Source organism: Neltuma alba, unplaced genomic scaffold (genome assembly GCF_004799145.2).
Source record: "Neltuma alba isolate B1F8T4 unplaced genomic scaffold, ASM479914v2 tig00000390_pilon, whole genome shotgun sequence".
NCBI classification, from domain to species: Eukaryota; Viridiplantae; Streptophyta; class Magnoliopsida; order Fabales; family Fabaceae; genus Neltuma; species Neltuma alba.
The window spans coordinates 1-58,926 of NW_021632031.1; the positions used below are offsets into that span (position 1 = coordinate 1).

General features: G+C 32.9%; 1 protein-coding gene and 2 pseudogenes across 1 annotated transcript; all 3 read left to right on the forward strand.

Annotated features, from left to right (window-relative positions):
* The first annotated feature begins 18,412 nt into the window (after positions 1-18,412).
* LOC114730812 (endoglucanase 9-like) lies at positions 18,413-25,920 on the forward strand (annotated as a pseudogene).
* Positions 25,921-28,030: 2,110 nt separating this feature from the next.
* On the forward strand, positions 28,031-28,517 carry LOC114730901 (L10-interacting MYB domain-containing protein-like). Its single transcript, XM_028918040.1, has 2 exons — positions 28,031-28,348; positions 28,431-28,517. Exons 1-2 carry the CDS (start codon positions 28,031-28,033, stop codon positions 28,515-28,517), a joined length of 405 nt encoding a protein of 134 aa, XP_028773873.1.
* A 20,034-nt stretch (positions 28,518-48,551) lies between these two features.
* Positions 48,552-58,420, forward strand: LOC114730987 (molybdenum cofactor sulfurase-like; annotated as a pseudogene).
* The last annotated feature ends 506 nt before the right edge of the window (positions 58,421-58,926 follow it).

A 58,926-nucleotide genomic window follows, 5' to 3' on the forward strand; every position in this document is an offset into this window, starting at 1 on the left:
CATCCCCAAGGGATGCTTCTTGACTCTTACTCTTTCTAACTTCTCTTATCTCTTGATCATACATTCCTTTGGTCATACACTAGTCATCATAACTGACCATATTACACAAGCTTAAATCATTCAAACACCTCCGCTATTTGGCATTCCAGTTGGGCACTTAATATTAATCCACCTGAGCCTTAGGTTGTCACTCTGCTTTCCTATTAAGGTATAGACTCATAAGCCTGCTTGGCTTCAATACTCTCAACCTCGATTAAGCTTTCTCAGATCAATCATTCCTCTCTTGAGAGGGAGTCTCTTAACAATGGCTACCTATCTCTCAAGGTTACTTTTTATCATTCCTTACTTCTCCTCTATGCCTATTTCCCTTAGAGAATTAACCTTAAACTCCTCACTTTAGTTGGCCCAATCCTAGTAACCTATTACTCTCTATGATAGTAGTTTTCTCATACTAGGCTTTACTTGAATCACGCTCCATTTAAACCCTTTGTTAAAACCTTCACAGAAGCCTCTGTTCTATTTAAACATTTTGCCAAAACCTTTTCTTTGATACCAAAATGAAACATCCTTCCATTTACTCCCTTTAGTACGTGTTTCGAAGAGTTAAGGTGAAGCAGATCACGAAATAGCCTGTAAATTGAAATTTTAAATTGGAATTCTTAGGTTACTATTGACTGGTAATTCCATGTTTTTAAAATTCAATTTTGAAAATTCATAATTAATTATAGAAATTGTATTAAGGTGGTTTCAAAAATTTCTATCTAAAGATCTTTCAAATCTCTACAAGAAAAAAATACTCTCTAGTTCATTTCCTTGCTCAATTCGTACAGTTTAATTGTATGAAGTAGCACTATTTATTTGGTCACACAGTGCATTCTAGCTTCCCGCCCTAATTTTAAGCAACCATAACTTCTAGCACTATATCTCATTCAAGTGATCTACCACTTGTTTTAAAGCTTAGAATGTGATCTAACTCCTCACCAAGTTTAAGGCTAGATTCATTTGTTTAGCTTACTTTTGCTCTCTCAGAGATTCGTGGCTCATTTAGTGGTAACTTATCCCACTTACTTGCATTAATAATTCATATTCATTATTTTTTGTTTCATAACCATGCTCACATTGCATAATTCATTCTTATGCATCATCATATCTAATTTTAAATGCCATAATCATTATCATCTAACATCACTTAACATCATTGGCATTTTATATACATATTAATAGAAATTACATAATGTAACATAACACATTTTCTCAGTTTCTCTCATCCTCTTTTTGCTTCCACTTTATGTACCCTCTGTTTGCTCATAAACACCTATTAGGGTTGGTTAAGGGAGGGTAAGATTTAGGGAGAATCTCAGTAGCAACATTACCCATAGTGTATGCAATACTAATGCTTGGTGGATGACATGCTTGATTATATGCTTTCATGCTTTTATGCTTATAAAATGACATGCTCTAATGGTTAGTGTTCATCCATCATACACGGCCATGAAACATACAAGAATAAAGCACATTGAATCTTTCATATTCTAAATCAACACACTCAAGCACTCAAGCATACAATAAGGGTAAGTTCACTACCCTATCTTTAAGCTTTCTTCTTGCTCTCTTTACTTCTAACCACTAAGATTGCTCGAACGATCTTGCCATTCTTCTTTCTTGGTCTCTCATAGTCCTAGATTCACATTACACATTAATAACCAATCCATCAAGACCATAAAAATCACTAACAACCATCAGTTCCAAACTTGATTCCTCTTTAACCTTAACTTTCACTTCACTTCCTTATTCTTAATTTCTAAAACCATTATCTTAACCATTTCCCACTCAATTTTTCATGAGGAATCTAAATTTGAGCTTGGATTTAAAAAAATCCAACTTATTCCCCATAAAACACAGAAGGCCTAAAGGTTACGGTTCTAGGGTTCAAAATTTTTATTTTCAATTCTAATGCTTCCAAACTTATTTTCTTACTTGTAACCTACAAAATTTTTCATTCTAAACTCATTTGAAGTATCAAAATCATCAAAATCTAACCCTAGCCTTAAGAACCAGTCGTGGCCAAAAATATAACTATAGGTACATAACCATGAAATCTTTCACAAATCATCTTTAAACCACTTGATTCTCATTCCTTTCAAGAATTTAAACATTATTCTAATATCAATTTCATCTTCCCTTAACCTTATCAATTTTGTGCAACATGTCCTGTTAGAGTTTCAGGCTCCCAAATCCAACAAAACCCATAACCAAGATCAATAACAACAAGGTAATGGAAACTACATCAAAAACCATAAATATACTTTGTTTTAGAGCTTGATCTTACATGACTTCCCTTGCTCTTTCTCTTCTCCTTCTTCTCTTCATATTTTCAGCCTCCTCTCCCATTTTCTCTTGAGTTGCCTGAAATCTTGGCCTAAATGGGGAGGGAAAATATTTATAAACATTTGCTTAAATCCTAGCCCTTGATCTTTTATGTGTGTGTGTGTAGCTTGATCTTGGCCATTCATTTAATCTCTTTGGCCCTGTGTCCCTTATCTTCTTGATTCTTGCCACCTAACCCTCTCAGGTGTCCCCTTCATTTAGTAGAAGTGCCACCTTATGGGACAGATCACATGCCACTTACCACACATGTGAAGAAAGCATAATATTTTATTACTTAATTCCATTCTTCCAAACTTAGCCCTTAACAAAATGTATTATTCCATACATATCCCTTCATCAAATTTGCATTAAAATAGGGGGAAAATAGGGATAAATTCTTGCATAACCATATCCTTGGCTATTCTTCCACTTATTTTATGATTTTACTTCGTATTAAGTACTTTTTTGGATCCTGACTTACCCCAATAACCTTGGGACATGTTCTGGCACCGTTTTGTCATCACAATTAACCTCATATGGCATTATATATACTTGACATGGAGGGAGAAATGCCTTTACCTCTGCCTTTCATTAAAAACATTTAATAATATTTATTCTAAGTAAACTTGACCGAATTCTCTCTATCAGTCCATGACTCTGAGAATCTATCTCTAGGAACCAATACTGTCTTCTTATCATAAGGAATTTCTTTAATTTTGCTTGAGTGAAAAGTCAACCCATAAACGGTTTATTTTGACCTTTCTTAGTAGTGCATAATTAGACTTTAAATTATATTAAAGCCAACCTCTTTGCTTTCTAGAGACGAAATTATTTTCAAAACTTGTAATAATTTCTCAAGTAGTGTTCCCCATTTTTCCTAATTATTTGAGACCTTCTCATATTTTAAATAATTCAATTTTGGCTAATATTCATAATTAACCAACACCCTAGAAATTTCATCAATTTGCTCCAAGGGTATTTTTATCATTTTGAACCCCTTTCAAACCTCAAAACCTTATTTCCCATTTTTCTAGAATTTTTGGGTGTACTTTCTATCACTGTCCTTTTCAGCCTAAAACTTTTCAAATTTATGATTATGTCCCTGCTTGGGTTTAGTCTCAAGAATAATCTCACTGAGGTTCCCAACATAACCTCTGGCCCTTAATCATTTATAATTCCTATACTTGAACTCTTGAGATTTCATCAAAGTCTTTAACTTGCATGTCTCGTGGTTTCATAAATCTTTTACTTTACGATTTAGTCCCTAGGAATCTTCTCATCCTTCTAGGGGACTTTTGAAACTCCTACCAAAAAGAGATTTAGTAGCCTGCCCATTTCAAACTAATTCTAGTACATTTAGGCCCAAAATTCGTGTCAAAATTAGCTCCTCTATACACTATCAGCTTTTGTCACGAGGAGATACATAAGAAGGGCTAAGTTTGGAGTTTGACTCAAATGGCTTGTGGGCATAATGTTTTGGGTAACAATGTGCAACCATATCCTCACATCGTGCGTCACGTCTTTCCTTAAGACATAGAATTGACCGTTCTTGGGTCTTGTCCATTTGTCCTCTTCTGAGCCAGTGAGTGTTGCTGGGATTTCATCTCAGGGAATCTGCTTTTGGTTCTTCAAATACCATTGGTATTTTTGTTCTTTGATCTCTGCCAGCTGGTAGAAGTTCCTTATCAACTATGGATTGATGACTACACTTTTATACTAAATGGTCATTTTATTTTGCCAAGTAGTGGACACCTTAGTGTAGAACTTTTGGACCAATTTTTCATTCCCCATAATTTTTGGTCCAATCAACTTCAACAACTTCAGTGCCCTTGCTTTCTTGTAAAACCTAAACTTACTCGTGCATGGGAACCCATGATCTTAGTGTAACCTTTTCTTATTAATCAGTTCCTTGATATTAGGTTCAAGGTATGCGGTGCGGGGTTTCTTCTTTAGGTCCAATTTTCTTGTCAAAAGAAACAAAGCACACTACACACAAACTAAGTGAACAAAACAAATAAAACACAAGATACAATGGAAAGAAAGCCAAGCTACTCTAAAGAAAGGAAAACTCTCAACCAAACTTAGATCAAAGATTAAGATCAAAAATCACTAGGAAGCTAGCTAATCCTCCATGAATCCAAAACATTCTCACCCCTTACACATCTAAACTAAAATTGGTCTTCCATTCAAACTTACCACAAGCAGTTACAAGGTAACCTTGCTTTCCCATAAGAGAAAAGCTTGAAGATAACTTCTCATTTAAGAGTTTTCAAACTAAATTCTCAGCATACATAGGTCATAAACATCAAAACTAGTATAAAATTTTCAATACTATCCACCTTAAACTGGACATGCTATTTAACACTTCTAAGCACAACCTATAAGCTCCCCTAAATCACTATACACAATGTACCTCTAAAAACGTAAACTATAATACTGAAAATCAAACTAGAATAAAGGAAAGAAAGAAATACCTCAAACAAGAAGAATATAGAGCAAAACTAACTCGAGAAAAGAAAGAAGAGAGACGGCAGCAAGACTAAGAAGAAAGTGATAGCAACAACACAGAGGAGAAGACGACAATGGTGAGATGGAGGGAGAGAGAGAGACAGCAATGCTGTGAGGGTGAAAGAGAAAGAGTGGAGTCAAATTGGAGGGGAGCAGTTAGGGTATGAAAAACTAAACCTCAAGGGTGTGGAAGGAGAGAGTTACTGAGGAGAGAAAAGAAAAGAAAAATAGGAGATAGAAAGGGTGAAAAGCTAAAAAGGTTAAGCATTTAAAAATTAGGGGACGAATAGCGACCAAAAAATAACCAAGCATACAAAGACAAAGTGATAGAACCCAATCTTTATATGGTTTTCTCAAGTATTTTATGATGTTTTGCAACATTGTTACCCTTATTATGCATGCATTTATATCCTTTTGATTATATTGGTTCATGCATTACATTCTACTACTTAAGGGGTAAAAAGAATCATTTTTCTTTCCTTAATTGTAATTGGCTTGATCTATAATCAATTAGTCTTTACAAAGCTCTTTGTTGTCATTTTTAGGCAATTGGAGAAGGATCTAAGACCCAAGATGGAGCATAGACGGAGCCACAAAGTCATAAGAGTCAAAATGCAAAATTGTAGTGTTCTGTGTCCCCAAGTCGTGAGGTCGTGACCTGGATGCTCTTAAGTGAAGCTATTTGTTTTGGAGCCAAGCCAAGACTGATTATGCCCATGTGTCCCCAGGTCGCGACATGGCCTTATGAGGTTGCGACCTGGACTTTCCAAGTTGCGACATGAGATTATGAGGTCCCGACCTGAGTGTGTTGAGTGAAGCTGTGTATTTTGGAGTAGGTTTTTTAGCCTCTACACTTAGGGAAGTAGCCACTATGAAGACACATCCCTCCATTCTACAGATTTGTAAAGGGATGAGCCTCCACCATATTCTCTCAAGTCTCCATTGATTCCATAGCTCAAACCTTTATTTTTCCTCACTTCTTCATCATTTCCTGTAATTCTGAACTAATTAAACCACTCTTAACCTCTTCTTCTCCATTTTTCCAACTCTCTTTTTAATATCACTCATGGCAGATCATGCCTGGAGCAATTGTGACTAGTTTGAAGACATGAGAGGCTAAACCTTTAGCCTCTTGGTGATGGAAGACGACGCTTGAGCTCAAGGACTTGATAGGGGAGTTACTTAGTCTAAACCTGTGCTTAAATTTGTGTTGAACATTTCTAGATTTAGGGATTTCTTCACCTATGTAAGACTTTATTTATGATTGTAAATCTTATGTTTAGACTACTACAATATATTTGGATTGGATGCTGTTTAATGTTGAATTATCTATATGAATATTTCAGTTCTGAATCCTTGTGTTCAATTGGTTGTTAGTGATCATTGATGATTAATTTGTTTACTTAGTATTTTGTGGTTGTTAATTGACAATCTAAGGGCATTTGCATCATCCATTCATTTACACTTTAAGTGGTTTTCAACAATGTTTTAAGACATGTTAACCAACTTTGATTAAAGTGAGTTTTCATTAATTAAAACATTTGACCCAAGTGATTACTTGGGGTTTTTATCAGACTTAGAGATTTCCAAAACTCCCAATCAATTTAAGAGCAATGATAGTTGAGTTTTCATCATCAAGAGACTATTCTATCATAACTTCCCTTTAATCTAAAACATATCTTTATTCATTTAAAATACCAAAAAGATTTACCTCTTTGCACTTTATATTTATTGCACCACTTTTTGAACAATTAGACCCCCTTTTCTTCAGCCAAATCATCACGCTTTTGGTAACCAGTTTAGTCTAGGCCTTTCTAATAAAGGGCTCCTTAAGAAGAACGATTGGTTATGCCCTATACTACATTATCTGGTGCAATCACAATCTTGATGACCCGGAAGGCAACATTCTGGTTTGATCACAAAGCAAGTAATTCAAAATAAATTAAGAGCAAAAAAAAAAAAAGAAGGAATTGAAGTACTCCTACTTAGATGTACACGCCACAGTGCCTCAAGAAGAAGGAGAGGGGTACTAACAACAAGATAGATGCTGTGACAGATTATGATAGGCACCACAGCTCTTATTATGGAACATTCATTCTAAGCAAAAAGCTTAGATGCCACTGTGTATAGGTACAGATGCCATGATATCCTCAATAGAGTTGACAACATACTCATCAGAATAGATCCATTGCGATGCATAGCTTAATGCATTGTAGCTTCTATGACAAAAATGAGAAATTCCTAACAAGATAGGGACACCACAACTCTTATATCAACACACTGTGGCACATATTATAGAAAAGGGAGAATTTTATTAGAAGGGAACTGCTGTGGCGCGTAGTTAAATATGCCACAATACTTATTACAAAAAACCCTTAAAAGCACTAAAAACACTCTAAAACACTTACAACATAACTAGAACCACAAATCAAACAAGCCTTAAATCAACGTAACTTCTAAAATACTAAAACAAGAGCACCAAATCCAACACATAAGCACACACATGAAAACTAAAGAAACACATGTGAAAAGCCAAAGAGAGCATAATCAACAAGCTTTAAATCAGCGTAACTTCCAAAATAATCAAAATAATTGACAAAAAGCCGCAAAATCATTCTAATTCATGATAGACTCACTTGATTACCTAGAAACAACAACAAAAGCACAATTAAAACTTGAGGATCAAAGTTTAACTTCATTGAGGTCAGGATTTAGGTTTACTTCTCTAGATCTAGTGCTTACAGTGTAATCATTCTTCCTGTTGAGTGATCAAGTACTTGGGAAAAATTATTTATACCTACTAAAACCAAGTTCAAACAGAAAACTACTAAAATAAAATCAAAAGCAATAAGAATGCAAAAGAAAGGTTCAGAACTTGGATTGCCTCCTACGTAGCACTTGGTTTATAGTCTTCAGCCTAATTCTTCATTAACTTAAGTGTCCTCCAACAAGGAGACAGTGATGGTTTACCGATCAATTGGGCCACCATAGTAGTGCTTTGTCACATCCAGCGTTATGGTGATTAGAGATAAGAAATATTCTCAAATTATTGAGGATCAAAAATGATAAGGAGAAGTAGAATAATTTTGGTGGAAAATACCTATTATGATTTTCCAAGCCGATTATGGAAATTTGACTAATTAAGGAAAATTGGTCAAAAGTAATTATGGAGAAATATTTCCAAGTCTTTGAAAATAAAGGAAAAATGAGGATAATATCCCTTGAGGGTTATATGAAATTATAAAGTTGGTTTTATGACCAAATTACCCTTAGAGAAATTATAAGAGAATTTAAAGGGTGATTTAGGCAAATTAAGGGATTTTATTTGGAAAATTCCAAATAAATATTTTAAGAGGAATAAAATTCCAAGAAAATTCCTATGAGACCCCAAGGAATTATATGAGATTAATGGAATTAAATGAAGACCCTCAAGTATCTAAGATTTTTCCCAATACTTGTGAAAAGTGGAAAAATCCCTAAAGAGGAGGAAATTAATTTTCCTTTTTATTTATTTATTAGGAAATTAATTTTGAGGAAAAGAGGGCAATTTGGGAAGATAAAAATGAGAAGAATAAATTAAGGATTTGATAGAAAATAATTACAGAGGCCAAACTATTGTAATTATAGAAAAGAAGTTAAACTCAGAGTCACAGTATATTGATAAAGCAAGACTAGAGTCTTGCAAATCAAATGGATCACATTGAGCCATATGTCAAGCCTCTAATGTTACACCTTACTTATATAGTATCTTAGAATCCATTTAGAATCCTTTTTGACCACATTGGATGGTTATGAGCTCAAAATCTCCTTTAGGACGTTACTTTTCCGAAATTACTGTTCACTGTGTAAATTTCAGATTACAGGCCCAACTTCAAAAAATCATAACTAATTCTACAAAAATCATATGGAGGTGTTCCAAAATTCTACGGAAATATCTTTCAATTATATTTAAGGAAAAAATATACAATTAGACTTATTTTTACCCAACTCGTACAGTTTAATCAATAAATATTACTGTTCATTTCATAAAATTTGGAACTTCCAGATTCTGTGCTTTAACTTTGGAAATTCATATCTCCTTGTGTACACATACAAAAGAGGTGATTTACCTCTCATTTTAAAGCTTGGGATATGTACTATGAGTCTGCCGAAACTCGTGACTTAACTCATTCATTTGGTAGGTCAAACTGGAGCTACAAACTCACTACTCCAAGACCTACGTTTTATCCCTTAACATCTCTTTACTTTAATTCTTTTTATTTCTTTGGCATATATAACATGGGATTACTCTTTCCCATTCATACTCATGCACTTTTATTCATGCCATAAACATTATAAACACATACATTGAATTGATGGCATCCACAACATAAATTTACAACATAGGAGAATTATACATTGAACATAATCTCAATCATTAACGTTAATAATTGTCCGCTTTCTTCTCCTTGCTTCTCATGCCATTAGTGCCCATCATTAATTGACCTAAATGGTTGGTTAGGAAGGGGTGAGATTTGGGGGAATCTCAGTAGCAAACAATACCATATTAATCATGCTAGATGGATGCTAATGTACTACACGTAACTTGTTTATTCTCTTGTTAATTAGTGACATATCAGCATGCTCAAAGCTAACTTCTTGATGCATGGCCATGGAGACATAATCTACTCATCATGAATAGTAATTACAGTAGCCAAAACATGTCACAATAACATTTAATAATATGTACACGGCAACACACAAGCATACAACATCAAGCAATGACAATAGGTAAGTTCACTACCTTGCACCACAAGCTTTCCTCTTACTTTTCCTTTGACTCCCTAGAATTTCCAACCATGTGGGCATTCAGTTAATGTCACCAAACATCCTCTTGGATGTTCTAAAGTTCCTAAACATAGTCATAATGATCATACAATCCATTAGGACTAAGGACTATATAATGTTCAAGACTAGCTCTCTTGAACCTCAACCACTTTCTCTTACTTTTAGGGTTTTCTTTCTAGCTTTTCTAATATAAATCTCATCACTTCCCATCCTTAAGATCTATTTCTTGTCAATTAGGACCACTTTAGATGGCCTTAGATTCAAGAAGATCAAATCTGGAAATTTTGGTTCGCGAGTACTGTTCACGCAGAAACTCCAGAATTTTGGCTCAACTTTGAAAATTCATAATTAATTCTAGAAAAATCAAAATTGAGTGGTTCCAAGTCTCACTGAAAGATCCTTAAGTTAAATTTAAATTAAAAATAGTTTTAGGAACTAATTCTATGCTGAACAGCACCGGAATTGTACGGAACTTGACACTCTTCCAAAAGTTCAACACTGTTTCCAGATTTCAATCTCTAACTTTCAAAAATCACCATAAATCGTAAACATATCCAAATGAAGTGTTTTACCCATGGATTTAAAGCTTAAAGAGTTTACTTTAAACATGCCAAATTTCAGAATCAGATATGAACAGTAAATAATTTGAAACAGGCATCAAATCATCACATAATTCTTCCAATTTCCACATAGATCCACTTGAAACAACCTTTAATCAATGTGTTCTAACCAAGTTTAACATCAAAATCATCCTCCCTTAACTCTTATTAATTTTGGCCAGCACCTTGCCCTAAGGGAACCCAAACTTTCCAACCATAAAAACCAAAGATTCAAAGCAAGAAACAAGAGGAAACAACTTACTAACATTACATCTAAACTTGGTTGATCAAAGTAGGTGTCTTCCTCTTGATTTAAGCTTCAAGAATCAAAATTGCAAGAGTTTCCCCTGGTGTTCTTCAGCTTGGCTGAAAATGTGAAGGAGGGAGGGTCTATTTATAGCCAAAAATTTGGCTTGAATGGACCAAAATGCCCTTGGTGGCTAGAAGAAGGAGTAAGGGCAATCTTGGAAGTTCAAGTAGACTTTTGTATCATCATTGCATCACTTTCTTGTATCATGCTTACCTCATTCTTCTAGAAGGTGCCAAGTGTTATAAAAGTGGTGGAGGAGAAGGGAGATTAGATCCTAGCCGTTGGATCAAACTTATTTCATAAGTTTCCTCCGAATTTACTTGGCCCACGTTTCTCCAGCTTTCTTTATGGCCTTCTGGAGCTCAGAAAATTCTTTTGTCTGCTCCATAAATTTCCTTTAATTCTAGAGAATATCTATGAATTTTTTTAGGCCATAACACTTCCTTTAAGCCTTGCGTAAAAATTCATTTACTACAATACCCTTTTATCGGCAAAACCGGCTTTTTAATTTATTAAAGCCACTCTACTAGCCTTTTGGTTGGGGACTAGTTTTATAAATTAGTAATACCTTTCAACCATTTATCCTCATTTTTGTATATATTTTTTAGGTCTCTTGCTATTTTAAATAATTACCTCAAACGGTATACTTTTTACCGGTCATAACCTCATAAATTCCATTTAAGCTGCCTCAGGGGTATTTTCGCCTTTTCTCTTCACAGAAGAGCCTTAGACTATTATTTTCGATTTTCTGGGATTTTCTTGGAATTCTCTGTATACTCTTCCATTTTTACCCCTATTGCTCATAACTTTCTGAATTTACGGTTTAGTCCCTACTTGGACTTAGCTTCATATAATCCTCTCTTTGAGGTTTCTAACTTAATCTTTAGCCTGTATCTAGCCTCTTTTCTCTCTCTGGGCCTTCGAGACTTTACTGGAGCCTCTAACTTGATTATACTTGAGCCCCTGAAAACTTTCACTTTGCAGTTTAGTCCCTGAAACTACTTTGACTTCCTTTCTCATCTCTGAGACTTCTGCTCAAAAGGAGTCTAGTAGCTTATCCAATTCAGGCTATTTCTGATACTTCTAGGCCAAAAGTTTGGATGTTACACCTAATGGAGGGGATTTGAACTTGCCAAGTGTCACTCCTCAAATGGAGAGAATCTTGACTTTTGGTAATTAATTTCATTTAGATTTTGTTAATTATGAAAGATTAAGTAAGCACTTGACACATGGCATAGCATTACAAGGTGTGTCATAGCATTAATGGATGGTAGTTGGGATATTTTGGCTTGAAGAGAAAGGTATTCCTCCTCCTAATTCAGATTCATTTCGTCCAAGAGAGAGAAGGAGAGAAAAAGAGTGATCTTCAAGTGTAAACAAGAGAAAGCTTGCACCTTTGACCATACTACCAAAGATTCAAGGTTAGTTCTTGGTTCTAGATGGGATCTTGCTTGGTTTTCTTTCTTTCTATGGCTGAAAAATATGTTTCTTCTCTCCTTTGGTGGCTGGTCAAACTGGATGTTTAGAGGGGAAGGAAGTTTTGTTCATCACACTTGCTAAGACACATCAAAACATGTTAGTCCCTAGTGTTTGCAAGTGGTTATAGGTTGTTTTAAAGCATTTTTCATGGTTGTTTCTTTGAGTATTCTTTTTGGCCAAGTTGATGACTGAACCCAAGGATGAGTTTTTCAATGTTTTAAGGCTTCCATGATGCTTAAAATGAGCAATGGTGTAGAGTAAACCAAAAGGAACAAGTGTTGGAAGCTTTAAAACAAAGTTGTAAATTTTTGGGTCAAAACCCTCTTTGGTTCGGTCAAGGGTAGCTGAAAGAAGGAGATTTATTTTCCTAGATCTAAGCACATATTTGGAATCTACATGAAAAACCATGTAGGAATAAGTCAAGAAGTGATTTTTAGGGTTAAAGAGAAACAAGTCCAAAAATGATGAACAAAGGAGGGAGCTTTATGGATCAAGAATCATTTTTTATTTATGTTCTTGTTTTTTTTTTTTGGTTGGTTAATGATTCTTGCTGCCCTTTTTGATGGATTGCATTGTTAGGGTTTGATATTTGAAGGAAAAGAGGAGAAGGAAAGAAAGCTAAAGCTTTTGGAGCAAGGTAGCAAGTTAAACCTAGCTACTAATACTAACTTAGCATTATTGATTATTGCATGATTAATTGCTATTATGTGGTTGGACTTTCTTTGATTATAATGTGGCTGCTCTTTGTACTTTCTTGCTTTGGCCTTTGCATGTTTGAGTTTGCCAAATGATAAGCATGCTAATTCACCAATAGTAGTTAATATAATTATGCATGTTGATGATGCTTGTTGGTGCTATAGTTGGTTAATTTGCTATTGGGATTTCAATGAAATCTCATTTTCCAAATGCAATCTAACATTTTAGGGCCTGAATTCTCTAAGGGAAAGCTACAGATTGAAGGTTAAATTTGGGGGTTTAGCCACAAAAATTCGTGAACTCATTTTGGTTATGTACATATTATACTAACAGTGCTGTAAACACATTAACACTGTCTAGTTCACATGACTTTTTGATTAGCTCCCAAACGTTTTTAGTCACGAAATTTGGCATGATGAAAGATAACGTCCTGAGCTTTAATTGTATAGCTAATACGTTAAACATGGACCAGTATACAATTTTTAATGATTTTTCGAAGTTAAAGATCAGAATCTTGGAAAAAGGGCTTTTGGCAAATGGACAGTGTTGCATTTCTCAAAAACCTAACCCTTTTTCATAAGGAATTAGATAATGAGATTATTTTTTCTTGAAAGATGACTTAAAGATATTTAAGTAGAATTTTGAACCACCCCAATTGAATTTTTGTGGAATAAGTTATGAGTTTTTGAAGTTGGGCCAGAAAAATTGGATTTTTACCCGATGAACAGTAAAAATCTAAAATTTAGTGTTTTTGTGGTAAAAAGTGAGCTCAAGACCATCCAATGTGGTTTAAAATGGTTTTGAAAGGAACCTAAGTCAATATAATAGTAAGGTGTGACATGCTTCAACCTCTGACCATTAACTTGAAATTTCTCCCCATCTTTTCCTTCTAGCTCCACTACTCCATGACCATAAACTCCCACAATGGTAAATGGACCAGACCATCTAGATTTTAGCTTCCCAGGAAAGAGTCTTAGCTTGGAATTGTGCAATAGAACTTGTTGACCTAACTGCAAAGCTGTGATAAGGATTTTCTTATCATGAAGCCTCTTGGTGTTCTCTTTATAGAGTCTTGAACTTTCATAGGCATTAAATTAGAATTCTTTAAGTTCATTTAGCTATAAGAGTCACTTCTCACCAATAGCCTTAGCATTAAAATTCATCTTTTTGATAGCCTAATAATCACTATGTTTGAGTTTAACAGGGAAATTGCATGCTTTTTTGAAAATCAGTTTGTATATTGATATACCAATAGGCGTTTTGCATGTCATTTGGCATGCCTATAAAACGTCATAAAGCTTAGTGGACTAATTCTTTCTTGTGTGTCCCACAGGATTTTCTTATCATGAAGCCTCTTGGTGTTCTCTTTATAAAGTCTTGAACTTTCATAGGGATTAAATTAGAATTCTTTAAGTTCATTTAGCTATAAGAGTCACTTCTCACCAATAGCCTTAGCATTAAAATTCATCTTTTTGATAGCCTAATAATCACTATGTTTGAGTTTAACAGGGAAATTGCATGCTTTTTTGAAAATCAGTCTGTATATTGATATACCAATAGGCGTTTTGCATGTCATTTGGCATGCCTATAAAATGTCATAAAGCTTAGTGGACTAATCCTTTCTTGTGTGTCCCACTGGTTTTTCCAATATCTTTTTGTTTTCTCTATTAGAGATCTCCACTTGTTAGTTGGTTTGAGGATGATAAGCTAAAGCAACCTTATGCTTGACACGATACATCTTTAATAGAGCTCTGAATTGATTGTTGCAAAAATGGCTTCCCCATCACTGATTATGGCTATTGGGGTTCCAAACCAAGTGAAAATATTCTTTTTCAAAATTTGACAACCACCTTTACATTATTAGTTAGGGAGACAATGGCTTCAACTCACTTTGACACATAATCTACTGCCATTAAAATGTATTGATTATTGAAGAACTTAGGGAATGGTCCCATGAAGTCAATCCCCTAAACATCGAATAATTCCACTTCAAGCATATTATTTAGGGGCATCTCATTTCATCTCGATATATTGTCCACTTGTTGACAATGGTCACAAGTTAACACAAACTCATAGGTATCTTTAAACAACATAGGCTAGAAAAATCCAAATTGCGAGACCTTTACAGTAGTCTTGTTACCCCCAAAGTAACCTCCATATTCAAACAGATGGTAATATCTCAAAATTTCTTCTTGTTTACATTTTTAAACATAGCTTCTCAGTAGTTGGTCAGCACAATGATGAAACAAAAATAGATCTTCCCAATGGTAGAGCTTGACATCATATAGGAATTTTCTCCCCTAATAGTGATTTAAATCTTGAGGAATAATGCCACAAATAATAAAAATGACAATCTCAGCATACCAAGGCACTGCAATGTCAATTATGGCAAAGAGTTACTCAACAAGGAAAGTCTCATTAGTCACTTGGTTAGGTTTTATTTTAGCATCCGTACTCAATCGTGAGAGATGGTTAGCTACTTGATTTTTGGTGCCCTTTCATCAACAATTTCAAGATCAAATTCTTGCAAGAGAAGCACCCATCTAATCAACCGTGCTTTAGACTCCTTCTTGCTAAAAAGATACTTTAGTGCTGCATGATCAGTGTAAACAATCACTTTAGCTCCCACCAAGTAAGAGCAAAACTTGTTAAAGGCAAAAACCATTGCAAGTAATTCTTTTTTAGTAGTGGTGTAGTTCTCTTGAGCATCATCAAGTGTTCTACTTGCGTAATAAATAGGGTGAAAAACCTTATCTTTTTTCTAGCCAAGAATAGTTCCCACCACATAATCACTAGCATCACACATAACAATGAATGACAAACTCCAATTAGGGGCCGTCATAATAGGGGTAGTGATAAGCCTTCTCTTTAACTCTTCAAAAGCCTCACAACAAGTATCATCAAACTTCAATTCCATATCCTTCTCAAGTAAAGCACGTAGTAGCTTGGTGATTTTGGAGAAGCCCTTGATGAAGCAGCAATAAAAACCAGCGTGTCTTAGGAAGCTTCTCACGCCCTTAACATTTGTAGGTTGAGGAAGTTGTTCAATTACAAAAATCTTTGCTTTGTCAACTTCTAATCCATTCTTGGACAATTGGTGGCCTAACACAATACCCTCTTTCACCATCAAGTGACATTTTTCTCAATTGAGGACAAGGTTGGTTTATTCACACTGCTTTAAGATACTTACGAGATTAGTTAGACACTCATCAAATGAATAACCAAAAATTGTGAAGTCATCCATAAGGACTTTCATAGTGTGCTCAATCATATCGGCAAAAATGGCTATTATATAACGTTGAAAGGTAGCTAGTGTGTTAAACAAGCCAAATGTATACATTTGAAAGCAAAAGTCCCATAAGGACAAGTGAAAGTTGTCTTCTCCTGATCTTCTGAAGCAATGGCAATCTGATTATAGTCAGAATACCTATCAAGAAAGCAAAAGAATTCCCTTCTAACAAGCTTATCTAACATCTGATCAATAAATGAAAGGGGAAAGTGATCTTTCCTAGTTGTAGCATTTAATTTCCAGTTATCTATACATACCCTCCATCCAGTAACAGTGCGAGTAGGAATTAGCTCATTACAAGTGTTAGCCACTATAGTCATACCACCCTTTTTAGGGATGTATTGGATTGGGCTCACCCAAGAGCTGTCTGAGATAGGATAAATGATTCTCACATCAAGCCACTTGAGAATTTCCTTCTTTACCACTTCCTTCATCATTTGATTGAGTCTTCTTTAGTGTTCAATAGAGGCTTTACAATTGTCTTCTTACAAAATCTTATGCATACAAGCAGAGAGACTAATACCCTTGATATCTACAATTGTTTATCTAGTGGCCTTTTTATAAGCCTTAAGAACTTCGGTTAATTGCTTTTCTTGTTGAATAGTAAGATCTAAAGAGACAATCACCGATAGAGTGTTGTTAGAGTCCAAGTAGACATACTACAAATGAGAAGGTAGAGCTTTAAGCTCAAGAATCAAAGGCTGTTCAGGAGATAGTACCAAAGTTGGCCTATCTAGGGCAAATAGGTCCAAATACTCAAAATGTGCCCAGCTCTTGGGGTAAGAAGACAAAGCATTTATTAATGCCAATATCTCTGCTACTTCTATATCTTCTATATCAAGACCCCATAGTATAGTGTTAAGGGCATCCTTGAACATTGACTTGTTAAAGTCATCTTGCACAATTTGATCAATAATGTCTATATAGGAACACTGTTCATGTTGGCTTGGGGCTTTCAGTAAGTGGTGCATGTTGAATCTCACATGCTCATCATTAACCCTCAAGTTTAATTATCCTTTTTTGACATTGATAAGGATTCTAGTGGTTGCTAAAAATGGTCTCCTAAGTAGTAAAGGCATTTCCTTATCAGCTTCAAAGTCAATAACAATAAAGTCAGTAGGGAATATGAATTGTTAACCTTAACCAATACATTCTCAATGATTCCCTAAGGGTAGGACATGCTCTTATCAGCCAATTGTAATATAACAATGGTAGTTCTAGCTTCACCCAACTCTAACTTGTTAAAAACTGAGAGTGGCATCAGATTCACACTAACTCCAAGATCATATAAAGCTTGCCCCAAAAACCTATTTCCAATGTGACAAGAAATAGAGAAACTACCAGGATCTTTCAACTTAGGAGGGATTTGCTTCATAACATTAGTGAAACTCTAAGTGATAGCTACTACTTCATACTCAGTAAACCTCCTCTTCTTTGAAAGCATATATTTCATAAATTTAGCATACTTTGGCATTTGTTCTAATGCTTCCACCAAAGGTATGTTAAGGTGCAGTTGCTTGAATATTTTGAGGAATTTCTTGAATTGACTATCCTCTTATTGCTTCTTAAGTCTTTGAGGGAAAGGTCATAGTGGCACATATTTGGGAGGAGAGGTATGAGTTTTCCTCTTCTTTTCCTCTGCTATATCAAAGGTCACATGCTTGTCTTTAACCATATCTGTTATGTCCTCTTCAGCTTGCTTTCTCTTCTTGTTGTCATCTTCAACAATGTGTTCTTCATTCCTTTCTTCACCCATGTCAAGATTAATCATTACCTCATTCCTAACTTCTTTGTTAGCTCTGCTGGAACTAAGCATGTCAAGTAAAACCTTTCCACTTCTCAAAGTGATTGCTTTCTTCTTTTCCATCTCTCTTAAGATTAGGAATGGTGTCATTTGGAAGGCTATTCCTTGCAAGAACATTCATCTATGATGCTAACTGACCCATTTGAACTTTAAGATTATTAATAGCGGTTTCATCAAGAGAAAATATGGCTTTGTTCTCAGCCGTTGCAGACTCTTGATTAGCCAACAACTAAGCAAATATTTTCTTAATATTAGACTCTTCTTTGTGATGCTACTATTGCTGTGGTTGTTGCTAGCCAAAAAAACTTGTATTAAACTTGTATTAACTCAAATTGTCTTGGTCCATTTAGGTTGGAAAGCTAATCAATAATTTATTTCATTGTTTAGAAAATTATTTAATTTAATTAATTTCATTCACCAGCTTATAAGAGGGTAGTTCAATTTAAGATTGAGTCACCAAAACCTAACAGGTCTCAAAAATAATACTCATTAGGTTCAGCCGTTCAGAGGGAGCTTCTTTGTGTTTGGTAGTTATGTTCAGATTCTTCCTCTCCATCACCATCTTCTTCATCTTCTTCTTGGTTAACAATGTCGAAGGAAACCCTCATAATTATAGAGAAGCATTGGAAAAGTCACTATTGTTTTTTCCAGGTCAGGAGGCTACCCATAAACGAGCAAATCACTTGGCACTCTAACTCTGGTCTCTCTAATGGTTGCCTTGCCCATGTATGTTTTTTTGGGGGTAATTAATTTAGAAGTCCTTATAGTTTTATTCAATTTTGAATTAAGTCCTTGAGTTTCTTTTTCTTTTTATTGGGTCCTTTAAGTTTGTTATATTAAGTATGTTAATCCCTGCTGTTAAACAAAAAACTAAACTGTTAAAACTTTCGTTAAAAAGCACCGCAAGTGTCTTCTCCATCTAAAACAACTCGTTCTATCTCCTTCCCCGATAACCTTTTCTCTCCTCTCTCTGTATTTGCCTACCTTATTAAGCTGATCCCTTCTCACACCCCAACACATACACATATACATTAGTACCCCGCTATTGTCCATCATTGAATATGACAACCCCCATCCTTCCCCTCTCTCCCCTCTCTTGTGCCCATATTCCCCCTTTGCCATGTCCTCATCTCTCTATTTCCTCTTTTCTCTTTCCTATCTCTCTTATCTTCCTATCTACTGCTAAGCTTTCTTGACATAACCTCAAAAGCCAGCAACGACTTCTCCTTGCTTGATGACATAGAATGTCGACCAAGTGACCTTTCTCTCTCAACTTTAAATTTTCCATTTTTGATGAGGTGACCCCACCCCTGGCTACTCCTGTTCAACTCTGCCTTCTAGAATCCTCAAGATTTCCAACACATTTGGTCGGAGGCTAGGATGTGATTAAGTACATTGTAAAGACGCAAGACTTTCACCTATAGGGGTTCAACTTGTTGCTGATAAAAACTGGCCAATGTGATAAAAGCATTAAAGAATGATAGAGTAATTTATTGGTAAAAGTTATCTTAATAGAAAACTAAAGCAAATTATCAGCTTAGCTTTCATAATGGGGAACAAATAAAAGTTGATTGATAAGAGATAATATGGCCAAAGAGGAGGGATGTTTAAATTCGAGTGAGAAGGATGTTATCAGGGGACATCAGCTTAATACGATAGACAAATGCAGAGAGAGAATAAAGGTTACTGGGGAAGGAGATAGAAAGAGTTGTTTCAGATAGGGAAGACGTTTGTAGTGCCTTTTAACTGAAGTTTTAACATCATTTTTTTATTTAACAGGGATTAATGCATGTAACAGAACAAACTTAAAGGATCCAATAAAAATAAAAAAAAGCTCAAGGCCTTGATTCCAAATTGAATAAAACTAGAAGGACCTCCAAATTAATTATCTTTTTTTTTTTTGCCAGCAATCCATGTATGTTATTCTTTCCTATATATGTTTTTCAAAATTAATTTGGGTTATATGCATATTGTATGGGTCAACTGGTCAAACTAATGAATCAATGATTTAGTCCTAGATTAGTGTGATCAAGAGTTTTAAATGGGTCAAATAATAGATTGAATTTTATATTTTTCTTTTGCTTTATTAAGCTTAGAATACTCATCAAGTGATGAGCACCAAGTGCTCAGCACTCATTACTTGATGAGCAATCTGAATAGTCTAGATTTGATCTGGACATTTTCAAATTTAATATTTTTCATTAATTATTTTTAAATAAAAAATTATTTTGTTTAAAAAAATGACTTCTGAGATATTATCTTTATTTTTTATTCTATACCGATTAAAATAATTATTTTAAAAAAGTAAAAATAAAAAAGAAAATAAATCTGAACCATTCGGATCAAATTTGGATGATCCAAATCTAATGAGTTTGAAGTGCTAGTCACTTTTTATAAGTACCCAAACTCATTCCGTAAAATCAGTACTATAACATACTTATTAACTAAAGAACAAGTTTTATGTTTAATAATTGTATATTTTTAAAATAAAATACACCAACTTTTGAAAGCATTGCTGAACTTGTACTATTATTTATATTGTTATCAAAATGCGCACAAATGTTTCCTCATAAAAAAAGGAAAATTACATTGACCAATTTTGCTGAAATTATATAACTTTTTTGGAACAGTTTTGAGGTATTTATGTTATTCTGTATATTTACTCATTTGGGAGAAAATATGCATTCAGACTAGAGCAGCTTTCCTCGTTTTTATGCCTTCCACTTTTTGATTGGCTATGAATATTTTGAATAAAATAGCTAAACTAAACAGTCAACAGACTAATGGAGCATGTTGGCCAGAGGTCATTCATTTACCCGTTAAAGGAGACAAACCGAGGACAAAGCAATGCAGTAACAAGGATAAAATAATAACAATAACAATGTATATATTGTGATATTTTTCGTGGTATATTAATTAGAAAAAAATTGCTAAAAAAAATCCCCTATTTGAATTATTTATAACTTAAAGGTATCTAAGTTTGAAATTTGTTTAATGACACATAAGCAACTCAATTTCATACTCAGTAAGCACAACTCTTCTTCAGTTGTATATAATATATCCTCAACCATGTACAAAACAGAAAAGTCAAAATATTTTCATGCAACTAAAGATTTGCATACAATTAAAAAAAAAAGTTACACCTAATGAAGATGAGTTATATCCGTTCAATTCAAGTCATTTTTACATAAGCAAAATTCAAGTAGGGACTTTTCCGCAATTTTCCATTTAATTGATTGAATTTTTCCATAAACAAGTAATAAGGGTGTTTGGGTAGAAACAAAACCATTATTTTAAAAGTGTTTTTATGATATACGAAATAAATATATAGAAGAGTTTGCCTCGATTTGTGAAAAAGTGCTTCTGAGAAGTATTTTTTGATTACCTAAACACCCCCTAAGTCTCATGTCCTTTTCCTCTTGTCAATGGACATCTCATGTCTTTGCCTGCGTTGTTAAATTGTTCTGCTTTCACATATACTTTTCTTTCATTAGAAAAGTAATTCTTAAATCCGTATAGTTTTACTACCTCCTATCTTTAATATAAAAGTTAGTTTGACATTTAGTTTATTCCTAAATATAAGACCCCAATCCATTTTGTCTCTCATATTATCCATTTTTCAAGACAGTCTTTGTAGTAATTGTACATGTTGTTTTATCAAATGGTAATTATAACTTATATACATGATTAGCAAGGGTATTTTAGAAAAGACAATACATATTTATTACAAATAACTAACTTAATTAATTTTATTAATATACTCAAATTAGTTAACTAGCTCTTGTATTAAGGATTGGAGGTATTATATAATTTCAATCACATTTTAATATTTTTTCTATTTATTTGTTCTCACAGTTTTCTTAATTATAAACATTAGTCCATATTCTCATAATGTGTTAATTAAAATTGATGTGAAATGTTAATTAAGTGACATATAAGTTATCATAAAAATACAAAGTAAAAAAGAGATTTTTTAAAAAAATAAAATTATTAAATAAAATTTATTTATTATTGACATAAAAATTAAAAAAATTATGCTGATAACGCTCTCTTGCATCTAGTTGACTTTGATTTTATTTAGATCCATATAGAAAAAATTAATTTAGGTATATATTAAGTGAAAATCTCGTCATCAACTACTGTAGTCCTTTATCTTACAAATTAATAAATTATTAGTATAGAGACTAATATCTATAATTGAAGAAACTATAAGACCTAATAATTAAAAAAAATACAGGGGCTCAATTAAAATTAGATGAAATTATAAGGAATAATTAATTAATTTTTCTTAATAAATATTACTGTTAATTTAATTTTAAGCCTTTTATACTCTTCATCAATTTGACATTAAAATAGAATGAAGGGCAGAATAATTTGATTCATGTAATTTTAATGAAATTAAAATAAATTAATTAATTTCCTCTAAATCAAACAAGAAAATTAAGAAACTTGTAAGTGATCAAAACAATACTTTGATATTTGGTAGGTGGATTTAACCGGAGGCTACTATGATGTTGGAAATAATGGACTCGTTTGGAATGACTTATAAGTAATTTTTTAATCGTGATTTACGATATGCAAGGTAAACATGTGAAAAAAATTTTATTTTGACTTACATAAAATCTATTTATAAATAATTTTAATCATGATCTTAAACAAGGGCAACGTCAAATTCAACTTTCTAATGGCATTCACGGCTACCATGTTATCAGGGAGCACAATTAAACATGGCTGGAGAATGGGCTCCCAAATACAAGAGGCCCACCGACTACCTCCTAAAGTGTGCCACTGCTCCTGCTCCTGGTGGACTCCACATAGGTGTCGATCACTGGAATGTGGACCACAAATGTTGGGAAAGGCTTGAAGATATGAACAAGGTTCGAACCGTGTATTGGGTCTGGCATGTGATAAACCGGGTTTAGAGGCGGCCAGGGAAACTGCCGCCGCCCTCGCCGCTGCCTCTATTGTTTTCCCATAGGGCTGATCCAACATATTCAAAGATTTTATTGAGGACCGCCAAAAAAGTGTTCAAATCTGCTTTGAGATATCAAGGTTCTTACAATAGTTCACTTGGATCTGCTGTTTGCCCATTTTATTGCTCATATAATGGTTACAAGATAATTAATTAATTAATACTGTTCCAATAATTATGCTTTCCAGATTCTAATATTTTCAGATATTTTCAAAGAAAAATGAGTGTTTCTTTTATATGTCATGTTTCACGTTTATCCTCTTTAGAGAATTGTTTACTATGTTAAACTTGATGGTCCTCGTAAATTAATGAATGAAAAAAAGTTGTACAGTTAACATCACATAATGCCTTATTTCATGTACATTGTAATTTGGTCTGAAAGTTTTTTCGGCTAACAAATAAGTTTTGCAAAGAGTATGATTTTTAATATTTTTCTTTTTGATTTACGATGAGCTATTGTGGGGGAGTTGCATCGCTTTTTAGGACAACAAATGCTATTTATTATAATAAATTAATTAAGAATTTTGGAGCTGATGACTATCTTGAACCAGATATCTTTAGTTGGGACAACAAGTATGCTGGTGCACATTGCTTCTCTCAAGGGTAAATATTTTTAGTCAAGAGTAATATAGTATACTCCTTCCTGTAAAATATGTTAGAAAGTTTTTTTTAGGAATAACATGTTTCTATTTATAATTGAAAAGACATTAATTAATAGCCTGTTCGAATTTTTGTAATACTTCCTCTAATACTAAATGTAAGAGTTAGTAGATGGATTTATTTTAATCCTAATTATAAAATCTCAATTCATTTTATCTTCCAAATTTATAATTTTTTTTCCTAAGCTCGCCCCATTAATTATACATATTAAGGAGAATTTTCATCAACAGAGTAACAATTTCCATGCAAATGATTAGAAGTGATACTTTAAGAAAACTAACAAACAGTTTATTTATAAATGAGTAACTTAGTTAATTTTCTTAATCCCTACAAATTTATTAACTAGTTTATATATTTAGTATTGGAGGGACTATCATTTTTATTTTTACCTTTATTAATTATGGGTAATCTCAGTGTATTAATTATGGGTTTGCTCATTCTTTCTCTCACTCTCTCTCCATGAAAAAGTTTTTTAAAAAAATAATTTATATATTTTTATATACTTATTGTTTTAAAACAATTTTAACCAACTTTTTAGTATTCCCTCCTATCCTTTTTATAAGATCCTATTAACTAAATTATACTGTTTAAAAAAGTGTTAAAATTAGTTAAAAGCAACAAATATGTAAAAATTAATCCTTGCTCTTTTTTCAATTATGTCCTTATTTAATGAGGGAGCATATAAGAGAGAGAAATACCAGTAATGACATAAAGGATGAAAGAGAATCAAATATGAGAAAAAGATTAGGAGAGAGAATAGAAAATTAATTATAGATAAAATTGATAAAAACACATTTAATGTTCAAACAATCTTTAATAAGATTTTATAAAAAGAAACAAAAAAAATTCAAATTTTGAGATCTTATAAATAAGACCGGAGGGAGTATAGGTAATTCGGTTGTTTAATTTGTATCATACAAAGGAGTAATTTTTCAATGATGAATGTATTTGTATTACATATATGCCTTGGTTTATGTGAGTTACTAGTTTTAAATGTTAATGCAGAGAGCAATGTTAAATCATGATGAGAACTTTGATCAATACCGGCTAGAAGCTGAGAATTTTGTGTGCAAGATTTTGCCCAACTCTCCCAATTCAACCACCCAATATACAAAAGGTAAGGGCAAAATTTACAAGAAGATGTATTAGAAAACTAATAAATGACTTGAATGCTTCTTTATTTATTTTGTACCTTGGTGAAATTGTAATTAATTAAAGATACATTTGGTGTTGGGGAGGAGGGCTAATGTTTCAAGCTTCCTCAAAGCAATCTTCAATATGTGGCATCTCTAACATTCTTGCTCACAACCTATTCCAAGTACATGTCATTCGAAAAGCATATGTTCAAGGATCTCTTGGTCACTCCAAACACCTTAAGAAGTCTGGCAAAGAGACAAGGAAGTTCTTGATTTCAAATTTCATATAGTTGGAAGAGAATTTAGTCTCATCCAATCCAAGACTCAAAAAGAGTATAGTAGAAATCATTTGAAATGGATATTGTTGAGATTTTTGACTCTTATTTACTACCTCCGATCCCTAATACATGAGCTAATTAAAAATTAAATTTGATTCTAAATATAAGATCCAATTCACTTTGTCTCAAGGATTTATCCATTTTGTCTCCAAGTAATCCCTATAATGACTATATGTACTCCTCCGGTCCTTAATATAAGACCTATTTAACTAATTTGATTAGATCAAGGAAATTAGGTAAGTTAGTTAATTATAACAAATGTGACATATTTTTCTTAAAATACCATAATCATCTTTCTTAATACCTCCTCTTCCTCTTCTACTTGATTATGGTTGAGGGAGTATCCCTAGGGGTAATTTAGAGAAAATTGATAAATATGAGAAATGGGTCTTATATTTAGGACCAAAACTAACTCAACAATTAGATCCTATATTAAAGACCCGAGGAGTATATAAGTTAAGGAGTTTTCATTAAAGGGTACTTTCAATGCACATGATTAATAGGAGTATTTTAGGAAAAACAATATTTATCTATTACAAATAACTAGCTTAACTAATTTTTTTAATATCCTCAAATTTCACTTAATTTCACTTTCTTAACACAATTTTTGTTAAATATTTGTAGGTGGACTACATTTCAGGAGACAATCCTTTGAGGATGTCCTATATGGTAGGGTATGGTCCTTATTTTCCAATGAGGATTCACCATAGAGGATCTTCATTGCCTTCTCTAGCAACTCACACTAAAAAATTAGGATGTAAAGGTGGCTTTCGACCATTCTTCTACTCATGAACTCTAACCCTAACATATTGGTTTAGATCAAAGCACCAATTCTTTGATGATCGCAAAGATTATAATCACTTAGAACCTACTGTACTTACACTAATGGTACTATTGTTGGACCTCTTACATACTTTGCCATTGCAAATTTGTAGCTAAGTCTAGACATACCTTCATTAGAAGTTGGCCTATATGTGCCAACCCACCTAAGAAAAATAATGGGAGGAACTAAACCCCTCGTCCGTAGATTCAGCTGGCGAAGGGATTGGACTCTCTCACCAAAAGGAAGGGGTTCGATCCTGGGGAGTCCCACTTTGTTGTGGCTCCAGTCTCGAAGCTGGGGGAGGCATCACCACAGCGTAGTGAAGCTGGGAGATTCCTACTTATTGAGCCAGAAAAAAAGGGTTTGCTTATCAAGCTTCCATGCCCATAAGGACAAGCCCCAGTGGATCAAGTGTTAGGTGCTCTGCCCTAGGATCATGGGTGAGCCCAACCCCTTTCCTAAAATTTTGTTATAAAAAAAAAGAATGGGAGGAACTAAATTTAATTGGGTGTTTGAGTTTGCAATTTATAGTATATTCATGAGCTGCAACCTAAATATAAGTCTTGGACAAGTCACAAAACCTCAATCCTGAACTCTAAGACTTGTAGTTTATCTTAGTTTGAAAGATCTAAGTTTGGTTCTTGATGAACTCTCAACTCAATCATTGATATAGGCTATGTTTGGATTGTCATCAGAGAAGCTAAAAGCACCTAGGAAAGGGTGTAACTGAGGTTGCTAGCTTATTTAAGTAAAAATGATTGTTTGGATGTGTTGCTTTTGGAACTAACTTATAAGCAAAAGTTGCTTATTTTCGGACACTGCCTGCTCCAGCTTTTCCACCGTTCAAAATGCAATTTACTGTTAAATGAACATTAATAGGTATTCAATTTCTCTCACCTATCATTTCCACCCAACCCTCTTCGAAGCCTCAGAACACTCAACCGAGCAACACGGAGGCTCCTCTTGCTCTACATTCGGCCTTCTATCCATCACTCTCGATACTCTCTCGCCGTCTCCATCCGCGGGTCTCCGTCCATCACTGTTGCTTGTGTCTCTGTCCGTCACTCTCTCTAGTGTCTCCATCCGTGGGTCTCAACGGCTGTTCTCCCTCTATCACTGTTGCGACAGATCTGTGTCATTTTCCTTACCATCATCGGTGTGTGTGTGCAAAGAATCGCCGCTGTCTTCCTCTGCCGCTCAAGGTACCGTGGTTGCTTTTCTTTTCTTTTCCCTGTTTGACTTTAGATCCTCCGTTCTCCTTGTCTGTGCTGACCGTGGCTGAAGGAGGCGGGGTTTTTTTTTCCTTTCTCCTCTGGTTATAGCTGCTGTTGTGTGTGCAAAGAATCATCTTCTGTTTTTTTTCCCTTCTCCTGCAGACGTTCTATTTTGACCAAAGCATATGATAGTTTGGCAAGTGCTAGTGTGCCCTTGTCGAAGTGAACTAGTAGAGTGCATGACTTCTCCATTTCTGATCTCCAATCTTTACGCGCCATTCAGATACTTGCTTTCACTCATTGATATATCTTGAACTCATTTCAATCTACTGCTTCTCCTCTCGATTGCATCTGAGAATTCTCAAACAATAATTAAGGAAGAAAGTGAAGGAATTAAAATGAGTGTGCCATGTTCTAAACTTTGGGGGGGGAATACAAAGATGGTAATCAAGGATATGTGAATATATTTAGCTAGGATATGTGGATGTATTCTGGCTTGGTTGAAGCTTTTGATTCACACGGCTATATTTGGATATGTGGATATATTTAGCATGTATGAACAATCTGAATATTGAAAAAAGAAATCATTCACACGATTGATTATACTGCTTGATTATATTGAAAGTTTAGCAAATCTATTATGTTTTGTGATTCTGTGTTTTTTGTTATCCGTACTCAGTTATGACCAATTTTAATTTTTTTATGGTTTTTCCAGCTACATTGAGCATTGAGTTTGAAATTTTGATCCAAACATGAATTTAGAGCTTTGCCAATTTTTAGTGACGTTTATTCCGTTTCAATTCATCGCCCTTGTTGAGTTGAATCTGTTATGGTCTTGTTTAAGCTAAAAATTCTAGTATTAAGGTTAGCATACCCCAAGTTTGCTTGAATTAAGGCACTTTTGGTGATAAATTGATTTACATATATTGTGGGTTTATACTGCTTGATTATACTGTTTGATTCTTGGCTAATTGTGGGTTTGATATATATGTAATTTCAACAAGAACTATGAGTAATGATACAGGCAAAGCACATTGGGACATGAGCACCACAGGTGTTTTTCTCAAAATATGTGTTGACCAGATTTATAGCAAACTTTGTCAAGGATCTTCATTTACAAAACAAGGTTGGGACAACATTCATAAAACTTTCAATGAAAAGACAGGAAGAGGATATGAAAGAAAGCAACTGAAAAATAGGTTAGATAACTTAAGAAAAGAGTGGAAGACATTTGATAAACTAATTGTTAAGGAGACCAGTATAGCATGGGACCCTGAAAGGAACACAGTGGTGGCATCTGATGAGTGGTGGGAGAGGAAATTACGGGTATGAACTAGCTTGTGTTAATTTAGAAGCAGTATTATACTTTTGGAATATATTTAACTTTGGTTTACTTTTAAGTTTGCAGGAAAATCCAGCATATGAAAAGTTTAGGCACCATGGGTCAAGGTTTCACACTGAATTGGAAACTATATTCAAGGACATTATGGCATGAGGAGATGATATGTAGGCACCATCTTGGACCGGGCCTGAGCCACAGAGGGGTGATCAGCCAAATGACTACCAACCAACAATGGATTGGCAAGAAGGTTCAGGGGATAGGTAAGAAGGTTCAGGGGATAGTGAAGACAACACTGGACGCTGTGCAAGAGTTTCAGGCTATTTGGATGGCATCAATTTAACTGCAAACACATCGAACACTACACCCACTGTACCTAGTGCTTTAGGGAGTCAAGGAAAGAGGAAGAGAGGTGAAGGGTTGGACAAGTACAAGAAGCAAAAAATGCCAATGACAAGAAGAATAACAGATTCAGTGAGTTTGATTGAGAAGGCTTCAATTAGTTAAGCAGAGAAAATAAACAAAATCTCCAACAATGATAACACTATTGAGCTTACCAATGATCTGCTGAGTATGCCTGAAATTGTCAGTGACACTCATCTATGTGTCGTCTGTTGTAATCTGCTGGCAAACAAGACATTCAGGGACATATATGCTGGTTTAAGAGAAAATCGGGAGGTATTAGTAGCTTGGTTGAAGCACAATGCTGCAAACCCGCCGCCATATGCTGTACCCAAGAATCCTTGAGTTGTGCCTAGTGACTTATTATGATTTTTGTTTATTTATCTTAATGTACTTGGTTATTGTGTTTCATGACAATGTGTTTAATGATTATGTGTGTTTCATGACCTTGTTGAATGTTGTGTGTTTCATGACTACGTTTAATGTTGTGTTTCATGACTATGTATAATTATTATGTTACAATTTAATGGCTATTTATCACTTATCTTTTCTCTTCTTTTTTTGTGAAAATAGTACTCACATTTAATATTTAACTGCTCACAGGTAACATAATCCATGTTTGATTCAACAAATGGTTGGGGCGAAGGTTGGGACGACGAACGGTCTCAATTACTTCCTGCCTTACATGAACAAACAACACAATTATCACAATTAAGTGTGTTAATGGGTCAGTATGTGACACCTTTTCTATGCAAACAGCCATGCAAAACTAGCGAATAAACAGGTTATTTATGGGTTCAAGAACTTTTGCATGGGCATGAAGGACGGTCTAAGGAAATGTTTCGAATGGAAACAAAGATATTCCATCGGTTATGTTCTAAATTGGTTGAACATGGGTTGCAAAATTCTAAGTACATAGGTGTCCAGGAATCTGTTTCCATGTTCTTGAATACAATTGCGTATGGTCAGTGTAATAAGATGATTTAAGAAAGGTTTCAGCGTTTAGGAGAAACTATCAGTCGGCATTTTCATAGAGTGTTGGATGTTTGCCTCAATTTATCTCCAGAAAATATCAAGCCTATTGATCCTGCATTCTCCTATTGCCACCCAAAAATAGCAAATGATCCACGATACTTCCTATTTTTTAAGGATGCAATCGGCACAATTTGATGGCACCCATATAAAATGTCAAGTTAGTCAAGCTAGGCAAGACAAATATATTGGGAGGAAGGGATTTCCAAGTCAAAATGTCATGGCCGTATGTGATTGGGATATGTGCTTCACGTTTGTGTTGGTGGGCTGGGAAGGTAGTGCACATGATGCTCGTGTCTTTTAATCTGCTATTTCAACTCCATCCATGAATTTCCCTAATCAACCTGAAGGTATATTTTTGTAAATTTCAAATCAATTATTTTAAAATTAAGCTTCAATTGCAGTATTTTCACCTCAACATAATTGAGTCATGATTTTCTAGGCAAATTTTATTTGTTTGATGCTGGTTATTCATCACAAGTGGGATACCTTGGCTTGTACAAACGTGAGCGCTATCACCTTCCAGACTTTAACCGTCAGCCAGGATTTGGAAATGAGAATGAGGCCTCCAATTATTATCATTCAAGTTTGAGATGCACTATTGAAAGAACTTTTGGGGTTTGGAAGAATAGGGTTGCAATCTTAAGAGACATGCCCAGATTCAAGTTTCAAGCACAAGTCCGCATAGTTTGTGCAACAATGGCTGTCCATAATTTTATCAGGCAAAATTCTCCAACTGATGACCGCTTTATACAAGCTGAGCATGGAAGTATAATAGATGAAGACAATAATCATCTAGCTGGTGAGGCATCCTCGTCAAGTTTAACATCTACTACACAAATGAATCGTGTTCGTGACTCAATTAGAGACCAAATTATGCAAAGCTTACGATCTAATTAGTTATGTCATTTTATTTAGTTTAGTTAGAGACCAAATGAATTTTAATTTGATTTATGTACATGTTTGTCCATTAAGTACGATCTAATTACTTATGTAGTTTTATTTACTCTAATTAGAGATGAAATGAATTTTAATTTATATTCATGTTTGTCCATTATATATATTTAATTAATTATCTATAATGTGTTTTTAAATTTTTCTTGGTAACATATATTTTTATTTTATAATCTCACAAATCAATTATTTTTATTTTATCATAATAATTTTAGATTTTTTTTCACAATTATCATATTAAAAATATCAAACACTACTATTCAATATAGTATATGCCATTTTCAGTCATTTTATAACTAAACTAACTTTTCTATTCATCCAAACAACTTTTAACTTTTTCAATTGACTTTTAAAAGCATCTATCCAAACATACCATAACTAACTTCAGTTAGAAAAGTCAGTTGGACTAGAAGTCAGTTTTGCCCAACGCCAATCCAAACATACCCATAATGTTCTTCTTACTTGTAATTAAGGATCATGTAACGATCAAGTCAATTACCTCATGTTTGCTACTCCCAATAAAATTCACTGACAACTATGAAATCTTATGCTAGTATATGCACCAGTATAGAAAGACATTTTTACACCAATTAAAAAGATTTTCTAACACTGGCTGTATAAACCAGTATGGATACAACTAATATAGAAAGTATTGGACTTTTTAAACTGGTTCTACAACCAATGTAGAAAATCACAATTGTACACTGGTTGTTATCACAATCGGTGTGGAAATCTGTTAATATTTTTTAAAAAAATTATTCTAAGACTAATAATAAATTTTAATTTATTAGTAAGAAGGATGCTCTATACTAGTCTCATAAATCCTTATTACAAAGATATTGGTTTTTCCGTAATTAACAAATCCAAGTATTCCAAAGGCCCTTATATATCCCTATATCAACCCTTTGTGATATGTGGATTTGTTGTAAAAGGCTAATAATTTGACGATGGGTGGTTTGGAGATCACTTCAACATACTTCTTACTAAATTATGATTTCTCTTCCAGTTTCAGGAAAGATAACAATTTGAATTTTTTTGAAAAAATAATTGTTAGGTAATAACAATATATATATTGGTTGCTATTTATAATTATGCTCAAAATAAGTTGAAACATTCTAATAGTTGGACATACATTTATTGAATAAAAACATTTTGACCAATCATCATCCTCTTCTATTGTATAGATAACAAACCAATTAAAATTAATACACACACACTAACAACAGAACAAAATTAACCCCAACATATTAATCAGTATAATATATATACAGTATCAATAGGGAAACAGGCCTAAAAAAATGCTTGACTGATCGAGTAGTTGCTAAATATATATTGTTGATTCTTTCACACATTTTGGCATATCTGTGCTCTAAGGTATATGATGTTTGGCTCGTTGCAACCTAGGAAAGCGATATAACTTGTACTCCTGAGTGGGCATATGTATATGCCCGAAAGGTTGAGGAATGACCCGTTATGATCCTCCACGTTACAAGCGTGCACACAAAGTACTACCTCTTCTTAATATAAAATTTACTTAATTAATTTGGAGATATTAAGAAAATTAGTTTAGTTAGTTATTTGTAATAAATAGATGTTATTTTTCCTAAAATATCATTGCTAATAATATGTATTAGCTAAAACTACCATTTGATATAATCTTTAACATGTACAAGTATTAAAAGGACTACTTAAAAAAATATATATATATATAAGACAAAAAAAGATTAGGGGTTTTATATTTAGGAGTAAATTATATTAAGTATCATAGCAACAACATTTCCCAACAAGCCACAAAGAAACAAACTATGTACGTATCACCAATATATGTCTAAACATATCAGAGCAGCAAACATATACATCCAAGCCAATTATGAGGAAACTTGTTATTAGGGAAAATGACAAAAAAAAAAAAAGAAGTTGGCAATTGCAATATTACAATTAGGTACCTAAGAGGTCAAAATCTCAAGAGAGGAAGCTATACCTGATCTGATATTTTGTAAATATAGTCAAATGACTAAAATATCCTTATATCTTTTTTTTTATAAAAAAACAAAAGCTATCAAACTTGTCATTTCCAGTACATTTCTTGACATTTGTTATTCAACCCTTATCTTTGCCAGTTCACAATTTATTAATAAATAATAATTTGTCATTGCCAATACACTTTTTTTTTTATTCAACACTTGTCATTGCCAATTCACAACTTATTAATAAACCCTTTGATATAAGGGTATTTTTGCTATTTAACTATATTTACAAAATAGCATATCAGACATCACTTCCTTTCCTAAAATTTTGATATCTTAACTGCCTAAATTAGAATATTGTAATTTTTAACTTCTTTTTATGTCATTTTTTCTTATTATTGTTATTTAAGAGTTTGTCTCTTAATAATCATGTTCGGCAAAATCTGTTCTTTTCTAATATGGGTAGCTTGTGAATGTTCTATTAAAATTTTTTATCTATAATTAAATAAGTCCATCTCTTTTCTATTGTAGATAAGTTGTGGTGATTTCATTTATTTTCTTTAATTATGATATGTGTGTTAGAAGTTTAAGGTTTGCTCTTTCTATCATAGTTATTAATTAGTGCTATATACTTCAACAAGAGCACATTTGATGCTTATCACAGTGATGAGCATAGAGTTCTCATCTTAATGTGAATTATTCAGATTGACTTTGAATGCTCCATATTGAATTTTTTTATATATTTTAAATAATTTTTATTTTAAATATATAATTCAAAATAAAGATTATCTTAATGTCATTAGGTGACGAGGCCTTTGGCTCTATAATACTCAATTGATTATATTATTTGAAAAAGCTAAGTTTTCTGCATATAATTAGCAAGTAACAATATGGAAGGCTAGAGAAAATTTTAAAATAAAAGTTTTTATTTATATTTTAATTTGCATGAGATAATAAATTCTTTTTTGGAGGGGAAAGGTTTAGGTGAGTTGGGTTCTAGGGCTCATCAGGATCAAAGCATACCTTCAAGTTCAAAGAATACTTACAAAGTTCCTTACAAATTAACTACCAATAAGGTCCTTATATTGGCAACAGGATTCAAACTCATAATCTTATGGGTTATAAACCAACTCCTTATCAACTGGACCAACTCTTATTTTTATGAGATAATAAATTCTAAGTATAAACTGTAGTCCTCTTCTTCTTTCCCCCTATTTTGCTACAATTAGAGAGGTTTCTATTCTGTTTTGAAAACTTATATTTTAATCCAATTTTCCATTAACATTCTTAGAAATATTTGTTTGATAAAATTGGGGATAAATCCCCATTTGAAAAATTAATTGTAGAATGGGACCTAAACTTTTAAGGTCCTTTTATAGAATTAAAAAGGAAAGGAAAACTACAATACCATTAATAAAATACAATTAGAATCAAATATATGCAACTGAAAATAAAAAATGTGCAACTGGAGATTAAGGATATACAATGAGTAATATGAAATTTGGTTCTATATACAACTTGGCATATGCAATATGTAATTAGGATCAAACATATGTAATTGGAGATCAAAGATATGTAATTAGGATCAGTAATATACAATTAGATCTTATATGTAACTAGGCATATGCAATATGCAATTAGGATTAAACATATGCAACTGGGGCTCAAGGATATGCAATTAGGATGAGTGATATACCATTAGGTCTATGTAATATGCAATTAGGATCAAGCATAAACAACTGAAAATTAAGAATATGCAATTAGGTCCTATATGTAATTAGGCATCATCAATATGTGATTATGATCAAGTATATGTAACTTAGAATCAAGGATATGTAATTATGATCAGTGATATGTATTTGGGATCAATGATATGCAATTAAATCCTATATGTAATGAGGCACATGCAATATACAATAAGAATTAAACATATGCAACTGGGGTTCAAGGATATACAATTAGGATGACTGATATATAATTAGGTTCTATATGTAACTAGGCATATGCAATATGCAATTAAGATTAAGCATATGCAACTGGAGATTAAGAATATGCAATTAGGTCCTATATGTAACTAGGCATATATACAATATGCAATTAGGATTAAGCATATGCAACTGGAGATTTAGAATATGCAATTAGGATTAGTAATATGTAATTAGGATCAATAATATGTAATTAGGTCTTATATACAACGAGACATATGCAATATACAATTAGGATTAAGCATATACAATTGGGGTTCAAGGGTATGCAATTAGTTTCTATATGCAACTAGGCATATGAATATGTAATTAGGATCTAGCATATGCAACTGAAAATCCAAGATATGAAATTAGGATTAGTGATATGCAATTAGATTTTATATGCAACTAAGCACATGCAACATGCAATTATAATCAAATATATGCAACTTGGAATTAAGGATATGCAATTCAGGTTATTTGGTCTTTTACCCCCAAACTCATTGTCATCTAAGATCAGGTCTCATTCTACAATTAACTTTTCAAACGGGAATTTATCCCCAATTTTTCCTATTTGTTTTGTCACAATGAATATTTTTTTTAAGTAAAGTACAATATCTCTATCTTTAGATGGAAGGAAAAAAAACTAGGGAAAAAATAAGAAAAGGAATAAGTTTTCTCTTATTTGGATAGGAGGGAAGAGTGAGGCAAGGAAGAGCGAAAGAGAAAATAATCGAATAATCTCATATTCTACTTTTGATTCAAGTTTTTTTTAATTTTATTTATGGCTACTTTATAATTCTTTCGCATTTGGAATTTCCAATATGTCACATCCCAGATTTTGGGCCTAGAAATACTAAAATTAGGCTGAATTGGGAGGCCACTAGATCCCTTATGGCAGGAGTCCCAGAGATTTCCTAGAAGGATAGAGGGATTTCTAGGGACTAAATCGCAAAGATAAAGCTTTCTAAGACTGAGAAAAGAGAAAGTTAGAGACTCAAAAGAAGTCTCGAGGCCCAAGAATAAGAAATAGATATGAATGTAGACCAATAGTTATGTTGGAGGCCTCAATGAGGTGAATTTTAAGGTTAAGCCAACTAGGGGCAAAACTATAATTTCGTAAAGTTTTAGGCTAGTAAGGGCAAAAATAGAAATTATGCCCGAAAATCTTAGAAAAATCCCAGAAAATGGGAAATGATAGGTTAAGGTCCGAACACTTCAGAAAAATTCCAGAAAAATAGGAATAAGGTTCAGAAGCCTGTATGAGGCTAAAAATGACAAAAATGCCCCTAGAAGGAATTTGTGGAATTCCCAGGGTTTTGACTGATTTTGAATATTATTGAAAATGAATTATTTAAAGTATAGGGAGGCCTCAGATAATTGGAAGAAAATGGGGGGAAAATACTTGAGGAATTATCACAAGTTTTAAAAATAATTCCGTCCCCAAAAAGAGAAGAGATTGGCTTTAATGGAATTTAAACCTTATTTACATACTATCCGGGGAAAGTCAAAGTCAAATATCTAGAGGTTGACTTTTGACTTAAGAAAAATTAGAGGAATTCCATGTAATGAATAAATAGTATTGGTACCCGGAGATAAATTCTCGGAGTTGTGGACCAGTAGAAAGAATTCGGTCAAGATCACTTCGAAATAAATATCATTAATTATTTTAATGGAAGAACAAGGAAAGAGCATCACTCTATCTTTAGGCATGTTATATAATGCCATGTGCATTTATTTGAGGAAAGAAAATAGTACTAGAACATGTCCTAGTGGTCCCGGGTAAGTCAGGGCCCAAAAAAGTACCTTATACGGTACAGAATGGCAAGATAGGTGGAGGAATACCTAAGGGTTGTATTTTGCACGAATTTATATCAAATTTCTCCCTATTTTAATGCCTTAATGATAAAGGAAAATGGAAGAGACAAGTGTACGGTTTGATGGGAAAAGAAGGTATTACGTGTACGGCTGGATACCAGACACGTGTACGGTCAGATGCAAGACACGTGTATAGTTGGATTAAAAGCATATAGATTGATGATGTAAGCATGATGTCATCATGATGAGGTAAGCATGATGTCATAGGACACTTGTCACCATAAGATTAAAAGAGAAAATGGACGGTCCAGATCAAGCCACACATTTTTAAGATCAACGGCCTAGATTCAGTCTTATTTTCTATAAATATCCCCTCCCCTCCCTCTCATTTCGTCCAAGCTCATGGAAACCTTGGGGAAGCTCTGGCAAAATGGTTTCTAGAGAGAGAAAGAAGACAGAGAAAGAAAGGCCAAGTGGTCTCATGCAAGATCAAGCTCTAAAGCAAGGTATGTTCATAATTTTTGATGTAGTTTTCACTTCTCTTGTTGTTGTTGAGCTTAGTTATGGGTTTTAATGATTTTTTAGAGCTTGAAACCTTTAGGGGAGGTGCTGCACGAAATTGTTAAGTGTGAGGGAGGATGAAATTGATGTTAGAATAATGTTTAAAGGCTTGAAAGAAACACGAATCAAGTGGGTTTATGTTGAAATTGGTTGAATTTCATGATTGTGTAACTTGAGGAAATATTTCGGCTAGACCTGGTTCTTGTGCCTAGGATGTGATTTTGATGATTTTAATGCTTCCAGTGTGTTTAAAATAAAAAATTGTGCAGGAATAAGATGAAAGAATGAAGTTGGAAGCATTGGAATCAAAACTGAAAATTAAGTGGCAGATTTCGGTTTTGGCCTAGAACCAGGAGAAGGAGTTGGATTTTGATGAATTTGAGCTCATATTTGGATTCTTTGGGAAAAATTGTATAGGATTGGTCTAAGGAAACAATTTTTACAAAGCTAGAACACTACATTATAAATTAAGGAAAAAGGGATTAGGTTTAAGGATACAAGTCTTCCATATTGTGTAATTCTTGGTCCTAATGAGTAATATGACCTCAGTGGCTGTGATTAGGACCTTGAGGCATCCAAGAGAAGGTTTAGATATGGTTGAGAAAGCAACTTTAATGGTTGGAAACAAAAAGGGAGTAAGAAGAAAGCTTAAGGACGTAAGGTAGCAAACTTCACTTCACTCTTATGTGCTTGGTATTTGCTTGCATGTATGACATGTTTCTATGTTATATGATTTTATGAACTCATGTGTGTTGTCATTGTGAATATGTTTGAAATATGCCATAGGCCTATGTGTTTTATAATAAATGCATGATAATTTCTAAACATGTCATTATGTTATAAAGATGTTAAGTTGCAAGAATGTTATAAATGTCAAGCTTGCCATGTATGTTTGGGTGGTTATTGTTTGCTACTAAGATTCTCCCGAATCTCACCCCTCCCTAACCCACCATTTAGGTCAAGTATGATGGACAATGATTGCATGAAGGAGAGCATGAGAAAGAAGGAGAAAAAAGTGGAGAATTATTCATGTTAATGATTGAAGCTGTTGGTTAATGTATAATTCTCCTATTGTTTAAATTATATATATGAATGCCAATGATGTAATGTATTTATTTAGAATGTTTATGGCATGAATGGAAAGGTATTTGAATGAATAGAAATCCATAAGGCTAGTTGTTGCATGTTCAAATGAGGGGAGAATTAAAGTAAGAATTGTTTAATGAATAAAACGTGGGTGCTGGAGCAGTCAACGTCTAGCTCCAGTTTGACCTACTAAATGAAAGAGTTAAGCCATGAAGTTTGGCAGACATGTTGTACACATCCCAAGCTTTAAAATGATAAATAGATCACCTCAATTGGATGTGTACCCAAGGAGATACGAATTTTCAAAATTGAGGCGCGGAATCTGAAAGTTCCCGATTTTACCAAATGAATAGTAACCCAAGTAATTATGTTGAAATTTTAAATCCATGGGCTTGTGTTGAGATCTGCTTGAACCATAACGCTTACGAGTGCATACTCTGAGGGGTTAAAGGAAAAATGTTTCACAATAAATAATATACATACACATATTTTCACAATCTCTTTCAACTTTTATACTAACTTTTTATCATTTATTAATAATTTTAAATAATATTTAATTTTTTCCCTTCTTTTCATTATGTATAATTTAAAAACTTTATCCAATTTTTTTTTAATTTTTACCTTGAATAATAATATTTTGCGCTAAATTGTTTTGTTTAATTTAAAATATAATCACATGATAATATATCTTAACCAAATAAGTTTTTTCATTTTGGTATTTAATTTTTCTACATAAGAATAAGGGTTTTTTTTTTTTGGTGATATGAACAAGAGTATTTTAGTCATTTATTCAGTCATTTAAATATTAGCTCATTTTCTTTCATTCCTATTTTCTCTCTTCCATCCAAACAAGAGGGATGGTAGCATTTTCTCTTTGGTTTTATTTTATTTTCCTTTTCTCTCTTCTCATTTTCTTTTCTCTCAATTTTTCTTTCGATCCAAATGAAGCATAGAGTTTTTATAGTTTTTAAAAATAGAAAGGAAGCATGCACAATTAAGATAAAATATTAGAAAAATTAGTACATTGTATTAGAAAAATTAGTACTTTTTAATTTTTATTTTAAATTTTCTTATTATTTTTTGAGTTAAAGTATATATTTGGTCTTTTAGTTTTATATAAAGCTTTAATTTGATCCTTTAAATTTTAAAAGCATATTTTTGGCTCTTTAATACTAAAATTATTAGTCTCAAATGATAATTTTTTGTAATAATAATTGTTATTTTAAAACTTAAATTCAATATATTTGCATTTAAGAATGTTTCATTAACATTCAAGATCTCAATATCATCTTTATTTGTTAATAATTAAGGGTTAAAAGACTAAGAATATATTATTAGTTTTTAGAATTAATGGACCAAATTAAATTTTCATATAAAATTAAAGGATTAAAGTATGCTTTTATTCTAAATTTATAAGACACACTCTAACTATGGGATTATCAAGGAAACTCAAGGCTCTTCTTGAGAAGAGAGTGGAGTGTTGCAACCACCAGTGTTCAAACTAAAACATAAGGTAGTTGACAAGGGGTTTCTGGCTCTTCTTGAAAAGAGAATGGAGTGTTGCAACCACCAGTGTTCAAATTAAAACATAAGGTAGTTGAGTTTCTAGTTGTTTTTTGGGGGTTCCTGGAAGCCTAGAGGTGCATATGAAATGACAATATTGTCATTTTTATTTGGGAGAATTTTAGTAAAGGACCATTGTAGCATCTTATTTAAAAAGAAGGACCAAAAAATTCTAAAACCTCAGTTTAGATGTTAAAGTCTGAAATGAAAATAAATTTGAGAACAAAAGATCCAAAATACCTTTAATCCAAAATGAAGAGTCGGGAAAAATGGAAAAAGTTGAGCAAGAAAAAACAAAAGACTGACTGTCTTAAATCTTTACAAAATATCCTAATGGGGTGTCGCCGTGTTGCACTATTGTATTCTTGTGTGTGTTATGTATTTTACATTTCATTTAATTTATATATTTGTAATTTATTTTATTCCTACAAAATTTTCTAAAACTCGTTTAAAATTGAAAGGATTAGTAATGCTTAAATAATTATAATATGTCAATTTGAAAAATACATTAATATTTTTATTTAATCCTACTTAATATTATTGATTTACTCATTCTGAAAATTGTAGCTTATTGTATTTATTAATGAATTTATAAGTGTTAATAAACATTTTAACAAGTACTCGTACGTAGAATAACAAGTGTTATAATATGAAAAATCTTACAAATCTTTACTTTCATAAACATGCATTTATTGGTCAAATGTGAGTTATATTTTTGCCATCTAATCCATTTAATCATGTGCTGCAAAAAAAAATTCAAAATAAATACAAATATCTAAATATAAATGAACATGAGAAATAAGAAGACTAACAAAAAAAATTAGAAAATTTACAAGAAATATAAGGAAATTTACAATACCATTTAAGGTTCTATAGATAAAAAAATATATGCCAAGATCTACATAAACAATTAAAATAAGAAAATTTACAATGAAAATTAGATGTTTTATAAAAAACATTAAAAAAATTAACAACATATAAAGGAATTAACAGTAAAAATTAGAAAATTTAAAATAAACATAAGAAAATTAACAACAAAAATTAGTTGATTTACAAGACATGTAACTGAGTTGACAACAAAAATGAAGCCATTTACAATAAACATAAGAGTATTTACAATGAAAATTAGGCCATTTGTAATATACATAAGGCCTACTTTTTGTTAGTAATTCCCTTATATGTTGCTGTCGACTCCCTTATATTTTTTACAGATTGCCTAATTTAAGAGGATTTGCAACAAAAATTAGGTAATTTACAAGAAACATAAAACCTCATTTTTATTGTTAATTTCGTTATCTGTTGTTGTTAATTTTCTAATATTTCTTGTAAATCGCTTAATTTTTATTGTTAATTTCCTCATATGTTGTTGTTAATTTTTTTATGTTTTTCAGAAATTGCATAATTTTTGTTGTTAGTTCCCTTATATGTTGTAATTTTTGTAAATATTTTTCTCTATACAGAATCTCAAATGGTATTGTGAATTTTCATATATTTCTTGTAAATTTTCTAATTTTTATTGTTGATAATTCATATTTATATATTTACATTTATTTTGTCATATATTTTTCTTTGCATCATATGATTAAATAGATTAAATGTAAAAAAATATAACCCCCATTTGATCAGCAGAAATATATCTATGAAAAATGAAAATTTGGTTATTAATGAGAACGTATAAGGATGATGGATTTGCATCAGTTAGAGTTGTTTTGGTCTTTTTCTCTTATCAATTTAATTTTATGATGGGGCTTAACAGATTGATTTAAAGTTTTAGATTTTTTTCTAGGACTTTTTGTTTAATAAATCCAACAAATTAGAATGAAAGTAAAGAGTAAAGACTTGCAGGATTTTTCATATCATAACAATTGTTATTCTCTGTAGAGTACTTGTTAAAATGTTTATTACCACTTATAAATTTATTAATCTATGAGTACAATAAACGATAATTTTTAGAATGAGAAAATAAATAAAATTAAGTAGGATTAAATAAAAGTATTAATGTATTTTTTCAAATCAACATATTATAATTATTTAAATATTACTAATCATTTCAATTTTAAAGGAGTTTAAGAAAATTTTGTAAGAATAGAATAAATTACAAAAATGTAAATTAAATGAAATCTAAATTTTTTTTTAATTTTTTCTTCCTCAAGTTTCTCTTTTTTTTTTTCCGGCTCTTTATTTCAGGTTAAGGGTTTCTTTTTGTCAATATGAAGTTAAGAGTATTTTGGATATTCTGTTCTCAAACTTATTTTTATTTCAGACTTTAAGGTCTGAATTGAAATTTTAGAATTTCTTGGTCTTTCTTTTTAAATAAGATGCTACAATGGTCCTCTACTGAAATACTCCTTTTTTATTTTTTATATGGGCCAAAATAATTAATTTTTTTAATAAAATGTATGCGAAATCAGCGCTTTTTAATTAATTAGGTCAGAAGATGAGAGAAAAACATTACTTATTGAAGGATATTTATGAAAAAAATAATATAACTTTAAAAGCATCAACTAATTTTATATTTTATATAATTTTAAAAAACAAAAACCTTGGGAGGACATTTATATGTATATTATAAGTAAAAGTTACCCCTGAACAAGGTTTGAGAATATATATGGTTGGCAGGAAAAAGAATATATATATATATTTTTGCGACGAATATAATTATTGCCGGTTATTGGTGATTAATTAATTAATTTTTTTGCCATCAACTAATTAATTTAGTTAATTATTTTTTCCATCGATTAATTGATTAACTAAATTTATAAGAAATGTCGTGCGTTGGTCAATGACAATACTTTAGAATTGGAAAATACTTTAGAATTTTGTCTCCATCTCTTATCGAAATAACTTCAACAAATTCCTTTACAATAATTCAGTAAGGAAAATTTAAGCTTGCGTGTACGTATCCCGTTCCACCCATCTCAATGATTCTCTAAATTATTCAAAGATAATAAAAATGCAAGAATGAAAAAAGCAAGAAAAATTGTTCTATATTCAGTAGAATAAGAAAAAGGCACCTTTCTTCAATTTTTAAAAAAACTTGTTTGACACTTTAAAATGTGTATAGAATTTTATGATTATTTAATATATTGTTTTATTGAATGGACCTGATATATTAATCGAATTATTTACTCATAGTTAGCTCAAGCGTGTAAAAATTACTCATGTAAAAATATTAAAATATTCATTGTCATGGACATATCCTCTTCTCATAGTGAGATAATAAACTAATTAGTAATAAGAGTGAAATGAACCATCTAAAATTGGCCTAGGGGATTAAAAAATGCGGACTGTTAATACTTATTTTATTAGATCAGCATGAATAAGTGGCAATAATTTTGCTTAAAAAATATTTTTGATTAATTCTACACCAATCCTTAATATAAGAGTGGGTTTGATTTTGATACTAGATATAATATCTCAATCAGCTTTGTCTCTTAAATTTATAATATGTTTTCATAGTATCCTTATTGATTACATATATTAATAAGATTTTTATCCAACAATAGTCATCATAAAAGCACAACATAATATTAATTATTATTTTTTCAGGGAATTAATTATTACTTCCTACATCTCTTATTATAAGAAATAACTATCAACATTACAAGGTTCAGTTAAATTTAGTTAAAAGCATTAAATTTGTAACATATATACTATCTCTCATCCTTAATATAAGAACTAGTTTGATACTCAATTTGAGCCAAACATAAGACTTCAATCTGCTTTATCTTTCATATTTATCTATATTTTTTCAAAATAGTCCTTGTAGTAGTTGCATATGTTAAATATTTTATCAAATGGTAGTTTTAGCTAATACACATGATTAGCAAGGACATTTTAGGGAAGACAAAACTTATTTATTAGCACTAACTAATTTAACTAATTTGTTTAATTTCCTCAAATTAGTTAGTAAGTTCTTATATTAATGACCGAAGGTAGTACATATTTTTCTAATTATATCATTGTTTGTAAAGACAGTATATGAGAGATGATAAGTAAAGAATACAAAGAGATAATAAATGATGTATATTTAATGTGGGTAAAAGTAAAAAGACAAGATTAAAATTTCATACAAAGAAAATTTGTTTCTTATTTAAGGACATCATTATTATAGGATTGTTAATACCTAATTTTATTATAGAATTGTTAATACCTAATTTTATTAGACCCGCATGAATAAGTGACAATAATTTTACTAAAAAAATAATTTTGATTAATTCTACATCCAATCCTTAATATAAAAGCGAGGTTTGAATTTGGTTCTGTTCTATCAGATATGGCAGGACTGGTTGTGGGGGAGTGCTAAAAGATAAAGAAGGACGATGGATCATGGATCATGGGTTTTAGTTGTAAACTGATTGTCGTATCTCTGGCGATTGCAAAGCTGATCGGATTCATCCATGGTCTCAACTTGTGCTAGACGAAAGGTTACAAATAGTTTGTTCTACATACAGACAGTGTTGGAGCCCTTTTCCTTTTGTATAGAGGCAGTGAGGCAGCTCATCCTTTCAAGGACATCATTGATAAAGCCAAGCTTTTGGGTCATAGGGACTGGTTAATTGTTCCATCTCATGTATCGAGGGAATCTTTGGTTATTGCTGACCAATTAGCAAAACGGTCTCATTCTTTAGAGGGTAATTTTTGTATCTTAAATCATCCTCCTCTCGATCTAGAGGGGATGGCTGATAGAGGAAACTAGGGTTGGGGTCGGGTCATTTAGTTGTGGTTGTTTTCAGTTTCTATTAAAAAAAATTACATATATTAAGAGGGTTTCTATCCAAGAATAGTCATGATAAAATATGGTATTTTAAGAAAATCAATTCATATTTGTTATAAATAACTAAATCAATTTTTTAAATTTATTTAAAATAATTAAGTAACTCTTATATTAAGAATCAGAGGAAGTATGAATCATTTGTGTGGGTAAAAAAAAAAAGGAGAGTAATTTGTAGCTGAAATGTACTCCTTTGTTTCTTTTGAGTAAAAACTGAATACCATTAACACAACAAGAAAGAAAAAAACTACAATACTACAACAAATAAGGATTAGCTTCCTTTATCGCCATTCATCTCAACTAGAGGAAAGATGAAGTGTTATCAGAGATGCAATAATTTCTTGGAGGAATTACAATCAAGTCCCATAAAAGAGAAATAATTATCAAAAGGTCCCAATAACAATTTCAATAGCCTATAATGACAAGTCTTATAGTGAGAATGACAACTTTTGGGATTTGTTTTTCAATTATTTTCCTTGCTTAGAATCTCATTTTAATTCTCCCTAATTTCTTTCAAGACCATGGGACATGTTGGCAAGATGGTCCGTAATAGAGTTGTCAACTCCAGGGGTATAATTTAGGGAAAATTACAAATAAAAACCCCTCAATATATAAAATGGCAATAAGGGACTTTGAATTTGAAAAATTGCTGCAGAGGACTTGGTCCCAATTTGCAATTATGAAATGTTGATTAAAAGACAAAAATACCCACCGGCTTCACATATCCTCCTCTGCTCCGTCCTCACAAACCCATATCCTTCTCTCCTCTCTTCTGCTTCGTTCTTCTCTTTCAACTAAGCATTTGAGGTAATACATCAAATATATTTCATTTGTGTTTGTGCTGAGTTGTGGGTGGGTAGGATTTTTTTTTTAGCTCTTTCAACCAAGCAAGCGAAGCACCCGCCTGGGTCCCAACGTTTTTTATCTTTAAAGTTAGAAAGGGATGAACAAATAATCAATCAGCCCAACGAGAAGCATAAAAGTTGAAATCCAAGCCTTTCGAGTATAAGCTAAAAACTCTTAACATCCTTGTTGCAGGGTTTGAAGAGGATGCATTTTGAGAAACAGGTGAGTGAAGCCTAGCCTACCAATAACACCCCCTTATTCAGATGATTATATGTTATCAAATGATAATTAGATGTTACTTTATCTATGAATGCAGTTATCAGATGATTTCCTGGACTTGATATTGTCAAGAAATGTTCAAAATTAGCTTTGATGTCATCAATGTTAGATGATTATCTGGACTTGTTATTTTCTATTAGAGACTTATAATTTTCTATTCTAGACTTGTAATTTTCTATTTTAGACTTATAATTTTCTATTTCAGACTTGTTATTTTCTGTTGCAAACTTGTAATTTCCTATATCAGAGTTGTGATTTTTCATTTCAAGATTATTATTTTTTATTGTAGACTTGTTATTTCCTATTGTAGACTTGTTATTTCCTATTGTAGACTTGTTATTTCTTATTACGGATTTGTAATTCCATATTGCAGACTTGTAATTCTTATCATAAACTTGTTATTTCTTATTGTAGAGTTGTAATTTTCTATTACAAACTTGTCATTTCCTATTGCAGACTTTTAATAACAAGTGTTGATTTAATGCCAATGAGATGCCAATGACAAGTTTATTAAGATGAATAACAAGTTTAGTAACACAAGTGACAAGTTCTGATAAGCATTTGATAAGAATTTAAGTTTGTGCATTAAAATGACAATTTTCACATTCTTGGATGAATGACAACTTCAGTAAGGCTAATGACAGCTTTAATAAGTCGAATGACAACTTCTGATAATCTACTCATACAAATTTGAGCTTAAACTGTTAAAATGACAGAATTTTCATATTTCTTTACGAAATGACAAGTTCAGTTAGTCAAATAACAACTTCTAATAAGGTTTTCATACAAATTTGAGATTCCCTGTTAGAATGATTGAATTTCTACATTTATTTACGAAATGACAAGTTAAGTAAGGTCAATGACAACTTCTGATAAGCTACTCATACAAATTTGAGATTTTTTTGTTAAAATAGCTGAATTTCCACATTTATTTATAAAATGACAAGTTCAGTTAGGCCAATGACAAGTTAAGTAAGGCCAATGACAAGTTCTTATAAGGTTTTGATACAATTTTAAATTTCTCTGTTGAAATCAGAATGTGTAGATTTCCTTGATAGTAAGCACTTCTGAGATAGGATTCATGACAAGTTCAATTAGGCCAATGACAAGTTAAGTATGACCAATAACAAGTTCCGATAAGGTTTTCATATAATTTTAATTTCTCTGTTGAAATGAGTAAATAAAATAAGAAAAAAGAAGAGATCCTGTAATGTGAGGGGGAGAAAGAAGCAAAACTAAAATCAAGAAAACCAAAACCAAGGGGGAAAAAAACACCATCATAGGTGCCCAAGCCCTCCACTTTGGTTCTTTCCCCATGGTTGCTAAAAAATATTGTTCATCATCGTCTTCATGGTCGCAGATCTAGGATGCCCTAACCTCATATCATTCTTCCCAACCTAGCTGCATCCATCGAAGGGCGGGCCCAATCTTGCAATCAAAACCCCATTCGAGCTTCTGTGATTGAGCAACACTATGAAGGGGTCGGTCCAATTTTCCCAACCAAACTGCACATGTGCTTTCCCTTCTTTTTGTTCCATGTCAATATTTTGTCTAATGGGAGAAGGCCTGCGTCCAAGCTCTTCAACATGTGCGTGAAATTGATAGTTCCACCCACCCCTTGAGTTCATCTTTGCTTTGCTTGTCACAATGGAACTTAGAGCGGACAAGTAGTTGGATGCAGTGACAGAGCAATGGGGATCTATACTTTGTCATCGATCCAATTTTTACCAGAATTTCTCATCTATAAATCCCCATAACTCTAGCCCCCATTGAGCATCACCCTTCCATTAATCTTCCCAGTTAAAAAATCTCTCTCCTTAGTCGATAAAATCGCTCCACCATGCTCCCTAAACTAAATCCCCACTAACTCACACACCCCACGTAGAGCCTTGAGGTCACTGGAAGAGAGAAAGAAATGAGGTGATGGAAGAAAGAGAAGGAGGGGGAAGAGAGAACTTCTGGATTGGACCGCAGTGGGAAAGAGAAGAAGATAATGTGATGGAAGAAAGAGAAGAAGGGCAATTTAGTCTTTTTTTTTACATTTCATAATTCATATTTGAGACTCATCTCTCACAGCAATTTTGTGAATTGAAATACCTAAATTACAATTTTATATTTTGAAGGTCTTTATTTGCAATTTTCCCTATAATTTAAAACAACCTACCAATTTCTATGAAATAAATTTCTAACTTTATTTATAAGCTTCTAAAAAGGTGTGCCGAGTCATCCCTATTTAACAAGTTAATAACCTCAATACAATCAGAGAAACTAAAAACCTACCTGTAAGTCTTAGACCAACATAAGTATAGTATAAGCCCAATTAATTCTGCAGCAACATGAGGAATCTTGGTAATTTTGCAGCTAAAACTGCATATCCAGTTATTATCTTTATCCTTTGTAACTCATCTGTAACCACTATGTCCTCCATTTAAAACCCCCTTTGTCTCTCTTTAACTTTAACGGTTACCTGTAAAAGTACAACATAATATTAATTGTTATTTTTTTGCTAACAAATAAATTATTACTTTGTTTGTCTTTTGTTATAAAAGACAACTATCAAAATTACAGGATTTGAAATGTTAGTTAGATTTAGTTAAAACTTAAAAATATTAAATGTGTAAGATATATATATTTTTAATTATACTTTTGTTTGGCATAAAATTTCAGATAAAGCGTATTTATTTCTTATATTTATGATCACTATTATAATAGATATTGTTTCTTATAAAAAGAAATAGAGAAGAAATGCTACTTTTTAACTATACACTTATCTTCATTAATATTAAAAGTTTCAGATAATATTGACTAATTATTTAAAATTTTTGGCAAATAAATCGAAAGAAATAAAAAAGATTTATTCAAAAACTTCTTAATCAAATGGACGCACATGGCGGTCGGAGAAGCAAGCCAGAAGCAAGATTGCAGCGTTCTTCGTTCCCACCAAACGGGCCAACCGGCTTCATTGGCTTCCCAAGTTTCATCGTCTTCTTTCATTCTCTGCAGTTTTCTCTGTAACTGAACATGGACGCCACAAAGGAAGAATTTCTCAAGGAATTTGGCCAGGATTACGGGTACCCCAATGGTCCCAAGAGCATTGATGAACTTCGAGCAACTGAATTCAAGAGATTACAAGGTCAATAAGTTTATCTCAGTGGACAATTTCAATTTAAAAAAGATAGGAAAGTGGGAAAGAAATTCATTTTTCTTTGACCTTTTTGACCTTGGGTATAGTGTTGGGTTTAGTCTGGTTCTGCTCAAGGTATGCAGTTTGTTAAGTGGCAGTTATTATTAGTTGAACGGGGTTGATGGTAGAAGAAGGTGTTTACTGAGGTTTCCCAGTCGAAAAATAGAAGAACAAAAGAAAAAAGTAACTGAAACATATTCTGTGAAACATTTCTAACAATGGCGATAGACTAAAATTCAACGAGCCTCCTTCCTTTTGATTGCAAGACTATATTCAGTTTGAAGGAAGCTATTCTTCATGTCCGATATGTATGTAGAATTGTTATTGTGAACAGTTTGTATTAAGATGACTTTAATTGCCAATGAATATGTGCTTAAACTGTGTAAGCGGCAAAAAGTGTGATGTCTGTATCAGGTAAAGGGTTTTCTGTAATGCTCACGATTTAACTGTTTTTTGGTTGTGTAAATTATTCCGTTGCAATTTTAACTTTTAGATCTTGTATACTTGGATCATGCTGGAGCAACTTTATACTCGGATGAGCAGATGGAATTGGTTTTCAAAGACCTTACCGGCAACGTATATGGAAACCCTCGTATCCTGATATGACAGTGATAACATTAAGATAGGTGCATCTTTATACTGGCTTATTTTGGGCCATGTAAATAACTTCAAGTATTTCGTTTGAGCTTGTCCTTGACATAATTCTATTTGCAGCATGTATGATTTTCCTTTTCCTTTCACACACGTGTAAATATGTATATATATTCAGTTACGGTGCTTATGTTGAAGAAATATCTAGTTTTGTCCGATCTTCAACACAGGAATCAAGGACTTAGGTCCTGCGTGCCTTTTGCTTGCCAGTTGCGACCAGTCTGTACTTTGTTGGATGTTTCAGCACCAGCAGTTTGATTTGTTTTCAAAAAAGATCTGCTTGCCCCGGATTGCTAAATGACAGATTTTTAAGAGAATTAGTGCTATTTCATGTGATGTTACTTTGAATAGTTTCATTTGGAAAGGCCTTTGTTTGCCTTTCAATGTTACCAGTCATGCCACTTGTAATTCAAATGCCTGTTCAGCATTTTTAGCTTGAAACGAAAGTCCAAAAATTTGAATTTAAAAGCATGTGTTCTTCGGGATGTTGCAGGCACTCTTCTGTCTGTAGCAACTATTATACTTTGAATGGTTTCGTTCAGAAAGGCCTGTTTGCCTTTCAATATTACCAGTTACTTATAATTCAAATGCCTGTTCAGTATTTTTAGCTTGAAGTTAAAACCCAAAAATTTGAATTTAAAAGCATAACTGTGTTCTCCGGATGCTGCAAGCACTAGTCTGTCTGTAGCGACTATTTTAGCAATTAAGGTAAATCTGGCTTGTGGAAGAACTAAAGTAGGAACTCCTGCCAATTTTCTGATGATCACTTGTATTGGGGGTCTTGCTTATGATAAGCAAATTGCATCTATCCGGTGCTTGTTGTAACTGACATGGTAGTAGAAACTGAAGAGGAATGAAACAATGTCTAGTACTACATCCTAAATCCTCATTTCATGTGATGATATCTCATTTATGCTTTCATCAAGGAATATTGCTTTTGGGACTCAGAGGGTTTTTCTTGATATATATTCAGATTAAATTGGAGGTTTTTTTTTTTTTTTGGGCATTAGTATAATATTTGGTGTTTTAGATACTTTCTTTTGAGTAATCCTCCTCATTATTTTACTCTTCTTTTTGTATTCAATTGAGTAAATCTTCTACGTGAAAAGAAATCCTGTTCATATAAATTGTATTCTTACATGTGGGAGTAACTTATTGTACTGGCAGTTTGCGTCTTCTTTATTAAGTAAAATTCCTTAAACTCCACACTAGATAGCCAAAGTGACTCCAGTTCTGCTACATTGGAGATTGTGAAAGAAGCTCGTCAGCAGGTACATTGAGTTGTCTTAACACATGAGCTACCTGTTGTAAAAGTCAATAAGCTTAGTTTAAAAACAGCTTTTGTGCTAAGAGGTCTTTAGGATCAGTGAATATTATGTCTTAAATTCAGTCCTGCCTATCTAGTAGATGGTGAATGAAATACCAACTTAAATTGCCTGATCGATGATTGAATTTTCTTCATTTTTCATGAGCAAAATGCTACTGTGGATGGCCTTCTTAAATTGCCTTTGTTAACAAACCTTGAAGGGTGGGCCATGTTACCACTAGTTGCTAACCAGGCTACTACTATTAATGTTTTTCATTCTTTTTATTATTTGTAGAGAGAATCAACATATCTAAAAAATTTATATTCGGCTTGAATTATTGTACTGTGTGCCGTACAGGTCCTTGACTACTGCAAAGCATCTCCAAAAGACTATAAATGTATATTTACCTCTGGGGCTACAGCAGCATTGAAGCTGATTGGCGAGGCTTTTCCATGGAGTTGTAAGAGCCATTTCATGTATACAATGGAGAATCACAATAGTGTTCTTGGAATAAGAGAGTATCCTTTCTGATGAGTAAATTATTCAAGACTACAAATGTGGTGACATTATGAATATCAAACTATAACACATTGGCACTTCATATGGTATTGATGCCATTTTAACTGTAATTATATCTATTTTCAATTAACCATTTTGTAATACCAGTTAATCAGTTGTTAAATGAGCAATTAGGTCAAATATAGTTAATCCTGTTGGTACTTACTCCTTTATGAGTTGTGGATCCAAGAACAGATCTTGTGAGATACGGTCAAATATTTATTTAGCATTAATTCTTTGTTGTTCTCATTTCTTTCCTGCTTTGAAGAGGAGATTGTTGGCTTGTTGTACCTTAAATTGAATTGTCTTTAACACAAGGACACACCCTTGGTACTTGAGCGTGTAATGTTGACTCACACTATGTTGTAATGAAAAGAAATAGAATCATGAAAAAAAAAAAAAAAGTATGTTTAAATGTGTAACATTTTAGATTGCATAATGTATAAGACTTGGTATCTAGTGATTAAATGTCATCTGAGATTTTTTGTTTTCCTTTAATGCGGTTGTAGGTTAAGTTGACTTTATCAACATCTAAAGAACCATATTTATGTTGCAATTTTTTTGTTTTTATTTTGATGATGATTATCAACATCCCATGCACTTAACTAGTGTTAGATATGCTCTGAATCAAGGAGCTGCAGCCACTGCAGTAGATATGAAGAGGACATGCATCCATGTGTATCTGGAGATACAATTTCCATAAGGATATCACCACAACCAAGTACAAAGGAGAAAAGCAGCGGGATTGCAAGATCAAAAGCCTACTGGTAACTTTTGAAGTCATATGTTATTCTTGGGGTTTGGACTTTCTTTATGATATCTGGTTATTCATTTCCCCCCACAATGCAGGTGATGTGTATAATTTGTTTGCCTTCCCCTCAGAGTGCAATTTCTCAGGGTTGAGATATAGCCTTGACTTGGTTAAGATTATCAAGGAAGATTCAAGAAGGATTCGGGAGGTTCTTCAGCTTGCAAGTAATATGCTACATTGTTTGTCTTATTCACTCCTTTTGTCTATGTATTGCTTTACATCTGTCATTTAAATAACACGTAAAATGACATGGTGCTGTTTATATTTTTAGTTACAGTGTCCATCATATAGAACGTATTAGGACAATAAAACTGATTGTCAAATTCATGTTGTTATGCAAGTTCCCTTTTGCTTCTGGTGTCCTAACTGAGTTTTTTCTTGATGTTTAAATGAAATGTATGATAAAAAGAGACCAAGGAAACTTTTCCTATGTCAATCCATGGTTTATTCTCTCGTTTAGAAGCTTAAATTGTTTTTAGATTCTTATTTCCAGAACACTTACCTGTTATATATGTATTGATCAGCTTTTAGGATTTTGATATTACTTTTATCTGGATTACCGGGATATTTGACCAAAGAGTCCTTTACACTTATCTTTGTTTTTGCATTTTGTTTTATTTATTGTTTATTGTATTTGCTTTTGCTTTCTTGCAATATTTATTTGGCTTGTAATGCAATGGTGATTCCTACAACGAATAGAATGAATCTTGGGTGGAAGTAAAGCTGATATATTTGATTTATCTTAGGGGAATTGTTGCTGCTTTTGAATATTTTGTTTGCCTATGAAAAGATTCCATATAGACAGACACGTTAATTTTACATTGGATTAGATCACGCTATTTTACTGTTCTCTCTTTTTCTCTATTCCTACTGGTCTTACATCATTGGTGGCTACGTTATTCTGTGTGACATCTTCAGAGCATTGATGGTAGACATTTGTTTGTATATTGTTTTTGTAGAAATGGTGGCCAGTGGATTGTCCTGATTGATGCTGCAAAAGGATGTGCTACTAGACCTCCTGATTTATCCAAGTATCCTGCAGATTTTGTTGTTATCTCCTTTTACAAGGTAGTTTGCGAAAGTTGAACTCATTTTGATTGATCATCAATGACTACGAAAAATTGACGTTTTACCTTGTGGTTTTTTATTAAGATGTTTGGCTATCCCACTGGGTGGAGCTCTCATTGTCAGAATGGTAAGAAACTTAAATTAAAAAAAAAATTGTATATTTTATTTTGGCTTAAATTAAAAAGATGCTAAATTAGTCATGATATTGATGGAAATTTCATACTTGCTATATTAGACTAATTTCACGAATGTTGTTCTTGTAATGATTGTCTTCATTATTCCTTTTTTTAATCACAGATGCGGCCAAGTTACTGAAGAAATCTTACTTCAGTGGAGGTTTGTGGCGTGGTGGCTTGATGTTATCTATCTGTGGTTAATGCTCAAATCAGTCATTTATCCTGTCCCCATTGTAGGTACAGTTGCTGCATCAATGCCGACATTGATTTTATTAAGAGAAGGGAAGCTATTGAGGATCTGTTTGAGGATGGCACTGTTCGTTCTTGGGCATAGCATCTATTCACCATGGCTTCAAGATCCTGAGTTCTCTAACGTTATCAGCAATATCACGGTATGCAGAAGAGCATGCATGCATGCATGCATACATAAATACATACATACATGTGTGGTATAAAGATATAAACAAGCCTATGTTCCTACTTAGGAGCACAGATATGATATTGTCCTCTGGTATCTTATCTCGTCTATTTGAATTTTGTTGGCATTTTTTCTCAGTTTGGTATTGCTTATAATTTGCAAAATCCGCTTTTTTTAAATATTAATAAAAGTAAGAGAAGGAATTATGCTGATGACATTTGTAGCTTTGTGAAGGTGTTTATGCATCGTTTGTTCTGTTTGAAAGACAAGCACAATTAGTATATAACATGCTTGTAATTTTTAATGTTCAAAACACATAAGAAAATATTGAAAATTCAAACAAAATACAATGAAATGCCATTGAATCACTTACTTGTTTTAACTTCTAATACTAACTTTAGAGACAGCATTCTGCAATACCAAAACTACACCTCCGTTCGCACAGAAATTTTTGTTGTGAAACCTGATTGACTGTTAAGATAAGAAATAGCAAAGGTGATCCAAAATACTTTGCTAGCAAATTGGCTGAAGGTATGCCAAAGATCATTTCACTCCAAATTTTAAGTGTTAAGTAAAAGTTACATGAATAAACTTGATTATAATGTCTAACATACATGAAAGCCCTATGGCATGAAGTTTAGACAAAGTGAAGGCTTTTTACACCTTGTGCTGAAACTCTATTTTGATTAAGTAAGAGGTACGAGGGTTAAAACACGGACCTTTTTGGATCCAGAGGCATTCATTTCATGCAAAATACTATTTCAAGTAAAAGCTTAAGGTGCTAGGTGAAGGCCCACGACCCATCTTCATGATTAAAATTCTGTATGTTCTGTTACCCAAAAGAAAATATCCGTAGGTTCTGAGTAATACGAAGCCTTTTTGTCTTTAGGCATACAATGTCTCTGGCCTTGTATACAAGGAAAAAGCTTTTGGCCCTCAGGCATGGGAATGGATCCAGAGCGTGCATGGTCTATGGATCTCATAATCAAGGGTATGTTTACTGTACAATTTGGTTGTTGTCCAATGCTCGGTTTTATATGATAGCTTTTTTTTCTTGTGGTTTGGAAGTCTGTGGACTTATGTGTTTTTATTTTTTTCTTTTGGTGGTTTGAAAGTCTTGCGACTTATGGAGGTGTGAATTTCACAGTTGGAAGTTTCACCAACCTCAAAGGCATCTGTTTAGGTGGTTGCAACCTCCCACTGCATTGCTGTAAACATTGTACAACATTATGAATCTAATTCAATTTCTGGAGTACTTAAAACTTTGGTTTTCAATAATAAATTGCCATACATAGCCGATGGTGAAGCTACACTCCCCGTATTCAACTAATGTTGGAAAACCTGTCCTTGCATTTCTTTTATCAATGTGATTTACTTTATGGTTTCTTCCTTGGAATTGTCCATTGCTTCTTAAATACATCCCATTGGCATGTTCTGTCTCCACCTCTGCCTTGCCATTGTTCTTGCTGCCCTCTGTACCTCCCTCACCGGTGCGCTGATTTGCCAAGGGCAAAATGATCTAAGGTCTGGCTTCCACAGAAGTCAGGAGACTTCCATGGGGTATAGGATGGAACCAAGTTTAATGAATTTGATGGAAGTCTGGGTTCCTTGGAAGTGGGCTTGCGGCACAGTAGACAAGTGCTTTTTTTGACTTTGATCCTGAGTTCCATTTCCACCCTTCCCATTATATGCCAAACGGTCATAAAGTGCAATGTGGAGGATCCATAGCTCTGAGGGTAAAAGCATGATTTCAAAACTAATTCATAACCATGTTTCAGCTGTCATTTCTCCCTGGGCATCTTCATCCTTTTAGTCCAATGTCTGTTATTCCCTTGTAATCATTACTCAATATTATCTATCCCTTTTTTCTTACTTGCTTTAAACAGGGCCATGAGAGTCATTTTCTATACTCCAAATTACCTTTTCATTCACTTTCTATTTTTTTGTACCTAACATGACTCCTTACTTTCCATTGACCTCCAATGTTGACATCTTCCTATGGTTTTTCTTCTCTTCTGTTTCCTCCCTAAGCAAAACCTTTCATTATTTCTTAGGTTGTTGTTACCATTCTGACCATCATTCCAGGTCTTCTACATTCATAGGACTGAATGCATATAAAAAGAGATAAAGAGAAGGATGATAATGGATGTAAGGATACAAGTTGGATCTCTATATTTATGAATTTCACTTTTTTTTTGGGGGGGGGGGGGGGGAGAGGGACCACTAAGAATGTTACTATGTTCAGGGTGCACCTCCCTTCTTTACACCATGATCACTTTTCGTTCTATCTTCGACCAAAAGCATTATATGTATCTATTTTTGTGAATGTAGAGGACCAGGATAGTAAAACAAAAATAAAAAGACAGCTTGTTTCGATGGTTTTCACTGCTCCCTTTCTCACTAAGCTGCTCGTTGGGCTTTGTGTCTTTTGACCTTTGGCAAGATGGCATCTTTATTCTCAAAAGTTGGTCTGGATAAGCATAAATATGGCACTTGATGCTTGTGTTCCTGCCTCTTTGTTATTTGAATTTTATAATGTTTTGTTTTATTAATATTATTATTGCAATGATGGCGATGTTGGTGAGTTGTTTTTTGTTTTCTTGATTATCATTATATTTAGTTTATTCTAAAATAAAGTCTTGTAAGTTGGAACTAAAAAATTATATGTTGACTTGTATTCTTTTGAAATAAGTAAACATTAAAATGTTTTAGTGAGTTGTTTCATTATTATATGGGTGGGTAATTGTATCTAAAATGTTAATTTTATTAATTATAAAAAATATATATACTCTATATATTTATTGTTATATAAATATTTTGTGGCTCCCACGCCTTATATTTTTAAAGTTTTGTGTTTCCTGTACCCGTATTAATTTTTATACCTTCAACGTAGAAGCTGGATAATTCGCCAAGAAATTTATCAAGGGTGTTTTTCTATTTTTGGTTCTGTATCTCACAAATATAAGCAGCTGTTCCCTCATAGTTCCTTTTGACCCATTAATAAGCGTTATCTGTGCACTTGATTGTCATTTTAGCGGGTAGAAACCATAACTTATGTAGCTGATTGGCGTTTTAGATTTAGATCATAATTTCATCTTAACTTGTAAAGCTTTTCAAACAACAGCACACTGATTGATTTTCTTACTATGATAAAAGAAAATAAACAGGCCACATGCAGAATTTCTCCTATCTTGTTACTTATTTATCTTAATTTTCTTGAAATTAGTACTGTTAGAATTTGTGCTGTGGAAAGCTGTACAAGATCTTATATTCCTTTTATTATTGTTGTTGTTGGCGTTCGTTCATTGTTGGTTTTTCTCTATAAGTGGAGCTTGCTTGATCCAGTTATTTTTCCTAATCCAGGAATTGGTGATGACAATGGGTCCAATTGTCTCATTCAACTTGAAGAGACTGATGGTTCTTGGTATGGATACCGAGAAGTGGAAAAGCTGGCATCTCTATCAGGAATTCGCTACGGGTACAACTGAGGATTTTCTTCATGTTGTTAACCTGTCTTTTTGAAAGATCATCTTTTCCATCTATAATGATAAGACTTAACTTTTCTATTCGCCTGTCCATGATCTAGCATCTTGCTACAATGATGATTGTATATCTGTATCTGCTATCTGTTTAGACAGGATGATTATGCAATAAGGTGCCTGTGCAAAATACCTTGGGTTGTCTCACGTGGATCTGCTTTCTAATACTGAGGTTGCTGCTTGTTAATGTTATTTTCCAGCTATTGACATCATTGGTTTGTCTAAGTTTCATTGCTTTATATTCCTTGGAATGATAGTTAGATTTACAAATACAGGCAGGCCATGTTTGCTGGGGACAATCATGATATAATTAATGGAAAGCCTACTGGAGCTGTAAGAGTATCCTTTGGTTACATGTCAACATATGAGATGCCAAGGTTTGAACTCTTCTTGTATCTTATCTTTTATTCAACATACGAAGAGGATCCTTTGATTCAGGATTCTGAGTTAATCGAGTCTTGTTGGGGGTTAGCTAACTTAATAAAACTATGCTCATTGCTCTCATAACAAAGTTAAAATGAGTGAGAGAAATCTCATTTTCATGAACTTGTAGCTTGGCTTGGGTTCTTGGTTCATGTGTCAATATTTGATGATTCTTGAAGGCATTTCCAACAATTTTAGTCACCATTCTTTGTAATCTAATTCTTGTGTTCCTTTTTTTGTCAGAAAATTTATTGATTTTGTAGCAGGTTCCTTTTTTCACCGGAAAGTCACTTTGGCACACAAAAAACAATTGAAAGGTCTGTGCTCTTTAATCAGTAAATTTAAGTTAAATCATAGACATCCTTCCATCTAGAGGGCTTAGTGTTTTAAATTTTTATTTCTCGTATTGCTGCTCATATCCTTGGCCCTAAAAGACAGGAATAAAATTGCATAGATGCAAAAATAAAGTGCAAATATATGAAGCTAATTGGTAGGCTGGCATATGCCAACCAAGATAGATTTTGCAGCCAGTGATTTGAACTTAGGCACAAACGTTTACTTCATGCAGGCTTTGACATTGTTCCTTGTCTTCTGGTTTTTCTCTCAATCTATTACTATATATCCAATAAAATCCTGTGGTGGTTTCAGCTCGGGAAGGTTGGCCTCTTAGCAACAATGGTAATCATTTACTTTTCAAATGTTATCGTCTTATTAGTTTTGAGTCATATCTAGTTATTGTCAACTTTTATAATAAGGTTTTAGAACAAAGAATACAGGTAGGTTGCAATTGCTGCTTTTAGCTCAACCAGAAACACGAGTGGTAAACTTATCTCTCATTGGGAAAGTTTATACTTTTATTGTACAAAACTTTCTTCTGATCTTTTCCCTACCTGTGGTCAATTCATCGTTATGGATTTGAAGCCCATTATATAACTGGTCCTTTGGGAAGGATTTGTTCTTTTTTATCATATCATTGGTCACAACTCTGTTTCTGTTAGATGGGAATTTTCTCATATTTCCCCCTTCTCCATTTCTGTGGTCTTCTTTATTCTATAAAATTTCTCACCTTCTAATTCGAATATTCTAATTATTACAAATAATCAATCAAGATTTCTCCTTTAAAATAAAAAATGTCATTAATGTACATTCTCAACCTGAATTTTATAATTACAGATATGTATTAC

What these genes read in the sequence shown, in the direction of transcription:
- LOC114730901 (XM_028918040.1), top strand. Translation starts at nt 28,031, where the DNA reads ATGAGTAATGATACAGGCAAAGCACATTGGGACATGAGCACCACAGGT. An exon ending in GGTGGGAGAGGAAATTACGG is followed by an intron (nt 28,349 to 28,430) that starts GTATGAACTAGC and finishes TTAAGTTTGCAG; the next exon opens with GAAAATCCAGCATATGAAAA.